Source organism: Thermobia domestica, unplaced genomic scaffold (assembly GCF_964235325.1).
Source record: "Thermobia domestica unplaced genomic scaffold, izTheDome1.hap1.1 HAP1_SCAFFOLD_450, whole genome shotgun sequence".
NCBI classification, from domain to species: Eukaryota; Metazoa; Arthropoda; class Insecta; order Zygentoma; family Lepismatidae; genus Thermobia; species Thermobia domestica.
The window spans coordinates 73,754-145,842 of NW_027656160.1; the positions used below are offsets into that span (position 1 = coordinate 73,754).

The 72,089-nt window shown below is 37.2% G+C and overlaps 1 protein-coding gene across 1 annotated transcript; it reads right to left on the minus strand.

Moving 5' to 3' along the window:
- Positions 1-35,821: 35,821 nt before the first annotated feature.
- Positions 35,822-37,071, minus strand: LOC145676883 (FMRFamide receptor-like). Its single transcript, XM_081747667.1, has one exon. The coding sequence runs from the start codon at positions 36,836-36,838 to the stop codon at positions 35,822-35,824; it is 1,017 nt and encodes a 338-aa protein (XP_081603793.1). The 5' UTR covers positions 36,839-37,071.
- Positions 37,072-72,089: the final 35,018 nt, after the last annotated feature.

The following is a 72,089-nucleotide window of genomic DNA, read 5'->3' on the forward strand; positions in this document are numbered from 1 at the left end:
CTTTGTTGGACAATGGGAAGGTAACAAGAAAAGAGATTGTGCAGTGTGTAGCAACGAAGTGTGAAAGGAGGTAGAAAAGAGAGACATTTTCACTGCGAAACTTGTACAAATAAACCTGCATTACATCCTGTAGGGTGCTTCAAATTGTACCATACTCAGGAAAATTACAAGGAAAATTAAACAGAGGACAATATTGTAAATAGGTAAGTTCAATAAATTGTGATTTTTGATGTATAATGTGCTATATTTTCTGACATGGTTCTTTTCCAGGTTATCGGTCAAAACGTTCACGAGCTGCTGGAGGGAATTTTTCCAGACTCTTTCGAGTGGAAAGGGGTAATACTAATGTTATTTTATAATTAGAAGAATGTAATGTATATTCTTTAGTACATACAGTATATGTGACACGTGAGAGTCTATTTGTCTATTTAGTATGATGTTATTAATTTTCCGTAAACAATACGCAAGTGTGTTTATTTAGTATTCTGTTCTTCTGCTTAGTTTGTTTCAATTTGTGTTGACAAAAGAAAAAACACTGTATATTAGCACTATATATATATACACACATAGGGCGTTTCAAAACAACACCGACAACGTTTGGGAGGTGATTCCTGACAGAAAGATAAGGCGAAAGGTATAGACCAACCTGGGAGCATAAATGCTTCCTTTCGGAGTTATACGCTGCCGAAAACAAACAAACAAACAAAAACAAGAAATTTGAAGGTCCATAGCTCCAAGACTATAGGATGTACCATAGTCGGGTCAAGAACTAATACGTGTCCTTTCCAAAAATACATGTCTCAGAACCTTATAGTACTTACGCAACAATTTTTATAGAAGGAGTTTGACTACGGGCATGATGGTGATCAGAAAAATGGAAACACCTGAACGAAATTGCAACTTACCAGATTAATATGGTGTCGGGCCACCTTTCACCTTCAGGCCAGTTCTGTGAGAGAGGATGGAGGTGGAAATCGTCGCCGGAGTCGTGTTTCCAAGACGGACCACAGATGTTCAATTATGTTGAGATCTGGGGATTGGGCGGGCCAGGGGAGGTGTTGAATTTCCTCCCGATGTTCCTCAAACCACGCTGCAACAACGCCAGCTGTGTGAATGGGTGCATTATCATCCTGGAAGATTGCGTCATTGTCCGGGAACAACATCCGGACCATAGGATGCAAGTGTCTCCTAAAATTGCGACATAATCGTTGGCAGTAATTCGTCCGCTAAGTGTGACCACAGGACCCAATGAAAACCATGATATTGCGGCCCACAGCATCACCGAGCCGCCGCCATGTTTCACAATTGGGTGGAGACAATGTAGATCATAAGCTTCTTTGGGCGTTCTCCACACATAAATACGGCCCGTGGTTGGGAATAGGGTGAAGGATGACTCATCCGACCATATCACACGTTTCCAGTCCTCAACGGTCCAAGTTGCATGGTCGCGGCACCATTTGCGGTGTGCGAAAGCGTTATAGTCCCTGATGAGCGGTTTGGTCCGTGCAACACGACCCCGTAAGTTCATTTCATGTAATTTGCGGCGGACTGTGATTGTCGAAACAGGGTGGGGGAGGTGCTGATTGAGTTCCTCCGTCACTTGCTCCGCAGTGGCACGACGGTTCTGCGTGACAATGCGCTTTAATACCCGGCATGGCCTGTCACTCATAATTTTCTTCCGCCCACTGTTCCGCTTCCCCGATGTGGTTTTCCCGTGTGTTGTGTAGGCCGTCATCACCTTCGACACTGTCCCACGCGACACACCTAACACAGTAGCCATTGCCGTCACACTCACTCCACATAACCGCGCACCAATAATTTGCCCTCTTTGAAAATCTGAGAGGTCTCCCATTTTACACTACCTCCGTCTGCTGCAACCACTGGACACTGCTGTTCCACTGCGCCTGACGTAGTATGGAGACTGACCTAGCACACCACCACCAGCGGTCCGGCGCTGCGGGCGCCACGACACCACTGCCAACCCATACATCTGACGTGTTGTCAACTACAGGTGTTTCCATTTTTCTGATCACCATCTATAATTTGAAGTACTCTCCTACTACCTTTATAAAAATTGTTGCGGAAATATCTTAGGATACTGAAACATGAATATTTGGATAGGGCACATACTAGTTGCTAAGTAAAGTCTTGACTTGACTACGGTAGGTCACATAGTTCGGGAGCTATAGACTTCCAAATTTCATTTTTTCATGGTTTCGGCAGCCTATAATTCCGAAAGGAAGTATTTATGCACCGAAGTTGGTGTACACTTTTTGTTTTATTTTGGTGTGAGGAATCACCTCCTAAACGTTGTCGGTGTGGTTTTGAGACACTTGGTATATTGTGTATTAGCAAATAATATCATAATAATTTATATAGTGTGTAATAAATATATAAAGGTACACAAACTCATTTTCCTTATCTGGAACAAGGTAGAATTACCACAAGCCTGGAAAAATTCAATAATTGTTCCAATTCACAAGAAAGGCGATAAAACTGATGTAATAATTATCTAGGCATCTCTCTTTTCTGAACATCCTATAAAATTCTCTCAAACATTCTATTAGCAAGATTCACCTCATACACAAATTCATTTTTTTTATTGATTTTAGAAAGGCGTATAATTCACTTAGGAGGGAAACACTTTACGACATTCTTACAGAATTGGGAATACCAAAACAGCTAGTTAGATTAATTGAGATGTGTTTAAATGAATCCCGGAAGAAAAGTTGTTCAAGTGATAGAGCATTGGCTTCGCATTCTAGAGTTCGCGGAATCGATTTCCGCTGTGGGCGATTGTAGCTGGGTGTTTCCCGGGTTTTCCTCAGTACTACCAGGCAAATGCCGGGATGATACCTATTAAACAGGCCCTGGCCGATGCCTTCCAAAATCATTTCCATTGTTATTGTTGTCGTTAGATATCCAGTACAAAATGGCCTCTGAGCTGTATCTGGTGATTGCTAAATAAATAAATAAATAGGTCCGAGTTGGAAAATTCCTGTCCACGAGCTTTCACATCGACAATGGCCTGAAACAAGGAGATGATTTTCTCAATTATTATTCAACTTTGTTCTCGAGTACGCTATAAGCAAAATCAACGATAGTAACCAGGAACAAGAACTGAATGGTATTCACCATATTATGGCATAAATATGATAGAGGATAGGAGGAGATATAAGAAAATGTAGATTTCTTACAAGTATATGGGTTTAGAAGTAAACTCAGAGAAAACTAAATACCGCAATGTTTGCCGTGTTTGCAATATCTACTGCAAATTATTGATTCGTCAAAATATCAAATAATACTTCCTACAAAGTGAATACTTTCAAATATCTGGGATCAACATTAACAGAGGAAAAACATATCCACGAAGAAATTAATTATCTACTGAAAGCATGGAATTTTTGTTATTATTGACTTCAAAATATTTTGTCGTCGCGAATTCTGTCGAAGAATGCGAAGCTTAAAATATAGAATTATGCCTGTTCTGCTGTATGATTGTGAAACATGGTCGCTTATTCTGAAGGAACAACGCAGAATTAAAGTATTTGAGAACAAAATCATGAGACAAGTAGTTGGACCCAAGAGGAACGGGAATGGGAAATAGCTGAAACTTCATAACGAGGAAGTTCATAGTTTGTTCCGCTACCATTGTTAGGGAAGTTCGGGTGGGCAGGTCATGAAGCCAAAATGAAAGAAAGAAAATAGGAACGCTTTAAAGTTTTCACTGGAAATCCAATCGGAAAACGCTCATTAGGTAGACCTACACGCAGATCGGAGGACAGTATTAAGATGGATCTCGCAGAAATAGGAATAATAGGAATACGAAGTAGAAACTGGATCCAGGTGGCTAAGGACAGAAGTCAACCGAGACCTTTCATATATATATATATATATATATATATATATATATATATATATATATATATATATATATATATGTTGATATCCTTCGCACCCAAAAACATTAGTGTTCAAAAATATTCTCTGAGATCACAAAATATGCCGTTGTATACTGATTTCCGTACAATTTGTTGAGAGCTTTATAATATAAGTTTCCTTCAATTCAAAGAGAAGACGGTAATCTATTTCTGTTTCAAATTTCATGCAACTGTATCCAGAATTGTGTTCAAGGGTTTTACTCAACATTTTGGCCTCTCCAATTATAGTGGTCATCTTGGACTTTAAAATATACTCGTAAGTATTCCAAAAAGTGTTTCTTTGATAAGAAAGTTCTAACACCGTAGCTAAATATAAAAGTTTGACACGAGAGGATATATTCTCTTCCTCAGCTAATTTGACTTCTGCTGTTACCTGAATTTTGATCGCAAATAACGATGGTTCATTTAACAATTTGCAAATTGAATGACAATAGATGACTCATAGATGAATTGAATTTCTGATGGAATTTGTTCCACTTTCTAATATGTTTGTCACAAATTTAGTCATTTTGTTTAGGCGAAAGATATTACTGAATGTTCTCCTATACTCATGGCAAGTGAAATTATAAAGAATAAAATTCGAAGAACTGTTTATGTACATAAGCAGATTTACAATAAGACTGACGTCAAAACAGTACAGAGATTGAGATTCTATCAAATCTCCAAGAAATATGATACCAATAACTAAATGTGTCACAAAGTATACCATAACAATCAACGTTAAGGTTAAAGTTAACTTTGCAGATTTTCCATCATCGTCCATCGCAGAACTTTTTGTCATTGTTTGTTGACTTAGATTTCGGCGTCTTTGTTTCGCCTTTCTGAGGGCAACAATCAGCAACAAACAAAGAATAGTGACAAGTACAACAGGGACTGTTTTATTAAATATTATTATGATATTATTCATAAGTACGAGTTCAACTTCGTAAGGGAATGCTCTTAGGGATACAAAATAAGAATCATCAGGATCATAAAATGTATAATTTTCTGAATAACTACCCACAGTAAGCAACATCATTAAAGGTATATTCATTATGATAGATGAGATATATATAATTATCACACCAATATAAGCTTTTCTTATTGTACACCACACGTGGCTGCGTAAAGGATAGAAGACCACAAGATTACGCCAGATACCAATAAAAACAGTCAACCAAGTTGAAATTGTGCTGAATAACCACTTAAAATTCATCGTAATAATCATATAAACAATCCAAGCAAATGTGTTATCTTCCGTGTATTTGCAAGAATATGCCTCGAAGGGAATCATTATTGTTAGCAAAACAAAGTCAGCAATCGCTAAGGCAGTGAGGATAACAGTTGTGGAGTTTCGCATGTTTCTTTGTGTAAGTACAATGATATTAATAACATTTGATGCTGAACCAAATATTAAAAGAACCATGGCTACATATGTGTGATAGTTGTCGTTGTACACAATTAGTAAATGTCTCAAACTTTCAACGCAAGTGTAGTTTTGTTCCATATTGTTAGAATTCCTTGTTGAGCTTCTTTAAAATGTGATTTATATTACCTTTTAAATTTATTATCATTATTAAAAGAAAAGAGAATATACATTTAAAAAATAATTTCAAAAGTTTAGTTCTGCATTTCGAAGGAATTCAGATTTCAGTATTCCGATAACTTATCGTTTTAAAACTTGTTGTAGGCAGTATCATTTTCAGAATGCACTTCTCAAATTGTGTGATGAAATTCTTCTTATTCGGGTCCTTTACATTCAAGAATTGTGAAGAGTTTTAGAGCTGTACAGCTATTATCTTCACAGTAATCCAAGCTTTGAAATCCATGTAAAAACACAACCTGAAAATAAAATCTAAATTAAGCTTTACTCATTATGAATGTTGTAGTTAAAATTTTCTAGAAAAGTAAAAACCCTTGGTGTTAAGATTTGCATAATGTTACCATGTAAACGTTTGACGTCAGTTGAGGGTCACCTACTGCTAGTATATAATTGTGGTCTTCGAAAAACTTATTTGTTTGATACTGAGTTAACCACTTTAATAGTATCTATGAATTAAATAATCCCTTCTTCGTTTTCCTTTTTCCATATCTTCTATAACGTCCTGCAAAATTCAATTTCTTGCCGAATAATGTTCTAACAATTTTTCCTGTACTCTTTCATAATAATTGCAATATTTTAGACTTCCTTTAAAATTTTCGTTCCACTCTATCTTCTATCACGTCCCTCATAATGTAATTTCCTATTAAACAATGATCTTACGAATTTCCTTGTCTCTTTTTAATAGTAGGGAAGTTAACATAAAAATTGTGCACTTCTGGGAAAAAAGATGAAACTTTCAGAAATACTTGTTTACATCCAGCAGAAGAAATCTAAATCTAGAGGTAGAGCCCAAAGTTTCTGTCCTCCATATTGGAAAATGGCCACCATCTTGAAAAATAGGGCTTTTTTTTTTTAGAATATCCATTTTAAGTAGATACTGCTTCTTCAACACTATTCATCCGAATTTCATGGTTGATACGTCATTCTTTTCAGAATAAAGCAGGCTTTTAAATGTAACATGGCGCATGTCCGTATGACGTACAAGGAAAGGGAAATTTGGAGGAAGTCCGGCTTTTCTTTAAAAAATATTGTTTTTGGAAATTTGAGCCTTCCTTGAATCGCCCCAGGTGAAAGTACGCAAAACTAATGTACCCTGAAATAATATAAAGGAGTTATGGTATCTCTTTGCCAAATAACATTGGACTATCCTATATAATGACATGAGAAAAAATTATTTCCTAATCCTGTTTGAAAGTAGGAAATTTACACTAACAGGGAAAATTGCGATCTAAAATTTCTGGATAAAATTAATAGTCCAACGAATTTTATGGCTAATACTTCATTTTTTTTTTTTTTTTTTTGCAATTTCTCAGTTGCAATACTGTCCATACCCCTGTGAGATATGGAAAAATTGAAATTTGGGGGAAATCGGGGAATATATCTGAAAACCTTTTTTGAAAAGGTTTCTTACTCCTGATCTTCAAGACGCCTCGAACTACAAGTCTATGCCTATCATCACCAAAGTGTAAGAAGAAGATTGGAACTACTTCGAAATAGGGTGAGACTGTTCTAAATTACTTGCTAATCTTTGGTCTACAATCTATTTCTTTAACCCTTAAAAGGAAACATTTTTTTACATACGCCATATGAAACATGGGTGAATTTTCACCCACGACTCATAAGTGTTACATTATTTAGTGCGGTGCCGCAAAATATCAGCGCCAGGGCGAGAATATACGACAGCGCCCCCGTACATATGAGTAAGGTCGGCAGACCTGCGAAGCGCCAACATGATTAGCGCGAAGTGTTAAAAAAAAATCAAAAATAAAACCTGCTTTTCCATGATTTTTGAGGACTTTTTTCCTTCCATTTTATATTTGTGCACATGCATTTTCTTGAAGTGAGTAACCTTTTTCCTCTCTCTTTTTCGCTTTCCTTCTTTTTTATTTTTCTCCCGAATTTTGGGTCCCCTACTTTGATGCCGGGGACCATTGCCCCGCTCACCCCTCCCCAGCGGCACGGCACCGACATTATTACTGTATATTTTGAAGTATTTTCTTGAGAATTTATGAAGTAATTAAGAATATATTTTCACTTAAAGATTCAAGAAAAATGGTAAAAATTAAATACACAAATCTAAAAGATTTGTACTTATATATTTGAGGTATTAAATTTTACAGCTGAATAAAAGTTGAAAAATATATTTTGTAGAAAAATGCTAATGCTTACCAACAGAGAACTTTATTTATTGTTCACCTTGAAGCTGGTAAGAAAACATCTACAAAATCTTAATTAATGGGTGCATTTTTTGTAAATAACATCCCGATGTTCTCCATAAATAATTCAGTGGAGAAAGTTACGTGAAAGGAAACATGGAATTTTCAACCAACAATTACATATACAGAGTAAACAGAGATCAGTATAAAAGGTTTGCACCACGATCATAAAGCTACTATTATGCTGCCAAAATGTCTTGAGCCGTGGCAAAAATGCGAACAACGTTCACACCCTCACACACACACGCGTTGAGCCAATAAGGGTTCAGCTGTTGCTAAGCGAGAAAAAGCGAGTGCAAATCCTTCAGCCGATAGCAGCACTTGCAACGGAAGACTAGGGATCAAGTCAATGTAGCATATCTATATCAAGGGAGAAACATAGCATGGAGAGCAAAGTTCAACGCAGTATTGCCAGTCTGCAGCAAAAGAAATAACTTTCATCTGAGTGAGATTTTACCTATGTTTCCTTTTAGGAGTTAACACCCTTATAGCTGCGATTCAATATCATCAGAATTATGTGTTTCATTTCAACCAAATTACAATAAAATAAATCAAATCAGTCAAGTTATCCCGCACCTCGTGGGTGCCTCTCATAACGATCCCGACAGGAAACTTGTTGTCGTTATATTAGATAAGACCTCCTTCCTTTCTGATTCTCAATAGCAGTAGTATGTATTAAAATAAATTCCTCATTTATTTCTTACTCTCTATAACATTAGTATGTGCTGAGGCTAAGATCTTTGTTTGTGATCCTCTATAGCATTAGTGTGGACTTAGATAAAGACCTTCTTTGTTTCTGATCCTCTATAGCATTAGTGTGTACTTAGATAAAGACCTTCTTTATTTCTGATCCTCTATAGCATTAGTATGTACTTAGATAAAGATCATCTTTGTTTCTGATCCTCTATAGCATTAGTGTGCACTTAGATAAAGACCTTCTTTGTTTCTGATCCTCTATAGCATTAGTGTGCACTTAGATAAAGATCATCTTTGTTTCTGATCCTCTATAGCATTAGTGTGTACTTAGATAAAGACCTTCTTTGTTTCTGATCCTCTATAGCATTAGTGTGTACTTAGATAAAGACCTTCTTTGTTTCTGATCCTCTATAGCATTAGTGTGCACTTAGATAAAGATCTTCTTTGTTTCTGATCCTCTATAGCATTAGTGTGTACTTAGATAAAGATCTTCTTTGTTTCTGATCCTCTATAGCATTAGTGTGTACTTACATACAGACCTTCTTTGTTTATGATCCTCTATAGAATTAGTGTGTACTTAGATAAAGACCTTCTTTGTTCCTGATCCTCTATAGCATTAGTGTGTACTTAGATAAAGACCTTCTTTGTTTCTGATCCTCTATAGCATTAGTGTGTACTTAGATAAAGACCTTCTTTGTTTCTGATCCTCTTTAGCATTAGTGTGTACTTAGATAAAGACCTTCTTTGTTTCTGATCCTCTATAGCATTAGTGTGTACTTAGATAAAGACCTTCTTTGTTTCTGATCCTCTATAGCATTAGTGTGTACTTAGATAAAGACCTTCTTTGTTTCTGATCCTCTATAGCATTAGTGTGTACTTAGATAAAGACCTTCTTTGTTTCTGATCCTCTATAGCATTAGTGTGTACTTAGATAAAGACCTTCTTTGTTTCTGATCCTCTATAGCATTAGTGTGTACTTAGATAAAGACCTTCTTTGTTTCTGATCTTCTATAGCATTAGTGTGGACTTAGATAAAGACCTTCTTTGTTTCTGATCCTCTATGGCATTAGTGTGTACTTAGATAAAGACCTTCTTTGTTTCTGATCCTCTATAGCATTAGTGTGTACTTACATACAGACCTTCTTTGTTTCTGATCCTCTATAGCATTAGTGTGGACTTAGATAAAGACCTTCTTTGTTTCTGATCCTCTATAGCATTAGTGTGTACGTAGATAAAGACCTTCTTTGTTTGTGATCCTCTATAGCATTAGTGTGCACTTAGATAAAGACCTTCTTTGTTTCTGATCCTCTATAGCATTAGTGTGTACTTAGATAAAGACCTTCTTTGTTTCTTATCCTCTATAGCATTAGTATGTACTTAGATAAAGATCATATTTGTTTCTGATCCTCTATAGCATTAGTGTGTACTTAGATAAAGATCATCTTTGTTTCTGATCCTCTATAGCATTAGTGTGTACTTAGATAAAGACCTTTGTTTCTGATCCTCTATAGAATTAGTGTGTACTTAGATAAAGACCTTTGTTTCTGATTCTCTTTAGCATTAGCATGTACTTAGGCAAAGATCTTCTTTGTTTTTTTATTCTCCATAGCACTAGTGCCTATTAAGGTAAATTCCTTATTTATTTCTTACTCTCTATTTCACTAGTAAATAATTCTACAACCAATTAAGCGTCACAAAAATATTTACATACTTCATCTCTATTCTAATCTCTTCGCAAAACTGGAAGTGGCAGGCATTTTGTACTACTTTCGGTTTCAATATTAATTAAAATATTACATAAAACCCGACGCGGCTCATGAATGAAATCTTGCTAGTGCAACGAAACTTTTATCACATTAAACTACAAAAAGAAACGTTACAGAATGTCGAAAATGTTGTATACAATAAGGATGGCATTAGGATACTTTTCTTCCCTTAATTTTAAGTGTTAAAAATTTATTTTTTTAAGACTTCTCTCGCGAGCCGCCTCTCAATCATACAAACCAAACTTTTCACGTTTTGTATACGTGGTACTGTTATTTATTTCTAAAGGTAACCAAGGAAGTTCTCTCACATTTTGTGGAGGTTTTTTGTTCAATTGGAACTCCACTATGAGTTGAATACGAATGGACATACGGCGGAGGTTAGTTGTTGGTGTGGGTATATCCAACATACTACCTGGTTGTTGCAGTTCAGTTACACTGTGAACTTGCGTAAGGACAGATTGAATGTGGAACCTACACAGAGTGTCATAAGGGCGTGTATGTTGTACGAATTCAAACTGGGATCAAACATCCCTGCAGCGGGGCAGAAGATATGCCAGACCTTGGGTGAGGGTGTTGTGACTAAGCGGACAGAGCAGCGATGATTTAACAAGCTTAAGGACGGTGACGAAACACTTGAAGAACACTTGAACACCACTTGCCAGAAGACCAATATTATTACAAAATGAGGATCTTCAGACAGCAATTGAGGCAAACAGTGGCCAGATATGTGAGGAACTGGGACTACAATTCACTGTGAGTGGAGAAACCAGAAGCACTACAAGTTTGGTCGATGGGTCCTATATGGCCAGAAGGCAACGCAAGCAAACATCTGTGTTTCTTTGCTGTCTCGTCTGAGGAAGGAGCCATTTCTGGACAGGGTGTGGACATATGATGAGAAGCGGGTCCTGTACGAAGCTCCACGGCGCCGTCATCATTGGTTAGACTCCTATGAACCGGTTCCAAAGCAGCCGGAACCAGCACTTCACCAGAAGAAGGTCCAAGTGTGTGTTAGGTGGACTGCTCGCGGCATCATGCATCGGTAACTGCTACTGGCTGGTCAGAACATTAATACAACTGTGTTCTGTCAGCAATGTTGCCGTGTTCAAAAAATCTTAAAAGTCTGGAACCAGCACTTCTGAATCGCAAAGGGGTCCTCCTGTTACAGGACAACGCTAAGCCCCATGTGGCTAGGATGACCCGGGACACCATTCTACGCCTTGGATGGGAAACACTGTTGCATCCGCTATACTCCCCGCACATTGCACCGTCTGATTATGACCTGTTCCTTGGACAATCACCTTAGAGGACGCCAGTTCAAATCCCTCGTAGAGGTACAAAATGCACTTGATACTTTCTTCACTTCACGGTCCATCAAATTCTACCGCGATGGAATCCATAGATTTCCAGAACGTTGGCAGAAGGTCATTGATGCTGATGGGGACTATTTTTGATCTTCCACACTGAGAAAAAATTCATATGTGGCGTACGTAAAATCGTATGTTACATTTGTATATCCTGTAGTTTTTGGTCTTAACGTACAGCAAACGTATAACTGAAAACTAATGTTTTATAATACTTTCCGTATAAGTGTTCCATCTGCACGTACTTTCAGTGTGAAACAATATTGGCGGTTAGGATCTCACATACAAATGGATGTATATAATATATAGCTGACGAAGGTAACATACACATATGTATGTAATATAAGGAAGACTGTTAGATATCAGTCATCCTGCAACGGCATGATGTAACATCAAAGGACAGTGCCTATGTAGCATACAAATAACATATGCTCCGTACTGATTTCTGTAGTAAGCAAGAGGATTCCGTATATTTGTACAATTTACCAGTGTCTGGAGAACGGATTTTTCTCAGTGTCTGTACGTCGTAGGTGGCATATCGATGTTCGAAGGTGATGGGTCATGAATTGGCAGAACTTTTTTTGGTTACCTTTATAATATTGAAAATGTCACTACGTGGTTTTGGGTTATCTTAATAGGGCAACGCTAAACCCACTCTCGAACGGGCAAAACTCAGCACTTTAAATTTAAGTTGGTACTTACTGTGAGTTTTTGTCTATAATTTTATTGTTACGTATCCGGTGAGAATTGGCACTAACTTAATGTTTTAAACCAATCAAGCTACTCACTAAAAATGTGTATATTAATACAAACAGCGAATAAATTATTATACAAACGAAGGGACTGATTAAAATTTTAAAAGATGGTTTTCTCATCTTCTGTGCATGGAACATTAACCCCTTACCGCATATCGTGCCATATTACATGGCACATACTCTTTTTTCACTTTAGTTTTATTGTGATTTATCAAAGGCACCATATGACTGTTTTGTCTGCTGTGTGAGATATTGACGTGTATGAATAAGAGATTTTGGTGTCATCTGGCATGTTCTTTGTGAGTTGTAAGTGTGTCATATATGGCACTTACTTATTTCTCGTCGGAATTAAGTAAAAAATCTAAAATTCAAGTGTTATTTCATTTTTCAAGTTCCCATATGAGGATTTCCAATACTGATTTTTTTCCGCTAAAATAAAAAAATCTTGCAGGAAGGGGTTAAGCACAATTGAAGAAAGGTGCTTTTTTGTAATATTACTGACTCAGACCTTATCTTTCCATTATCTAATCCATCAAGCACGTGTTATTATTCAAAAGAGTAAATGCACAGACTTAGTTATTGATTTAGTTAACAGATCTTTGAAATATTAGGCATAGAATCTTGAAACGTTCTCCTTGTACCTTGGGCCGTAAAAAAGCTGTAAAGAAGACGGGATTTTTCGAAATGCCACTTCCAAGAAATGTGGGTGGAAGTTACCGTGGTTGATTGACTTTTTGCTGTTTATCTGAAGTCTCTTAAAATTTTGCACAGAAGTTCTTGCATTCTAAGCTGAACATTACATAGATTTATTGCGAAAATCGATTCGTAAGAACAGAAAAGGTGGATTGAACACTTTATTGGTGTTCACCAGATTTCCGAAACTATTAAACGCAGATCTATGAAATGTTTGTAAATGCTTTCCTTGTTGACCTCTTGGGTGGAAGTTGAACATAATTTTGAGATATGTGATACGTAAAGGTAGAAGGAGAGCTTGATTTTTTCGTTCATTAAGTTCACTTTCTCTCCCTACGAACTGTTCATAACGTAGCATGATGGCAACAAAATTTTTGAAAAATGAAAATGAAATCTTTCAATTTAATGTCCCACATTTATATTCTTTGGGCTAAGGAAGACGATGATTAAGGCAAGTGAATTATTATAGAAGAATTAGTGGAATGAGAAAGTGGGAGGAAACGGGAGTACTCCGAGAAAATCCAAGGAAACAACGTTGTCTATCACAAACTTACTTGGGATCGAATTAGAGACTCCACGCACCATTGGTAAGAACTGAGCAACTGTGGCCGCCAAGTTGCCAAACAAAACGATGAAGCATTCAAGTTTCCAAGTTCTACCAATCCTTCTCAAATCAAATGCGTGCTGTGAATTGGACACAAGCTGTAGTTTCAGGTCTCATATGGCATCGGTGTTGTAAAGGTATGTGAAACTCAAGAATCCGATCAAGAAATTATTTTGATGCTTTTTGATTCAGGTTGGCTCAATATTCCTTTTTCAGCGAAACCAGAAATATGTACCGGTACTACTTATTTGCTCAACGATATAAATACTTTATTATTATTATTATTATTATTATTATTATTATTATTATTATTATTATTATTATTATTATTATTATTATTATTATTATTATTATTATTATTATTATTATTATAAGGTTCTTAATGAAAATGTTGGAGCAAACAGGAGAATATACAAACACCATCTTGCTCACTTAAAACTCATTTGACTGGAATCGAATCATGAACTACTCACAACAGAGGTGAGATCTCTATAGCATCAGGTACCATGTTCCATACTCTTCTTCTTCTTCTTCTTCTTATTATTATTATTATTAACAATAATATAGTTGTGTTGATTTTGAGTTTAATGTCCCTTTTCAGCAGCGAGGCTATATGAAACCTGTACCTACTGATTAACGTGGAATCCGAACCACATTAACTCCCGTCGGGAATCGAACCCAGGCCTTTAACAATAATAGAGTAGAAGCAGTAATATACGTGGTGTCAAGAAAGACGAAAATTTTGCTGTTCATGTTTTATTTTCTTTTTCTTTTTTCTTTCTTTCTTTCTTTCCTTTCTTTCTTTCTTTCTTTCTTTTTCTTTTTCTTTTTTTTTACAAACTTTGAATTACTATTGCCTTCACAGTACTGCCCTCTACTGTTAATACGTCGTTGCAACTGTTTCTTCCAATATTTGAACGTCTGCTGGAAACCACTTTTCCCGATGACATGCGGTATTGTCGTCACATTATTCTGAATTTCCTCTGTGGACTGAGTACGGCGTCCTGTCAAAGTGGTTTTAAGTTTAGGATGTAGAAAATGACTTGCCGGGCCTAAGTCCGCAGAACGATGTGAGTGGGGTACAACAGAAGTGAGATGTTTCTCCAGATAATTTGTAAGTTTTTCACTCAAAATTTGATGGCAAGGTTCTACACTTATAGACACTTCTTCAGCAATTTCAAAAACAGTTAAATGTCAATTTTCACCAATTTCCGTGCGCACATTCTCACTATGTTGGGCGTCAATTGAAGTGGAAGATAGTCCAGTCCTTGGACCTTCGGCAACCGAACTTCTGCCCACCGTATTAAAACGCTTAAACCTATCAACGATATCACTGCATTCTGTTCATGTAGTCATCGTTTTATGCTTGGTTATGCATTTGGAATGTTTCTGTGAAGGTTTCACCAGTTTTATACAAAATTTCACACAGATGAACTGTTCTTCCAACTTCATTATTGCTTTTTCGTTAAAACTACGAACAGTTAATGGACGGCGTCACTCAATGTGTTTTGCACTCGACAACTAGCGCATAGATCGGAACCCAATAAAAAGCTGGCGTTTACTAAGATATACAACTATGTGCACACTGGGTTAAGTAAGTACGGAAAGGCGGTTAAGGAGTTATCATCAGCATAATAATAATAATAATAATAATAATAATAATAATAATAATAATAATAATAATAATAATAATAATAATAATAATAATACACAACATCGTGTCTGTGGTTTTTTTCGGGGTAGGCCCCTACTCCTGTTTCCTCGGGACGTTGAACAGAAATATTTCATTTTCATCTGACTTATAGTTAACAATTACATAAATCTTGTTACTGAAAAATAGCCTGTGTTATGTAATATTTCCTTTCTAGCACATTAATTCTTAAAATTATAAATTATCACTTATATAACTTACATTATTATTATCAAAGATACCCACCTGAATAAAAACAATTCAATTTGCAAGTAGCTTCAAACGTGGTTGCTTACAGGTTTCGTAAGCTGTACGTAAAACTAGATGACACAGTGCACTACAAGTATTCCCGTTACATTAGATTTTTTTTCAGTAACTAGTTAGCACGCTAAAAGGAAGCAATGAATGGAATTCTTCTTATGATATATGCTGTACACATATTATCCCTTAAAGTGAATATGATCTTTCATTGCAAAATATTCTCTTTGAGTACAAACTGTCCTTGCTGCTATTATCAGATAAGAGCCTTAGTAACATAATATCTGTTCTATGTTCTCCTTGTGCAAATTTAAAGATATACGTTCAGGTTTCTGTAGATAGATGGCGGTTTAATTTAACATCAAGCGGCTATCAGTCTCTGCATCTAAATTCAGTGCAATACGACCCACACTGAATAAATGAGATATGAAAATAATCAGACCTGGCTTCTTAGCGCTACTCCTTCAGTGGAATAAAATACAAACAAAAATGTGAACTGAGAACTCAAACTGCCTCCATTAGATCCGAATCCAATTTAACCAAATGGTAACACAGGGGTGCCCACAAGGGGGGGCTATGACGCAAACTGCGTCATTGAAATATTTGGGGGGGTTAAAAATCTATATAAATATGTTTGATGGGGGGGGGTAAAATTAATCGAAAAGATTTTTTTCATGGAAGAACACCTACGGATAGACAATTGGGGGGTGCGTCATCGACATAAGGGGGGGTGGGCACCACTGGGTAACAAATAGATATTTGCACTTGTAATTTAGCTTGGAAAACAATTTCCATTTTCTGTCATATTGCTCTACTGTGTCTGAATAGCTATAAGAGTTAATATAATATAATATGTGGGACTTTTCGTAAGACCAGTTTATCACACATTGGTTCATGGATTCAATCTTCAGGGAAGCCCAGTCTTTATTAGTGTTGAATTCAGACTCAAGATAGCTGTTTAGCTATTTTGATCAAATAGACATTATTAAACTCAAAATCGTGTATATTATTTTCTAAATATGCATTTGAATTTGATTTACTCGTATTTTCCCTAAACACTGCTTCTGTATTGGATGACCAGGTTGTGAGAATAAATAAAAAATAAGCGCTCAAAGCTACTACTACTACTACTACTACTACTACTACTACTACTACTACTACTACTACTAATAATAATAATAATAATAATAATAATAATAATAATAATAATAATAATAATAAAGCGCTTGAGAGCAGAAAATAATTTATTTTACTATTATTTATAGTCGTGCAAAGCCGATCAAATTATTTTCTAATACAAAATTATTTCCATGGTTATTTTGTGAGTCACTAAAGGTGCTTGACTTGGCACGATTTCAAAAACAGTTGATTTCAGCGCTATGTATTTTTTTGTGTGTGTGTGTTTTAGTACCTTTTTAAAAGTCGATTCTTATATTGTTTTTAAAAAGTTGTAGTTTCCTGCTTTTTAGTGTGGTTTTGAAGTCTATTGTTTCTCTTTCTGAAAGTTTTTATATTGTGTTTTTAGTGTGTTATTGAATCAGTTATTTTTCTTCTGTTTTTATTTTTAAAAATATATTTTTTTTTTACAATTTTTCTTTGCTCAGTAGTTGTTAGATACCTAAACAAAAAGTATTACAAACTCGCTATGAAATGGGTCTCCCGACGAAACATGCAGAAGAAACGGGTGATTATTAATTATTGAATTTTTGAAATACTTTTTTTTATTATAGGTAACAGTTTCCCTTAAGAATAGCTCATTACTTTGGTGAGAACCGCAACAAAATATCACGTAGTCATTACTTTGAGCATGAGATGGCGTTAGTGTCTCAAATCGCAAGATATAGTAGTCGCAGCGGGTCCGGCCTAACACCAGTTAATAGCTGATTGTTGAGGCAAATTACACATCATATTTCGTATTTTTACTAATCTACATTACAAATCGACTATTATATACCCTATACTATGTCTAGATCCTCGATTGTTGGGAGAGAACTTTTACTTGTAAGACCTCGTAGTACTTCAGACAATGAACATTCTTACCTACCATACATCTTAAACATCGTTCTTCCGACACATTAGAACAATTGTTTGAATATTTATAATAAATAACAATTTCTAATAGAAGTAAGACTATATTTCGAATTTCCATCTCTCGGAAGGGTTTTTACTCTCGAGATATACAAGAAAAACGTTGTTTATCAAGTAATTTTCACCGTGAGTGAGTGGTTGACGTCATGGCTTCATAACCGGAGAGTTTCTCGTTCGAAACCCTCTCTGAGAGCTCTGAATTTTTTATTCTTCGTACGTTAAGTTCTTTTTTCACGGTGCGATCCTCTGATGCTTCAAAGAAAATTTCTTCACCTTATTTCGGCAACTGCGGATGTGATGCTCACAGGTTTCGCTCAAAATGTATGATTCTTATGAAGTTTCAGAAAATCACAATTTTCCTCGTAAATACGGATGCTGTTCGATCGTTTGTTTCTCGCTTGCAATACGTGAATGTATAGCTCTTTGATCTCATATTTGAATTTCTCTTCCTCCTCTCTTTCTCTCTCTCTTTCAATGTTGTCTGTCACAAACCCACATGGCCCGGGATCAAACGTTCGAAAACAAATCCAAGCCTCTATAAACGTCCTCTATAAGTTGGTTTTCCGTCGTCTCCAGATATGTAGTCACTACAAACAGAAAGACAGACGTCAATAAAACAGTCGCTTTCGTTCTGGTAATTTCCATATTCAAGATGCTCCTCGCAGTGGAAGACGAATCACAGAAAAAGTGGATGATGTGTTGGAAAAAGTGGAACAAAATCGGCATTTAAAGAGTCATGACATCGCCAACGACCTACATATCTATCACCACTTTCAAGTCATTTCAGAGAAAGTTGGCTGATAAGGACTTATCCTTTGCTTATATGCAACCCGCTTTACTTTGTTGAATTTCTGGTTGCAGAATATTTAGGGTAGTCTTTTTGATCACGTGTTGCAGGAATTAATTGATTTTTGAAAAAAAATAATTATTTATCATTCTTTTCAAAGTTTTTATACGTATTTTCTTGGGAAAAACTTCCTTGGGAAAAACTTGTTCGACTAGTGAAAACAGCATCGAAATATGACTCAAAGTTCCCAAGATAATCGCATACATACAAACGTACAGTCCGCAGCAATAAAAATGCAACATGAGCATATAAGTTTATTGTGAAACGACGAAGTCTTTTGCTCCAAAATAAGTGTGCAGGGGGAACACTGAGGTTTCTCTTGGCGTGATTCATGCCACTTAGATGTTATGTTGAGTCCCTGGGCTGTTAGGCGTAGTTTCACATTAAACTTACATGTTCATGTTGCAGTTTTTTTGCTGTGAACTGTACAACCATATAAGCATACACATTTACAGGTCAAACTGAGAACCGTCTTCGTTCTTTTGAAGTCTGTTAACCTTTGACTACCAATTTTTTTAAATGTAAACATTCTTTTATATATATACGATTATTTAATGTGGGATATTCCTGACATCTGTACACAGTTTTTTGGAAAGTAAACACAGTCCTCTGGTCCCTTATGACCTGATGGGAGAACAACATGTATTTTTTTCTTTTTAGAATTTTCTAAAAACAAATTCCCAACGATGTTTAAATTATTCGTAAGGGACTCATGTATTCCATTGGTAGTTAAGGATTAAAAAAAATATACTCGGAAAAGTGACGTAATTTGACTAGCCATTTAGGTGTTCATACTAATGAAAAAGAAACCTCAAGTTTTTAAATATAATCAGATTTATATTTATATAAACTTATTTTAATTTTAACTTTCACATCACCTTTTATATTTAACAAGAACCAGGATTAGCGAATATATATATATCTTCTTTTGGAAAGATAGTTCCTTCCGATATCAACTACGAGAGTTGTAATAAATAAAGTACTGGCAACACAGTATAAGATACGTTGTAGCAAATGAAGGTCAATTTTTCAGCATGCAAATCAACTACGAGAGTTGTAATAAATAAAGTACTGCCAACATAGTATAAGATACGTTGTAGCAAATGAAGGTCAATTTTTCAGCATGCAAATCAACTACGAGAGTTGTAATAAATAAAGTACTGCCAACATAGTATTAGATACGTTGTAGCAAATGAAGGTCAATTTTTCAATATGCAAATCAACTACGAGAGTTGTAATAAATAAAAGACTGGCAACATAGTATTAGATACGTTGTAGCAAATGAAGGTCACGTTTTCAGCATGCAAATCAACTACGAGAGTTATAATAAATAAAGTACTGCCAACATAGTATAAGATACGTTCTAGAAAATGAAGGCCAAGTTTTCAGCATGAAAATCAACTACGAAGCCTTCAAAAAATCAAATAGTACCAACATCGCTAGTACGTACATGTACTGACCGTACAACAACAATCAAATTAGAGGCTTTCAACATGTGCACTGTCATACAGCATTCCTCAAATATGCAGCAGCTGTCGTTGCTGCTGGTAAGGTGATTTTTGTTGGTTTCGAGGATGGACCATCCTTCAATGTGTTGTAAGGATAGAATCTAGATATCTGGTAATCTGGATGTCCCAATATCTCCTGGCTAAGGATTCAGTTTGTTTCAGTGCCACATGACAACAGATTTGTAATTGCTCCTTCAGGATATATGTCACAGACTTTGATGACTAATTTCAATTTCTACAAACCTCTTGGATTTTCATTAAAAAATTCTTTTGATATTTCTTAACGTACTTTTAGGGCACTTCATATAATACTGACTACTGTAATCACAACATCATCACTACTCACTTTATCTTTGAACACTTCGCACTGATTAAATTTCCAGATCCTTCGCGCACACAATCGTTCTGACAACGTTGTCAATTTTTTAATTACAACCCTTGGATCCTAAGAGCAAGAAAACAATCAACGCCTTTTTTTAAGTGTTACATTAGAGATAAATATATTTTACAATCATACATATTTTAATTTCAGTTTTGTATGTATGTAAAATTCCATTTATGGAATTAAGAGAAAAACATTACCACATTCTTCAGACGCACTTACAATAAAATAACAACATATAGTACTCAACATATGTCACAGACTTTGATGACTAATTTCAATTTCTACAAACCTCTTGGATTTTGACAAAGAATGCTCTTAATGTTTCTTAACGTACTTTCAGGGCACTTCATATAACACTGACTACTGTAATCACTACATCATCACTACTACTCTCTTTATCTTTGAACACTTCGTACTGATTAAATTTCCAGATCCTTCGCGCACATAATCGTTCTCACAATGTTGCCAATACTTTAATTTCAACCCTTGGATATACTTTTTCTTAACAGCAAGAAAACAATTAACACTTTTTTCTAAGTGTTATATTAGAGATAAATATATTTTACAATCGTACATATTTTAGTTTCAGTTCAGCATGTATGTAAAATTCCATTTATGGAATTAAAATAGAATCACTACCACATTCTTCAAGCGCACTTACAATAAAATAATATAACAACATATAGTACTCAACATATTGTACAAGACCTTAAAGCAGACACTGCACATTTTAAGCAAGCAAATTTTCTTTTGCCCTTTAGAAGCAGGAATCCAATTGTAATCCACCACCGCCACTCTTATATTTGATTGTTTTTCTTAGACTCGTATTTGTTTCATCAACCATTAATTCTTCTTTCTTTCCACTCCTCCGTCACTTGCCCACAAGGGATAGAAATGTGAGTCAAGCGCTGCTAAGTGGAGAAATTCGTTAGCTGTTATGGAAGTAGACAAGTGACTACAACAATTTGTTGACAACACGAGGAAATGAGCTTCCAGTCATATGCTCAATGATGCTTGATATGGTTGCAGCGCGAATGCAACGCTATAAATGTGAAATGTTGTTTTCCTTTTAGTTTTTTAAACAAAAACTTTCAAGAGATACATCCATTTCTTTGCACTGAGGAACAAAGTTATATTCGTACTCAAAAACTGTCCTAAAAGTTCTCAAACACTCATTGAGGTCACAAATTAGGCCGTTGCATAACCATGAAATCTCAGTCAGCATTCACAACCGGTTTTTATCCGATTTGTCGAAATCTTTGTAATCTAATGTTCACTTCAATTCAAAGAGAAGATGGTAATCTATTAATGCCGAAAATTTCTTTCACTTATATTCAATATTGAGTTTATGAGTTTTATTTAACGTTGCCATCTATTGATTTACACTGAGTGCTCAATGAATTGTCACCGTCTACGTAATATTTAAGTGGATTTCGCCAGACCCCCTCCCCACTTTGGAGTTTCGAAACAAAACCTATGCCAATCGTCTGTGCTACGTTTGTGCCGGAATGTACCGCAAAAATTTTCGTTTGTACCACTTCAGGTACGAAGTTATAAGTCTCTTAAAGTGGGGGGCCCGGGGCAAACGGCAGCCCCCACCTTAAAATTTCGAAACAAAACCTATGCCAATCGTTTGTGCTACATTTGTGCCAGAATGTACCGCAAAAATTTTCGTTTGTACCACTTTCGGTACGAAGCTATAACAGTCTTAAAGTGTGTGTGGGGGGGGGGTCTGTGGAAACGGCAGCCTCCAACCTTGGAATTTCGAAACAAAACCTATGCCAATCGTTTGTGCTCCGTTTGTGCCGAAATGAACCGCAAACATTTTCATTTGTACCACTTCCGGTACAACGTTATAAAAATTTTAAAATGCTAGGCTCGGAAAGCGGCAGCCCCCAACCTTCGAATTTCCAAACAAAACCTATGCTAATCATTAGTGATACGTTTGTGCCGAAATGTACCGATAAAAGTTTCGTTTGTACCACTTCCGGTACGAAGATTGAAGAGATTTAAGGTAGGGAAACTGGGGAAACGGCCGCCTCCAACATTGGAATTTCGAAACAAAACTTATGCCAATCGTTTGTGCTATGCTTGTGCCGGAATGTACCGCAAAAATTTTCGTTTGTACCACTTCCGCTACAACGTAGCAAGAATTTTAAAGTGGGGGCCCTGGGGAAACGGCAGCCTCCAACCTTGGAATTTCGAAGCAAAACCTATGCCAATCGTTTGTGCTACGTTTGTGTCGGAATGTACGGCAAAAAGTTTCGTTTGTACCACTTCCGCTACAACGTTACAAGAATTTTAAAGTGGGAGAGGGTAAACGACATCCTCCAACCTTGGAATTTCGAAACAAAACCTATGCCATTCGTTTGTGCCGGAATGTACCGCAAAAAGTTTCGTTTGTACCACTTCCGGTACGAAGTTATAAGTTTTAAAGTGGGGGCGGAAAGTAAACAACAGCCTCCAAAATAGGAATTGCGAAACAAAACCTATGCCAATCGTTTGTGCCGAAATGTACCGCAAAAATTTTCGTTTGTACCACTTCCGTACGAAGGTATAAGGGTTTTAAAGAGGGGGGGGGGGGCTGGGGAAACGGCAGCCCCCCACCTTGGAATTTGGAAACAAAACCTATGCCAATCGTTTGTGCTACGTTTGTGCCGCAATGTACCGCAACAATTTGCGTTTGTACCACTTCCGGTACAACGTTATAAGAATTTTAAACTGGGGCCCTGGGGAAACGGCAGCCTCCAACCTTGGAATTTCGAAACAAAATTATGCCAATCGTTTGTGCTACGTGTGTGCCGAAATGTACCGCAAAAATTTTCGTTTGTACCACTTCCGGTACAACGTTATAAGAATTTTAAAGTGTTAGGCTCGGAAAGCGGCAGTCCCCAACCTTAGAATTTCGAAACAAAACCTATGCCAATCGTTTGTGCTACGTTTGTGCCGGAATGTACCGCACAAATTTTCGTTTGTACCACTTCCGTACGAAGTTATAAGGGTTTTAAAGTCGGGGAAGCTGGGGAAACGGCTGCCTCCAACCTTGGAATTTCCTAACTAAACCTATTGCAATCGCTTGTGCTACGTTTGTGCCGAAATGTACCGCAAAAATTCTCGTTTGTACCACTTCCGGTACAACGTTATAAGAATTTTAAAGAGTTATTCTCGGAAAGCGGCGGCCCCCAACCTTCGAATTTCGAAACAAAACCTATGCTAATCATTAGTGATACGTTTGTGCCGAAATGTACCGCAAACATTTTCGTTTCTGCCACTCTCGGTACGAAGTTATAAGAGATTTAAAGTGGGGAAACTGGGGAAACGGCCGCCTCCAACCTTGGAAGTTTGAAACAAAACCTATGCCAATCGTTTGTGCTACCTTTGTGCCGGAATGTACCGCAAAAAATTTCGTTTGTACCACTTCCGCTGCAACGTTACAAGAATTTTAAAGTGTTAGGCTCGCAAAACGGCAGTCCCCAACGTTCGAATTTCGAAACAAACCCTATGCTAATCATTAGTGATACGTTTGTGCCGAAATGATCCGATAAAAGTTTCGTTTGTACCACTTCCGGTACGAAGATATGTAAGTTTTAAAGTGGGGGCCCTGGGGAAACGGCAGCCTCCAACATTGGAATTTCGAAGCAAAACCTATGCCAATTGTTTGTGCTACGGTTGTGCCGGAATGTACCGCAAAAATTTTCGTTTGTACAATTTCCGCTACAACGGTACAATAATTTTAAAGTTGGGGAGGGTAAACGACAGCTTCCAACCTAGGAATTTTGAAACAAAACCTATGCCATTCGTTTGTGCCGGAATGTACCGCAAAAAGTTTCTTTTGTACCACTTCCGGTACAACGTTATAAGAATTTTAAAATGTTAGGCTCGGAAAGAAGTAGCGCCCAACCTTCGAATTTCAGAACAAAACCTATGCTAATCATTAGTGATACGTTTGTGCCGAAATGTACCGCAAACATTTTCGTTTGTACCACTCTCGGTACGAAGTTATAAGAGATTCAAAGTGGGGAAACTGGGGAAACGGCCGCCTCCAACCTTGGAATTTCAAAACAAAACCTATGCTAATCGTTTGTGATACGTTTGTGCCGAAATGTACCGCAAAAATTTTCGTTTGTGCCACTTCCGCTACAATGTTACAAGAATTTTAAAGTGCTCGCCCTGGGGAAACGGCAGTCTCCAACCTTGGAATTTGGAAACAAAACCTATGCCAATCGTTTGTGCTACGTTTGTGCCGGAATGTACCGCAAAAATTTTCGTTTGTACCACTTCCGGTACGAAGCTATAACAGTTTTAAAGTGGGGGCGGAAGGTAAGCGACAGCCTCCAACCTAGGAATTTCGAAACAAAACCTATGCCAATCGTTTGTGCTACGTTTGTGCCCGAATGTACCTCAAAAATTTTCGTTTGTACCACTTCCGTACGTAGGTATAAGTTTTTTTAAAGTGGGGGGGCCGGGGAAACTGCAGCCCCCCACCTTGGAATTTCGAAACAAAACCTATGCCAATCGTTTGTGCTACGTTTGTGCCGGAATGTACCGCAAAAATTTTCGTTTCTACCACTTCCGATACAAAGATATAAAAGTTTTAAACTAGGAAGATGCAGTCTCCACAGCTCCATACTTTAAGACTTGTATACCTTTTTAACGGAAGCGGTACAAACGAAAAATTTTTCGGTACATCCTGGTACAAACGATTCAGATACTTTTCATTTGGAAATTGAAAAGCTTGGGGCTGTCATTTCCACAGACCCAAGTTGAAAACTCTTATATTTTTGCACAAACGATTAGCGTATGCTTCATTTCGAAATTCAATGGTGGCGAGGCTGTAGAAACGGCAGCCCTCTAGTTTAAAACATTTATAATTTTGCACCGGAAGTGGAACTAACGAAAATTTTGCGGTACATTCCGGCACAAAAGATTGTCGTAGGTTTAGTTTCGAAATTCCAAGGTTGGGGGCTGCCGTTTCCTCAGCCCCCACTTTAAAACTGTTATAACTTTTTACCGGAAGTAGTACAAACGAAATTTTTTGCGGTACATTTTGGCAAAAACTTAACACTAATGATTAGCATAGGTTTTCTTTCGAAATTCCAAGGTTAGGGGCTGCCGTTTCCCCGGCCTAACACTTTAAAATTCTTATAACGTTCTCCGGAAGTGGTACAAACAACAATTTTTGCTGAACATTCCGGGTCAAACCTAGCACAAACGATTGACATAGGTTTTGTTTCGAAATTCCAAGGGTGGACGCTGCCGTTTCCTCAGCCCCCCACTTTAGAACTCTTATAACTTCGTATCGGAAGTGGTACAAACGAAATTTTTGCTGCACATTTCGGCAAAAACTTATCACTAACGAATAGCATAAGTTTTCTTTCGAAATTCGAAGGTTGGGGGCTGCCGCTTTCCGAGCTAAAATTCTTATAACGTTGTACGGGAAGTGATACAAACAAAAATTTTTGCGGTACATTTCGGCAGAAACGTAGCACAAACGATTGGCATAGGTTTTGTTTGGAAATTCCAAGGTTGGAGGCTGCCGTTTCCTCAGCCCCTCCACTTTAAAACTCCTATAACTTCGTATCGGAAGTGGTTTAAACGAAAATTTTTGCGGTACATTCCGGCACAAATGTAGCGTAAACGATTAGAATACGCTTTGTTTCGAAATTCCAAGGTGCGAGGCTGCCGTTTCTCCAGCCACCCCACTTTAAACTCTTATAACTTTGTACCTGAAGTGGTACAAACGAAAAGTTTTGCTGTACATTTCGGCACAAACTTATCACTAATGATTACCATAAGTTTCTTTCGAAATTCGTAGGTTGGGGGCTGCCGTTTTCCGAGCCTAACACTTTAAAATTCTTATAACGTTGTACCGGAAGTGGTACAAACAATAATTTTTGCGGTACGTTTCGCCAAAAACGTAGCACAAACGATTGGCATAGGTTCTGTTTCGAAGTTCGAAGGTTGGAGGCTGCCGTTTCCTCAGCACCCCACTTTAAAAATCCTATAACTTCGTACCGGAAGTGGTAGAAATGAAACTTTATGCGGTACATTCCGCCACAAATATAGCACAAACAATTGGAATAGGTTTTGTTTTGAAATTTTAGGGTTGGAGGCTGGCGATTCCCCAGGGCCCTCACTTTAAAACTCTTTTAACTTCGTACCGGAAGTGGTACAAACGAAATTTTTTGTGTTATATTCCGGCACAAACGTAGCACAATCGATTGGCATAGGTTTTGTTTCGAAATTCTAAGGTTAAGGGATGCCGTTTCTCCAGCCCCCCCCGTTAAGACCCTTATAACTTCGTACCGGAAGTGGTACAAACAAAAATTTTTGCGGTACATTTCGGCACAAACGATTGGCATAGGTTTTGTTTCGAAATTCCAAGGTGGGATTCTGCCGTTTCCTCACCACCCCACTTTAAAGCTGTTATAACTTCGTACCGGAAGTGGTACAAACGAAAATTTTTGCGGTAGATTTCGGCACAAACTTAACACTAATGATTACCATAGGTTTTCTTTCGAAATTCCAAGGTTAGGGGCAGCCGTTTCCCAGTCCTCACACTTTAAAATTCTTATAACGTTCTCCGGAAGTGGTACAAACGAAAATGTTTGCGGTACATTCCGGCACAAACGTAGCACAATCGATTGGCATAGGTTTTGTTTCGAAATTCCAAGGTTGGAAGATGCCGTTTCTCCACCCCCCCCCCCCACATTAAAACCCTTATAACTTCGTACGGAAGTGGTACAAACAAAAATTTTTGCGGTACATTCCGGCACAAACGTAGCACAAACGATTGGCATATGTTTTGTTTCGAAATTCCAAGGTTGGAGGCTGCTGTTTCTTCAGCCCCCCCCCCGACTTTAAAACGCTTATAAAATCGTACCCGAAGTGGTACAAACGAAAATTTTTGCGGTACATTTCGGCACAAACGTATCACTAATGACTAGCATAGGTTTTGTTTCGAAATTCCAAGGTTGGAGGCTGCCTTTTCCTCAGCCTTCCACTTTAAAACTCTTATAACTTCGTATCGGAAGTGGTACAAAGGAAAATTTTTGCTGTACATTTCGGAACAAACGATTAGCATAGGTTTTGTTTCGAAATTCCAAGGTAAGGGCGGCCGTTTCCCCAGCTCCCACTTTAAAACCCTTATAACGTCGTGCGGGAAATAGTAAAAACGAAAAATTTGGCGGTACATTTCGGCACAAACTTATCACTAATGAATAGCATATGTTTCTTTCGAAATTCGTAAGTTGGGGGCTGCCGTTTTCCGAGCCTAACACTTTAAAATTCTTGTAACGTTGTACCGGAAGTGGTACAAACAAAAATTTTTGCGGTACATTCCGGCATAAATGTAGCACAAACGATTGGAATAAGATATGTGTCAAAATTATAGGTGGGAGGCAAGGTCGTTTCCTCCAGCCACCCCACTTTAAAACTCTTATAACTTTGTACCGGAAGTGGTACAAACGAAAAATTTGCTGTACATTCCGGCACAAACGTAGTACAATCGATTGGCATAGGTTTTGTTTTGAAATTCCAGGATTGGAGGCTGGCGTTTCCCCAGGGCCCTCACTTTAAAACTCTTCTAACTTCGTACCGGAAGTGGTACAAACGAAATTTTTTGTGGTACATTCCGGCACAAACGTAGCACAATCGATTGGCATAGGTTTTGTTTCGAAGTTCCAAGGTTGGAGGCTGCCGTTTCCTCAGCACCCCACTCTAAAAATTCTATAACTTCGTACCGGAAGTGGTAGAAACGAAACATTTTGCGGTACAATCCGGTACAAATGTAGCACAAACGATTTGAATAGGTTATGTGTCAAAATTTCAGGTGGGAGGCAAGGTCGTTTCCCCCAGCCACCCCACTTTAAAACTCTTCTAACTTCGTACCGGAAGTGGTACAAACGAAATTTTTTGTGGTACATTCCGGCACAAACGTAGCACAATCGATTGGCATAGGTTTTGTTTCGAAATTCCAAGGTTGGAGAATGCCGTTTCCTCAGCACCCCACTTTAAAAATTCTATAACTTCGTACCGGAAGTGGTACAAACGAAAATTTTTGCGGTACATTCCAGCACAAGCGTATCACAAACGATTGGCGTAGGTTTTGTTTCCAAATTCCAAGGTTAGGGGCTGCCGTTTCCCCGGCCTAACATTTTAAAATTCTTATAACTTTCTCCGGAAGTGGTACAAACGAAAATGTTTGCGGTACCTTCCGGCACAAACGTAGCACAAACGACTGGCATATGCTTTGTTTCGAAATTCCAAGGTTGGAGGCTGTTGTTTCTGCAGCCCTCCCGACTTTAAAACGCTTATAAATTCGTACCGGAAGTTGTACAAACGAAAAGTTTTGCGGTACATTTGGGCACAAACGTATCACTAATGACTAGCATAGGTTTTGTTTCGAAATTCCAAGGTTGGAGGCTGCCTTTTCCTCAGCCTTCCACTTTAAAACTCTTATAACTCCGTACTGGAACTGGTACAAACGGAAATTTTTGCTGTACATTTTGGCACAAATGATTGGCATAGGTTTTGTTTCGAAATTCCAAGGTAAGGGCGTCCGTTTCCCCAGCCCCCACTTTAAAACTCTTATAACGTCGTACGGGAAATAGTAAAAACGAAAATTTTTGCGGTACATTTCGGCACAAACTTATCACTAATGATTAGCATATGTTTCTTTCGAGATTCGTAGGTTGGGGGCTGCCGTTTTCCGAGCCTAACATTTTAAAATTCTTATAACGTTGTAGCGGAAGTGGTACAAACAAAAATTTTTGCGGTACGTTTCGCCAAAAACGTAGCACAAACGATTGGCATAGGTTTTGTTTCGAAGTTCCAAGGTTGGAGGCCGCCGTTTCCTCAGCACCCCACTTTAAAAATTCTATAACTTCGTACCGGAAGTGGTAGAAACGAAACATTTTGCGGTACAATCCGGTACAAATGTAGCACAAACGATTTGAATAGGTTATGTGTCAAAATTTCAGGTGGGAGGCAAGGTCGTTTCCCCCAGCCACCCCACTTTAAAACTCTTCTAACTTCGTACCGGAAGTGGTACAAACGAAATTTTTGTGGTACATTCCGGCACAAACGTAGCACAATCGATTGGCATAGGTTTTGTTTCGAAATTCCAAGGTTGGAGAATGCCGTTTCTCCAGCCCCCCCTTCACCACGTTAAAACCCTTATAACTTCCTACGGAAGTGGTACAAACAAAAATTTTTGCGGTACATTCCGGCACAAACGTAGCACAAACGATTGGCATAGGTTTTGTTTCGAAATTCCACGGTTGGAGGCTGCCGTTTCCTCAGCACCCCACTTTAAAAATCCTATAACTTCGTACCGGAAGTGGTACAAACGAAAATTTTAGAGGTACATTTCGGCTCAAACTTAACACTAATGATTAGCATAGGTTTTCTTTCGAAATTCCAAGGTTAGGGGCTGCCGTTTCCCCGGCCTAACACTTTAAAATTCTTATAACTTTCTCCGGAAGTGGTACAAACGAAAATGTTTGCGGTACATTCCGGCACAAACGTAGCACAAACGACTTGCATATGCTTTGTTTCGAAATTCCAAGGTTGGAGGCTGCTGTTTCTGCAGCCCCCCGACTTTAAAACGCTTATAAATTCGTACCGGAAGTTGTACAAACGAAAAGTTTTGCGGTACATTTCGGCACAAACGTATCACTAATGACTAGCATAGGTTTTGTTTCGAAATTCCAAGGTTAGGGGCAGCCGTTTCCCAGTCCTCACACTTTACAATTCTTATAACGTTCTCCGGAAGTGGTACAAACGAAAATTTTTGGGGTACATTCCGGCACAAACGTAGCACAAACGGTTGGCATAGGTTTTGTTTCGAAATTCCATGGTTGGAGGCTGCCGTTTCCTCAGCACCCCACTTTAAAAATCCTATAACTTCGTACCGGAAGTGGTACAAACGAAAATTTTTGCGGCACATTTCGGCTCAAACTTAACACTAATAATTAGCATAGGTTTTCTTTCGAAATTCCAAGGTTAGGGGCTGCCGTTTCCCCGGCCTAACACTTTAAAATTCTTATAACTTTCTCCGGAAGTGGTACAAACGAAAATGTTTGCGGTACATTCCGGCACAAACGTAGCACAAACGACTGGCATATGCTTTGTTTCGAAATTCCAAGGTTGGAGGCTGCTGTTTCTGCAGCCCCCCCGACTTTAAAACTCTTCTAACTTCGTACCGGAAGTGGTACAAACAAATTTTTTGTGGTACATTCCGGCACAAACGTAGCACAATCGATTGGCATAGGTTTTGTTTCGAAATTCCAAGGTTGGAGAATGCCGTTTCTCCAGCCCCCCCTTCCCCACGTTAAAACCCTTATAACTTGCTACGGAAGTGGAACAAACAAAAATTTTTGCGGTACATTCCGGCACAAACGTAGCACAAACGATTGGCATAGGTTTTGTTTCGAAATTCCATGGTTGGAGGCTGCCGTTTCCTCAGCACCCCACTTTAAAAATCCTATAACTTCGTACCGGAAGTGGTACAAACGAAAATTTTTGCGGTACATTCCAGCACAAACGTATCACAAAAGATTGGCATAAGTTTTGTTTCGAAATTCAAAGGTGGGGGCTGCCGTTTCCCCAGCCCTCCCACTTTAAAACTCTTATAACTTCGTACCGGAAGTGGTAGAAACAAAAATTTTTGCGTTAAATTCTGGCACAAACGTAGCACAAACGATTGGCATAGGTTTTGTTTCAAAATTCCTAGGTTGGAGGCTGACGTTTAGCCCCCACTTTAAAACTGTTATAACTTCGTACCGGAAGTGGTACAAACAAAAATTTTTGCGGCACATTTCGGCACAAAATTAACACTAATGATTAACATAGGTTTCCTTTGGAAATTCCACGGTTAGGGGCTGCCGTTTCCCCGGCCTAACACTTGAAAATTCTTATAACGTTCTCTGGAAGTGGTACAAACGAAAATGTTTGCGGTACATTCCGGCACAAACGTAGCACAAACGATTGGCATATGTTTTGTTTCGAAATTCCAAGGTTGGAGGCTGCTGTTTCTCCAGCCCCCCCGAATTTAAAACGCTTATAAATTCGTACCGGAAGTGGTACAAACGAAAATGTTTGCGGTACATTGAAGGCACAAACGTAGTACAAACGATTGGCAAAGGTTTTGTTTCGAAATTCCAAGGTTGGAGGCGGCCGTTTCTCCAGTTTCCCCATTCTAAAATCCTTATAACGTTGCACCGGAAGTCGTCCAAACGAAAATTTTTGTGGTACATTCCGGCACAAACGTAGCACAATCGATTGGCATAGGTTTTGTTTTGAAATTCCAGGATTGGAGGCTGGCGTTTCCCCAGGGCCCTCACTTTAAAACTCTTCTAACTTCGTACCGGAAGTGGTACAAACGAAATTTTTTGTGGTACATTCCGGCACAAACGTAGCACAATCGATTGGCATAGGTTTTGTTTCGAAATTCCAAGGTTGGAGAATGCCGTTTCCTCAGCACCCCACTTTAAAAATTCTATAACTTCGTACCGGAAGTGGTACAAACGAAAATTTTTGCGGCACATTTCGGCTCAAACTTAACACTAATGATAAGCATAGGTTTTCTTTCGAAATTCCAAGGTTAGGGGCTGCTGTTTCTGCAGCCCCCCCGACTTTAAAACGCTTATAAATTCGTACCGGAAGTTGTAGAAACGAAAAGTTTTTCGGTACATTTCGGCACAAACGTATCACTAATGACTAGCATAGGTTTTGTTTCGAAATTCCAAGGTTGGAGGCTGCCTTTTCCTCAGCCTTCCACTTTAAAACTCTTATAACTCCGTACTGGAACTGGTACAAACGGAAATTTTTGCTGTACATTTTAGCACAAACGATTGGCATAGGTTTTGTTTCGAAATTCCAAGGTAAGGGCGTCCGTTTCCCCAGCCCCCACTTTAAAACTCTTATAACGTCGTACGGGAAATAGTAAAAACGAAAATTTTTGCGGTACATTTCGGCACAAACTTATCACTAATGATTAGCATATGTTTCTTTCGAGATTCGTAGGTTGGGGGCTGCCGTTTTCCGAGCCTAACATTTTAAAATTCTTATAACGTTGTAGCGGAAGTGGTACAAACAAAAATTTTTGCGGTACGTTTCGCCAAAAACGTAGCACAAACGATTGGCATAGGTTTTGTTTCGAAGTTCCAAGGTTGGAGGCTGCCGTTTCCTCAGCACCCCACTTTAAAAATTCTATAACTTCGTACTGGAAGTGGTAGAAACGAAACTTTTTGCGGTACAATCCGGCACAAATGTAGCACAAACGATTTGAATAGGTTATGTGTCAAAATTTCAGGTGGGAGGCAAGGTCGTTTCCCCCAGCCACCCCACTTTAAAACTCTTCTAACTTCGTACCGGAAGTGGTACAAACGAAATTTTTTGTGGTACATTCCGGCACAAACGTAGCACAATCGATAGGCATAGGTTTTGTTTCGAAATTCCAAGGTAGGAGAATGCCGTTTCTCCAGCCCCCCTTCCCCACGTTCAAACCCTTATAACTTCCTACGGAAGTGGTACAAACAAAAATTTTTGCGGTACATTCCGGCACAAACGTAGCACAAACGATTGGCATAGGTTTTGTTTCGAAATTCCATGGTTGGAGGCTGCCGTTTCCTCAGCACCCCACTTTAAAAATCCTATAACTTCGTACCGGAAGTGGTACAAACGAAACTTTTTGCGGCACATTTCGGCTCAAACTTAACACTAATGATTAGCATAGGTTTTCTTTCGAAATTCCAAGGTTAGGGGCTGCCGTTTCCCCGGCCTAACACTTTAAAATTCTTATAACTTTCTCCGGAAGTGGTACAAACGAAAATGTTTGCGGTACATTCCGGCACAAACGTAGCACAAACGACTGGCATATGCTTTGTTTCGAAATTCCAAGGTTGGAGGCTGCTGTTTCTGCAGCCCCCCCCCGACTTTAAAACGCTTATAAATTCGTACCGGAAGTTGTACAAACGAAAAGTTTTGCGGTACATTTCGGCACAAACGTATCACTAATGACTAGCATAGGTTTTGTTTCGAAATTCCAAGGTTAGGGGCAGCCGTTTCCCAGTCCTCACACTTTACAATTCTTATAACGTTCTCCGGAAGTGGTACAAACGAAAATTTTTGCGGTACATTCCGGCACAAACGTAGCACAAACGATTGGCATAGGTTTTGTTTCGAAATTCCACGGTTGGAGGCTGCCGTTTCCTCATCACCCCACTTTAAAAATCCTATAACTTCGTACCGGAAGTGGTACAAACGAAAATTTTTGCGGCACATTTCGGCTCAAACTTAACACTAATGATTAGCATAGGTTTTCTTTCGAAATTCCAAGGTTAGGGGCTGCCGTTTCCCCGGCCTAACACTTTAAAATTCTTATAACTTTCTCCGGAAGTGGTACAAACGAAAATGTTTGCGGTACATTCCGGCACAAACGTAGCACAAACGACTGGCATGTGCTTTGTTTCGAAATTCCAAGGTTGGAGACTGCTGTTTCTGCAGCCCCCCCGACTTTAAAACTCTTCTAACTTCGTACCGGAAGTGGTACAAACGAAATTTTTTGTGGTACATTCCGGCAGAAACGTAGCACAATCGATTGGCATAGGTTTTGTTTCGAAATTCCAAGGTTGGAGAATGCCGTTTCTCCAGCCCCCCCTTCCCCACGTTAAAACCCTTATAACTTCCTACGGAAGTGGTACAAACAAAAATTTTTGCGGTACATTCCGGCACAAACGTAGCACAAACGATTGGCATAGGTTTTGTTTCGAAATTCCATGTTTGGAGGCTGCCGTTTCCTCAGCACCCCACTTTAAAAATCCTATAACTTCGTACCGGAATGGTACAAACGAAAATTTTTGCGGTACATTCCAGCACAAACGTATCACAAACGATTGGCATAAGTTTTGTTTCGAAATTCCAAGGTGGGGGCTGCCGTTTCCCCAGCCCTCCCACTTTAAAACTCTTATAACTTCGTACCGGAAGTGGTACAAACAAAAATTTTTGCGGTACATTTCGGCACAAAATTAACACTAATGATTAACATAGGTTTTCTTTGGAAATTCCACGGTTAGGGGCTGCCGTTTCCCCGGCCTAACACGTGAAAATTCTTATAACGTTCTCTGGAAGTGGTACAAACGAAAATGTTTGCGGTACATTCCGGCACAAACGTAGCACAAACGATTAGCATATGTTTTGTTTCGAAATTCCAAGGTTGGAGGCTGCTGTTTCTCCGGCCCCCCCGAATTTAAAACGCTTATAAATTCGTACCGGAAGTTGTACAAACGAAAATGTTTGCGGTACATTGAAGGCACAAACGTAGTACAAACGATTGGCAAAGGTTTTGTTTCGAAATTCCAAGGTTGGAGGCGGCCGTTTCTCCAGTTTCCCCATTCTAAAATCCTTATAACGTTGCACCGGAAGTGGTCCAAACGAAAATTTTTGTGGTGCATTCCGGCACAAACGTAGCGCAAACGATTGGCATAGGTTTTGTTTCGAAATTCCAAGGTTGGAGGCTGGCGTTTCCCCAGGCTCGCCGCTTTAAAACCCTTATAACTTCGTACCGGAAGTGGTACAAACGAAAATTTTTGCGGTACGTTCCGGCATAAACTTAGCACAAACGATTGGCATATATTTTGTTTCGAAATTCCAAGGTTGGAGGCTGCTGTTTCTCAAGCTTCCCCCCCAATTTAAAACCCTTATAAGTTCGTTCCGGAAGTGGTAGAAACGAAAATTTGTGTGGTACATTGCGGCACAAACGTAGCACAAACGATTGGCTTAGGTTTTGTTTCGAAATTCCAAGTTGGGGGCGCTGGCGAAATGCACCTGTAATATTTTGATGGTCCACCTTTTGTTCGGAGGTCTACTTAGACATGGATTCTAGTAGTTGCTGATATGTTTCCACTGGAATCTGACATTACATATTCTTGATGGCATCCCACAATGAGCCCACAGATGTTGGTGAAGGTGTTATTGTGTGAAGAGTTCCATCAACAACATCAAATAAATGTTCTGTTGCTCCGTTATACCAAGCAAGTACAGTCCTTTGTGGCACAGTGCATTGTCGTCCTGAAAAATGCCGTCTTTCGCACACACACTCTTCGGAAAGAACACACCCTACAAAAGTTTTGCATTATAGAGTGTGTTCTTTCTCGGCAATACTACCAATCGGGATGGTCAAATGGCAATGTTGCCCACACTTGCTTATGTGCAGGGATGATCGCAATTCAGTGACCACTCAGTGTATATTACTCATCTGGACTCGTAACTAAACGAGAAAGTTCTTCTCTGAGAAGAATCTAAGTTCTAAACTAGAAGCAAAAAAATTAAAATTTTCACAAGATAGGATAATCTTCCTTCCTCAACTAATTTAAGTTTTGCTGTTACCTGAATTTTGATCGCAGGTAAGGATGGTTCCTTTAGCTATTTTAAAATTCAATCACTCTGATAGAATTTGTCGCACTTTCTAATGTATTTGTAACAAAATCAGCCATTTTGTTTAGGCGAAAGATATCACTTAGTGTTCTCCTGTATTCTTGGCAAGTGAAGTTATAAAGAATAAAATTCGAAGCACTGTTTATACAAGTAAGTAAATATATAACAGGTTCCCAGTTATGGCATTCATCAAGTTCAGATTTCGCCGGATCTGCTAGAGATAGGATAACACTAACTAGATGTGTCAGAAAGTATACCATAACAATCAATGTAAGTGTTAAAGTTAACTTTATAGATTTCCCATCATTGTTCATCGCAGAACTTTTGATCGTTGTTTGTTGACTTAGATTTCGACGCCTTTGCTTAGCCATTCTGAGCTTAACAATCAGCAACAAACAAGAAATAGTGACAAGTACAACAGGGGCTATTTTATTAAATATTAGTATGATACCATACGCAAGTAAGAGTTTACCATGGTAAGGAATATAAGGATCATAATTTGTATAATTTTCTGAATAACTACCCACAGTAAACAACATCATTATAGGTATAGTCATTACGATAGATGAAACACATATAATTATCACACCGATATAAGCTCTTGTCATTGAACACCACACGTGGCTGCGTAAAGGATAGAAAACCACAAGATTACGCCAGATACCAACAAAAACTGTCAACCAAGTTGAAATTGTGTGTAATAACCAAAAAGAACTCAACGTAATCTTGCTAATAATAATGAAAGCAAATGTGCCATCTTCCGTGTATAGGCTAAAATATAACTCATATGGTATCATTATCGTTAGCAAAAGAAAGTCAGCAATCGCTAAAGCAGTGAGGATGACGCTAGTGGGATTTCGCATGTTTCTTTGTGTAAGTACAATAATATTGATAACATTTGACACTGAACCAAATATTAAAACTACCATAACTACATACGAGTGATATTTGTCGTTGTACTCAATTAGTATGTCTCTCCAACTTTCAACACAAGTATAATTTCCTTCCATATTGTTAGAATTACGTATTGAATTTCTTCTAGAATATAATTTATTATTATTTTGTTTTCGAACGAATGCAGATATTTGTACTCCAACAACTTTCCTTTTTTAAATTTCTTGTAAGCAGTATCATCTTAAGGATACATTTCTGAAATTGTTATGAAGTTCTTCTTATTCAGGTCCTTTATAATGAAGTCCGAGAAGTTTCTGAGTTACACAGTTTTCCCAGTAATCCCAACTTTGAAATCGATGAACAATTGCACCCTAAAAAATAAATTTATATTAGGCTTATATTCATATCTGTACAATAAAGTAACTTACTCATTATGAATGCTATAATTAAAATTTTCTAAAAACATCAGAACCTTTAGCGTGAAGAGTTTAATGTTAGTAATAATTTATGTCAGTTATAGATCGGTTACAACTAGTATATAATTGTGATTTGTCTCGATGCTGAGTTGAACGTTTTAATACTATTTATCAATTGAATAATCTCTTCTCCTTCGTTTTTCTTTCTCCAAAACTTCTACCACGTCCCACAAAATACAATTTGTTTTCAAATAATTTTCTAAACAGTTTTGCTTTTTTTAATATCTGCAATATCAAAATTTTCCTTCTATGACGTCCCTCAGAATGTAATTTCCTCTCAAACGATGAAGTTATCAGTTTCCTTTTCTCCTTTTATTTATTTCAATATAATATTCTATTTCCCTTCCCTCTCTTTCTTATCCCCATATCTTTAATCATATCTCTTAAAATACAATTTCATCTTAAACGATGTCCTAACAAGTTTGTTTTATCTTTTTAATTGCCTTCAATATAATTGTCTTCCCCCTCCCATTCGTTCCTCCATACCTTCTATTATGTCCCTCAAAACAAACTTTCTTCTTAACGATGACTTAACCAGCTTATTTGCATATTTTAAATTATTTTCAATATTATTGTTTTCCCTCTCCTAATTCCTTTCCGATATACCTTCCGTCATGTCCATCAGAACACAATTTCTTCTCAAATGATGTCCTAACTTGTTTATTTTCCTCATTTTAATTACCTGTAATATTATTCTCTTTCTCTTCCAGATTTCCATCACACCATACTTTTATCATATTTCTCACAAGGAAAGGTCATGAACTGGCTCTGCTGTGATTCAAAAGAGAACGAATCCTAAAGTTATACGTGCCACTGGTCGGGATATCGTGAGTTGGAACGTATTGCGCAATGTAAAAGCTATTAATTAGATGGCAGAATAGTTTAAACCGGGTCATTTGTTCGGAAACGGTTGGGTAGATGGAAAACTCGATGAACACGTACCCTATCATTTTGAAGGGCACACTTTTTGGGCATCCAACTTAAAGTTTTCAAATGGCAAGAAATGTTAAGTAGCACATCGTTTGAAAGTTATTGTGAAACGAAAGAAGATTAGTTCACAATGACGGACTAATTTATATATGATGCAATCAGGATAGAAAATGAAAGTGAGAATAACAAAGAAGCAAAAAATAATCGAAATGTTAAAAAATTAAAAAAAAAGACAATAGTAGTCTCCGTTCTATGATGCTTCCAATCATCTGCTGCAGCGGTTAGAGCTTGCTATTTGAAACCTTGAAATTGGATCGCACCTGGGACCCTGCGGAGACGCTGGGACAAATATTACAACTTTAAATCATTGCACTTTGAAAATAACGCCACACGTGATTTCCTGTTTTCACATTTCTCTCTTCATTTTCGATTTATAGGGTTGACCATGGACTTTTCAATTAAGTTTTTGTTTACATTTAGACCAGTCGCCATTTTGCATACGGTTGTCGTTGAGAGTCGAGACTTGCTCCTTCTTTCATTTCACAATAGCTATCAAATGATGTGCTACTTAAGCTCCCTTGCCATTTAAAACTTTTGAGATGGACACATCTGGGACCTTGTTGGGGACCCTCGGGCAACCTTTTTTTACCCCAAAAAGTGTGCCCTTGAAAATAATGTGATACGTGTTGGTCGAGTTTTCTATCTAATTATCTAAGTATCATTCCACTAATTATTCCATTATCATCCACTTGACTTGATCATTGTGTTCCTTAGCCCAGCGGGCATAATCGTCGGGCATTAAGCCTAAATATTTCATTTCGTTTCATTTTCTATCAAGTTAAAAGAAGACGAGAAATTACTCGTCTTGTGCTCAACACTATTCGAAAGGCTGCGGTATGTAGCACTACTTGTACTGACGATTACCACGACTCTGGTTATTATAAACATACGGAAGCTTAAAATAACTGGTAGGTATTACACGTCCATTAATAATAACTGGTAGGTATTACACGTCCATTAATAATAACTGGTGGGTATTACACGTACATTAATAATAACAAGAATTTTAGGAATGATCCAAACAATGGATCAAAAGATTACGATCTTGGCTAATAATTAGATGTTGGGTCAGAAGTCACAAAATTTTTGAACGGCCTCTAAATCGAGTTTCCGTATATTTTACGGAGTAAGCACATCATACTGAGTTAAGTGGTAGTTTTGATTTTGACACACTATATTTAGTTCTCGAGATATAAGGCGTACAAGAAAACGTTTGGTTGAATGAAATATATTGGATTTTTTGGGATCAGGGGCAACAAAATTTTTGAATGGATCCTAAATCAAGATTTCGTATTTTTTACGGAATAAGCACACCATACTGAGTTAAGTGGTAGTTTTGCTTTGGCTACAGTATATGTAGTTATCTTGATATAAGGCGTACAAGAAGATTTATAATTGAAAGAAAAACATTGGATTTTTTGGATCAGGGGCCACAAAAATTTTGGATGGTCCCTAAATCCAGTTTTCGTATTTTTTACGGAATAAGCACATAATACTGAGTTCAGTGGTAGGTTTGGTTTTGCTACACTATATGTAGTTCTCCAGATATAAGACCTACAAGAAAATTTCTGTCTGAAATATATTGGATCTTTTGATCCAAAAATGAAACTCGCAAAGGCAAAGAAATGAATTAACAAATTAATATTCATTTTATTTTATTTAGGTGAAGAGTTCACGAGTTAACCGCGGAACAATTACTCTCTGTTCCCTCTGCGAGTAGGGATTCTCAACCTTAATTCTATAATATATGCATATTTGAGTTACTATTAAAAATAATTGTGTGTGATTTCATGTTTAATTATTGAGCATAATTTCCAGTCCTGAAACTATATTATTTGAACTTGTAGTATTCTAAAAATGTAACCAAAAAAGTTCTGTCACTTTTTCATCCACAACCTTCGAACATCGATATGTCACCTAAGACGTACCTGGAAGATTAAAAATAGTCCCCATCAGCAGCGACGACCTTCTGCCAACGTTCTGAAAGGCCGTGGACTCCATTGCGGTAGAACTTAGTGGGCCATGAAGGGAAGAAGGTATCAAGTGCTTTTTCCACCTCTACTATGGATTTGAACTGGCGTTTTCTAAGGTGATTGTCCAAGGAATGAAACAGGTGATAATCGGACGGTGCAATGTCCGGGGAGTATGGCGGATGCAATAGTGTTTCCCATCCAAGGCATAGAATGGTGTCCCGGGTCATCTTCCACGTGGAGTTAGTGTTGTCCTGTAACAGGAGGACCCTTTCGCGATTCAGAAGTGCTGGCTCCAGAGTTTTGAGTTTTTCTTGAACACGGCTAAACCGCTGACAGTACACAGTTGCACCAGCTGGTAGCAGTTCCTGATGCACGATGCCGCGAACAGTCCACTAAACACACACGAGGACCTTCTTCTGGTGCAGTACTGGTTCCGGCTGTTTTGGAACCGGTTCATGGGATTCTAACCAATCATGACGGTGCCGTTAAGCTTCGTACAGGACCCACTTCTCGTCATATATCAACACCCTGTCAGAAATGGCTCCTTCCTCAGACGAAACAGCATAGAAACATATGTGTTTGCTTGCGTTGCCTTCTGGCCCGGAGTTGAATCATATGGAATCCATCGACCCAACTTATAGTGCTTACCAAGTTGATGGAGGTACTGCCGAATGGTTTATCCACTCACACTGGATTGTAGTCCCAGTTCCTCACATGTCTGGCCACTGTTCGCCTCAATCGCTGCGCCATTGTCGTTAAACTTGTTAAAACATATCTGCACTGTTGTCGTAGTCAGGGCACACTCACCAAAAGCCTAGCATATCTTCCGCCCCGTTTTAGCGGCATTTGACTCCAGTTTGAACTCGTACAGCATACACGCCCCTATGAAGCTCTGTTGAGGAGGTCCCATGTTCACTCCACCATTGCAAGTTCACGGTGTAACTGAACTGTACAAACATTTAGTACGATATATTGGATACAGCTACATCAACAACTGATCTTCGTCTTATCTCCATTAGCATTCAGCTCACGATGTGAGAGCCATTGGAACACATACCTTTCCAAAATACGACAGAACTTTCTTGTTTACCTTTATATAATCATAATATTATATCATATAATATTAAGTTTTTTTCTGTGTTTGTAATCTATGTACTCGTATACATGATAGAGAAATTTCACCCCGCCAAAAAATCTATATTGAAATAATTTATATTCTGCTTAGTTAGTTAGAATTTTCATGCTTTCTGTTTGATAATATTTTTCTTACTTTTAGACCCTGATTAGAGGCTAAGGAATGGAATATCGTTCCTTTATATTTTGCTTTCAGTATATTTCCACTACTGGCTGATAATAGTTGCGTCATTGTAAATCGAATTTTTTAAAGCTATTTTTTTGCAGACCTGAAAACATTTAAAAGGGGAGCTTTTTTCTTGCTTACGGCTGAGTCTGTTAGGATGGGCTGAAAGTGTAAGTTGGTCCTAGTGGTGCAGGTTAATCGTTTGTGGTAATGTTTGGAGAGTGATTGTATCACAGTTCTTTCCCTTAGCTTTTGATGCTGAACGTGTTTGGATATGCAGGTCCAAGGTTTTGTAGTTGTCCCACTGAAGTAGAGAGAGATCTAGCCATAATGTAGGGAGGAACCAGGTTAGGAGTTAAGAAATTAATTTTTGATGTAGTTGAGAAATCCTACGTCTCAGAGTTGACAATTGGATTAAAATTAAGTTTAGAAGAAATGACAAATGGGTCGTTTCGAGGGTCCTGCTAAGGAGAGAGTGAACTTAGTAGAATTTGGATTATTTAAACGCTCCAAATGGTGGAGTTTTTTTTTAATATATAAAGGAATCAAGTTGCGATTTGGGTTCACTTCCCATAACATTCATACAGAAGTAGATGCCGAGTACAATCTCTTCAATACTACGACTTTCGTGTTCGAAAGTATTTGGGTGTTTTACTTTTGTGTTATACAACCGCTCACCTTGAATGCAAGGCTTAATCATAACTGGTCCAGGAATGAAGGCTGTTAAACCTAAAACCTATTATTTACCCTCTAACCTATTCTTTACCTAAAACCTCTAACTGAAATTAAGGGGCCAGGGTGGAGTGAGTACTGGTTTCCGTATTGCCCTGCCGCAGTTCCCTGAGATTAGAGAAGAAACGAGATTGCTAGTGATGTAGGAAAGTGATAGAGTAATAAGCAGCTCCTTACCCTCTCTATGAGTTCTTGGGGAAGATGAACATTACTAAGGACAAAGTGACGCCTTTCTATATTCTAGTGAATAACCCCTATCAGTGGTCGAAGTGAGACGGTATGCTGTGGTATGCCATACCGCCTCTGGTTTTTCAATAATGAAGGCATACCGCCTCTGGTTTTTCAGTGATCAATTCATACTGTCACGGAAGAGTAGATCTAAATACCTTTAATAAATCCATTTTTATACACAGTAATAGCTTTGAACGTAAAAACATTTATTTCTTATGTAGAAATAACTTTTAACTTGATAGCATTGGCATTTTTATCTTTTTTTCTGCCTTTTGTTTTTAAAATAAGGTGTTTTCAAAGAAGTTCATCTAGTTTATATTTTGATGTGCCATGTTGTTTTGTCTTTTGTCTTAATTCATAGTGTTTTGAGCATGGGCGGATTTAGGGGGTTGTCTGTTGTGGGTGCAGATCTTACGGGGATTTGAAATACCCCTCATTCGAGTAGGTGTCCGGGAGTTTTCCCGCAGAAAATTGTTAATATAAAAACTCGGGTTTTAAGTATTTTCGTGTGTAATTCTTTATAATATCATACGACGTAAAGGTATATATTTTTTTTTTTCTGAAAGTTGTTGGCCATGAATCAAAGTCTCTCCATGCCCCCTTCTAACTAAAGAGACGCTCTTCAGTGGTTTTCAGCCATTATGTAAGTAGCAGGCCGGTAGCCAGCCGAAAAATGTAGGGGGGGCCCGGCTGAAGTTAGGGGGGGCGATCCAACCATACTATAGTTCATCACCATATTATAGTTCATTTGCAAGCCTACCGTGAAAATTTTAGAGGGGGCCAGCAAAAATTTAGGGAGGGTCCGGCCCCCTAGACCCCCCCTGGATACGGGCCTGGTAAGTAGAAAAGCATTTTTAAGGCAATATATCCTCACTATATTTCAACATTTAGGTAGCCGGTATGTCGAGTCAAAATCGTAATAAAATATACTGCCTCTGCTTTCTTTCCACTTCGAATACTAACCCCTACCCTATTAGAGGAAAACAGTTTTATTAAATAAACACAGAATTATTAAATTACAGTCCTTCCTATTTATTTACTCAAAAAATTAAACTGAACCTGATACTCTAGACAACAACGAGTGAAAAAAAAATACAAAGACATGAATTTGGCTTAATGCCACTATATGTTGAGACGTAAAGAAATTGGAGCCTGGGTTGCGAAACAAAATATAACAGGAAAACAATTTTAGTATTATTATATAAATATATATATCCAATATGTTTTTACCTTTCACCTCTTTACTTCTGAAATGAAAGAAAACAAATTGATTTGTAAACTTCTCCTATCCAGAAGCCTGATTATTACTTAGCTCCCATTTTCCCAGAGAAAGAGCAAAATTTCACACATTATTTTTGCACTAGTCCTGGTCACCAAAGCACGTGCTAAACCCCAACATAGTTCTATAAAGCAAATATTTTTTCCTTCTTAAAATTCCCTGAACAACTAGTAGTGATGAATTCATTTAGCACAAGCATTTTTTAAAAATACCTATTTACATCAGTGATGTGCCGTAAGCTATAATTTTACGTCTACGCGATTGTCTACTGTAATCTATACGTAATCTACATTACACATTTTCCCGTGTAGACTATGTAGACAACCACTATCAAATGTAAAGAAGAATTTCGTTGCTCGTTTGTTCATATTTCCTCATTCAGTTGTTTTGCTTCCGTGCAGCGAAAGATTAGGGAAAGGACTAACATATAAAAAGTAAAGGGAATTATCTACTCTGTATGTTTACTCTGCTCTGCACATACCATTTCCTTAGATTTTCCACTTCGAGCACTGCTTTTATAATGAAATTTACAAAACTAACTCTCACCTGTGGGCTTTCAGTCTTGAATCTGCTTTATTTGCCAATTTTTTCTTGCATGTTTTACAAAATGCATAATATTTTTCATTTTCCTTCATCAAGACGAAACTAAGTATTCGAAAGTTACTATTCGCTGGTGGCATTTTATTTTGTACGCAATTTCGCAAGGTAACGACAAAAGAAAGCTCCTTTATTGTCCACGACGTCATATTAAATTACGTGTTGTTGACATATTCTACATAGTCTACGTTGTTTACATTGTCTACGCATAGTTGACACGTAAACGTAAACTATCGTGTTTTACGCGTAGACGCACATCTCTGATTTACATAAAGACCTTTGTTTTTGATACTCCATAACACTGGCTCATACTTAGGTAAAGATCTTAGTTTTAGACTCTGCACAACACTAGTACGTACTTAGGCAAAGAAAAGCCTTCTTTGTTTCTAATCCTCCATAGCACTAGTAAGTACTTAGATAAAGACGTTCTTTGTGTGATCATTGTGCAATACTTGGAATTGCTGTAAAGTTAATAGGATTACATATTCATTGGACTATTTAAATTATTATTAAAATGAAGTAATTTTAAAGTCTTTTCCAAATATCATTCAATTTCATTAATTGAACTTCAAGATACATCTTATTTAGACTGCACATCATCAGAAAAGTATTTGTAAAATCATTACATTTGTTTCATTATAATATAAGAAAAGCCAATAAACAATAGACTAGTGTTCCCTCAACCATCACGCTACATTCTTTTGTATTGTACTACAAGCCTTTCAGGTTGTATTTCCGAAGACGTCATTGTCCTTTCGTATCAAAACTATTGAAGCGCACTTCTCGTGGTGGATTGTATTATTAGTCGTACAGTGAAGAGCGTTAACGGAATACTCACTATTGGAGGTTAGGATTGTGTCCAGGCCATCCGGCACTTGGGCTTGCAAGAGTTCATCACCGCAGAAGCAGCCATGAACATATCTCCAACTTCGGTAAAACCCGACATTCGGCGCCTCGTGTGTAAATAGCGAGAAATTTCCATAATGTAGATATTACCTGTTTCCTCTTTAGGAACGGAAATACTCGGCCAAATACTCGCTTTGTAAAGGGTGTCCGGGAAATAAAGACGAATATTAAAGTGTATAAAACTAATATAAAATATATTTTTAAAAAAAATCTTTATAAACACATTGAGTAACTTCTCCCATTTATGTATACATACACATCAGATAATTTTCTCACATTTATGTATGAAAAATTGTATCCGGCATATGACCACCCAAGGCTGCACGGCAATGACCAATGCGTTGATGGAAATTTGCGATGAAGCTTTCACAAACATCTGGTGTGATGCCGTTAATAACCATCTTAATTTCATCCTTCAGTTGTTGTATTGTCTGTGGTTTGTTCACGTACACTTTAGATTTCACAAATCCACACGCACACACACACACACACACACACAAAAAGTCACAAGTGGTATGATCGCATCTGAGAAAATTATTCTTGTCGTGAAGTTCTCGTCCTCCGCTTGTCGAGCCAATACCCATTGAGCAAATCGATGTCTCTTTCCATGATCTGTAGGCTTCAACTCTTGTGTAAGTTGAATCTTGCATGCATGCATTCTCAGATCTTTCGACAGGATTTCATGCAGTGAACTTGGTGATAAGTTCAATTGTTGAGCTCGTCGGCTAACTGATTTCATGGGGCTTACGGTCACATTGTCACGCACGACAGCAATGTTTTCTTCTGTTCGAACAGAACGCGGTCTTCCAGTTTGCTTAACATTTAACACTGACCCCGTGGTCTCAAACTTCAGGACCAACTTCCGAACTGATGATTCAGTAGGAGCAACATTACATCCAAGTGTCACACGCAAATTTCGAACGGTTGCCGTGGGACTTTCCTTGTTTTTGTAATAACTTTTAATCACTCGGATGCATTGCTTTGTTGTCAAACGCTCCATGCCGAAAGAAACACCAATCAACAATGCTCACCACAGAGGCTACTAATCGGAAGGATAGAGGATAACAAACATGGTAAATCCACGGCTGCCAACCGTCATATGACAAAATGGTGCGAAATTCAAATTCGTCCTTATTTCCCGGGCACCCTTTATAACCTTCTGAAAGACATTAGGCGCTCCGTCTATTACAAGGTTGGAAATCTAGTTTATTTTAAAGGAGAGTAAGTGCCATAAAACGCTACTTTTTGTTGTGGTTGCTTATTTGAAATCACCTTTCGAGCTCCCTCTACGAAAAGTTAAATTGTTATAACGTGCCGTCGAAGAAGGACGTGTTTTTGATAAACAGGCGGAGGCAAAATTTGCCGAATTTCTTTATTCATTCTCCATTTCTTTTTACTTATTTTCTCGTTATCTGTGTCTAATATTCTAAAAAGGAACCTAGCGGAAAGTTCGAATGTTGCATTGGCAACTCTACTACTATTATGTATTTCGCGAGACTGAAGAGTAGAAGTGGCATTTTTTCTCTCTCTCTCTCTCTCTCTCTCTCTCTGGATGAATGTTTACATCACGCTGTATTATGAAATCACTAATGTAAAATGCTTCGAAAATTTCTGTGAGCTTTAGCATCCTTTTTTTTCAGCAACAAGACTATATAAGACGTGGTACTACAGATTAATGTGGAATTGAAACCTCCTAATACGTTAAAATTTCCTTCGCTCTCTGAACGAGAATCGAACCCTTAACTAAGTGCATCAATGGTCCACGCACTAACCACTATACCAGCGGGAAGAGCTATTTCGAAAATGTTGGTTAACAGCTCATTTAAAGAAATTATTCTCACTATTGTGTGCACGTCACTGAATGGATTTTAATAGTTTATGATAAAATAATTTTCAGTGAACTTTGATGCTTGCAAACGGGACTCTTTTTCCCTTAATTGCCCCTACACTAAAGCAACCTGAACTAGTACTGGAAAATAAACTTATTTAGTTTTATCCCGCTATACCGTTGCACAAAGATATTGCTTGTATAAGGCCGCTCAGAAAATACGATATGTACTTTACAACTCTATCTACAAGGATATTACAGGATAAATTGAAGGACAACGGAAATCACTAATACACTGAATATATACGTAGATGGAGGACAGTGCCGGATGTTGGTATTTTGCGACCTCGGTAACTTATGGTCGAAGGTCTCTGGCCCGTCACTACACCACTCACTGCTATTCACTAGAGCTCCTCCGTGGCTAAGCGGTTAGCGTACGCGCCTTTGGCGTGGGAGACCCCGGTTCGATTCCCGACGGGAGCTCATGTGGTTCGGATTCCACGTTAATCAGTAGGTCCACGTCTCATATAGCCTTGCTGCTGAACTTGACGTTAAACTCAAAATCCACTCAACTATTCACTAATGAACTTTTTTTTTTTTTTTTTTTTTTGCGGCCTTCTTAAGCTCACAAGGGAACCTTCCGAAAATGATAGTTGCAGTGAAAGATGTGGCCTATGCCAATTGAAAGAGCTGTAAGAGAGACGTTCATTCCCAAAAAATTAGCTGCCCATAGCAATAGGTTCAAGAAATATAAGGGGTGGAAGTTCGGGAAACAGCAAGGTTGGACAAGGGGGGAAAAGTGCAAATTCCGCAAAAAAAAGGGGGGCACGGCAAAATAAAATGCTGACAAGTGATGTATAGAAAGAGACTTGCCACAATAGGGAACAAATGAAGGCCACCAGTGGGGTTAACAGTGTTGCCAACTGCAATGAAAAGTACATGTTTTGCAAAAAGCACTCTATGAAGTGAGTGCAATATTCAGTGTCAATCTGCCATGTAGAACATAAGATATGGCGTGTATAATCAGTGGTAAATCTAACAAAAGAAAATAGAAAAAACAGAAGTACGAAAAATACGGAAAAGACGGCGTTGGCCATAATGCGCCACATTTGATCATGAGCTGTGCATATTAGAATGAACAAAACAAGAAAGCACCAACTATGCAGGAAACCGACGTACCTAGAGTCGAAAAGAAAAACGAGTTCCAAAGTTGGCAGCACTAACCATGAACATCCAGACGATTCGAATATAGTTAGGCCACTCGCTTCACAAAAAAGAAAATTCCGGCAACAGGCATTAGCCTTCGAATCATTTGTACATGCTCGTCCACATTGTACGTGCAATTCTTCGATGAGACAATGGTCCAAACAGAAGATACATTTGCAGTGAGCACAGTGGAATACTGCCAATCCGTCACACATGGCACAATGATCGCCTGTGAATGTCTCGAAACAGCACTCTAGAGGTGTCGGAACCTTTGGTGGTCTTTCTATCATATATCCACACCTGTAGAAAGCAAACATAATCAAAGGCTTGATCTGCTTTGTGTTGCTGTCTACAGTAGGGCCTACTATCACCGCCTATATGATATATGCAGAGTGTCCCACCTAACTCTGCGACTGAAATAGTTTCAAAGCGAAAAAAATGTGACACATCCAGTTGTGCAGGAATGTACCTATGTCAGCGGGCGACAAACTTCTGTGAGACGCAACTGGCCCCAAGTCCCCCATCATAGGGTCCCAGGGGCCAACTTCAAAATTTCAAATAGCACCATCGGTCGAGTTATATTTCTTTCGATAAACCTTGGAATATGCAACAACGCATATCAGAAATATTTACTATATGGGATTTCAAAATGGCCGCCAAAAATATCTGCTCGGTGACAAGAACAACGTGCATTTTTGGCGGCCATTTTGAAATCCAAGCTTCATATAGCAAATGTTTCTTATAGGCGGTGTTGTATCCATCCAGAGAAATATCATCCGCTTCCTGTTCCCATTTGAAATGTTGCTGTTGACCCCTCGAGCCTTATGATGGGGGCCCTGGGAGACTTGCTTCTTACAAAGTTCTTTTGGCCCTCGACATGAGTTCATTCCTGTGCAATTGGATTTGCAACATCTCTTTTCGCTTCGCAGCAATTTGAGATCACAATGTTCGATGCCATGTTAAGACACAACATATATTTGTGGCGGCCAGTTTGAAAAACATGCTTCATATAGGAAATGTTTCCTATAGATGTTGTTGCACATTTCATGATCTATCGAGAGAGGTACCACTCGGTCCCTGTTGCCATTTGAAAATTTGAAGTTTGCTCCTGGGGCCCTATGATGGGGATCCTGTGGGCACTTGCTTCTCACAGACTTTTATCACCCCCTGACAGTGGTACATTCCTGCACAACTGGATCCGTCACATTTTTGTTCGTTTCGCAAATCTTTCAGGTCACAAAGTTTGGTGGGACACCCTGTATATTCCCACATACGACCCAACCATGACATAATGTTCACTACTTCTATTATCGGTTGTTGGCTCAACCCAAACATTTCATGTTCCCCGACTTGACATTGCCTCAATCACTCTAGCATTGATGCATTCCGAGTGATGCCTGTTGCCGGAATTTTCTTTTTGTGAAGCGAGTGGCCTAACTATATTAGACTTGTCTGAATTTTCATGGCCAGTGTTGCCAACTTTAGAACTCGTTTTTCTTTTCGACTCTAGGTACGTCGGTTTCCTGCATATTCAGTGCTTCTTGTTTTGTTCATTCTAATATGCACAGCCCGTGATCAAATGTGGCGCATTATGGCCAACTTCGTTTTTTCCGTATTTTTCGTACTTCTGTTTTTTCTATTTTCTTTTGTTAGATTGTACCACTGATTATACACGCCATACCTTATGTTCTACATGACAGGTTGACACTGAATATTGCACTCACTTCATATAGTGCTCTTTGCAAAACATGTACTTTTCATTGCAGTTGGCAACACTGTTAACCCCACTGGTGGCCTTCATTTGTTCCCTATTGTGGCAAGTCTCTTTCTATACATCACTTGTCAGCATTGTATTTTGCCGTGCCCCCCTTTTTTTTGGGGGGGGGAATTTGCACTTTTCCCCCCTTGTCCAACCTTGCTGTTTCCCGAACTTCCACCCTTTATATTTCTTGAGTCAATTGCTATGGGCAGCTAATTTTTTGGGAATGCTAATCTCTGTTACAGCTCTTTCAATTGGCATAGGCCACATCTTTCACTGCAACTATCATTTTCGGAAGGTTCCCTTGTCAGCAGCATTAGGCAGTTTGCCTTCTTTGCCTAGTCGGAAATCCCACACTGATGGAGGGAATAATGGGAATACTTTTATTCATGTTGCATGTTCTGGTATCGCGCAGATGGTTTACTTACAGAACTGTAATAGAATCGATTAAGATTTTGTAAACTTCGTAATGTTATTGGATGACACACTTGAGTCATATATGTTTTAAAAATTCAAAAGCAGCGTTCTGAAGTACGGGACACCAAGCAGTTTCTCTTGTTCTTTGAGTAGAAAGTATAAACTTTCGTAATTAGTTGATTTGTTGATTTTAATATATGTAGTATGTTATTTCTCCAAAGTTCAGATTTCCGGAATGTACGACATTTCTTAGAAATAAGGGTAATCATTCTCCCACACCCTCTTTAGGAATGATCATAGGTAATGTCCCCTTCAGAGAAGAATACAAGTTCGTTGTGAGGAAGCGGGGAACAGGAGGATGTGGTTGTTGCCTTCTGAAAACTTCTACGATAGTTTATCACTCTCCAAAGGCAAACTTTTTCTCAGAGTTGCCAGGTATATGGTGAATGCCATGTTTTTGTGAAATCCACAAAAATGCTCCCTTCTGATTATTTGGAGGAAGGAGAGGCTGTAAATCAAGCTTCAGTGACACCTGACACATGGCTAGCCATCAGTTAAAAAGCAGAGAAATTCCGTCTTAGTCTTTAGAATGAAGGACGAAAAAAAAAAAAAAACGCGTTTGAAAAACTTATCAATGAATATGTTACGTATTTGAGAGTAAATATGTTTGAGAGAGTATTTGTATTTGAGAGTAAATATGTTACTCATTTTGCTATAGTTTAATTTATTAGACTACAGGGAAAATCTGGAGAGACTGCTTGAAAAAATAAATACAAATTATTTGACACATTTTTCAGTCTCGATACTTCCATAGCCAGAAAATAAAATTATAAATCAATTTACCTCGCATCACCATTGAATTTATACTTCTTGCAGCTAACATTCATTATCGACTCAAACAAATTATTATTATTATTATTATTATTATTATTATTATTATTATTATTATTATTATTATTATTATTATTATTATCTCTTATATTTTGGTTTAAAGTAGTTTTAAACTAAAAAATTTGACAGGATCTGTGATTTCTGTCCGTGGTGATTACCAGTTTGTTAATTTCGTAGCTTTCTTCCTGAAGAAGAATACCATCATGGCTTATTACCTAAAGGAATTAACTGTTATTTTTATAATTCACAAAACTTTCTTACAGCACTTAAGAACATTAATGATGGAAATGCAAATATGGGGATAATTTACACAAAACTGAAAGGGTAGTTACTAGGATACATAGGTAATATAGGATGCAGTTTAAATATGAATGGAAATGTTTGCTTTTGATTGTTCAAAACAGGAAATTGTGTCAACAAATCTTTATCTTATCGTCTAACAGCTGCCTACAGTTTTTAAAGGAAGTTTTTCCAAACATTTTTTTTATAGTTGTTTTAACAAAATTTCAACAACTAATTGCCAATGGTTACTCAGAGTTAAAATATAGCCTCCTTTCTTTTTTAGTATCGGATCCAAATACTTGTAATTACGGTTATGAAAGAACTATCCAACAACTTACGAAAGTGAGCGATTTGACCCAAAATTATTGATTTCAGTTGCAGTTATGCTTGGCTATTAAGGGTAAATTTAGGGGCAATTGATCAGATTTGACTTAGAATCTGAACAAATTTCAGACTGATTAAAATTATATACACATTAATAGAAATATTTATCACGCATACAAATAAGCAGTAGAATTTAGTAATAAACGGAATGAGACATTCTGAAAGATTAGTGAGAAACAGAAATTAACAAAAACTAGAACAGAAACAGAAAGGTAACAATCAAATGATATTCTGTTCATACTCTAAATATATGCCCTTTAACGTACAAACTATATATTTACTAACATTTGGATATAGGAAATAAATGACAAATTAAGAGTACTTTTTAAAAATGCTCACTTTTTAAAGGATGAACAAAGAAGGATTAAGAATGGAACACAATCCAAGCAATTACATACATTATAACCACCCTACCCGCAGCAACAAAAATATTCTTTCTTTAATTTCAGCCATCATATCTTAAATATATGCCTCTTTATCTTAAATATAATATACACTACTTTTTTCGATCATGGAGTGGTGCTTTGTTGATGATTAACGAAAAGTAATTAGAAAACTTTTTCCGAGTTCATCTTTTTTAGGTTATGTTGTTTCGATTTGCGGCTCACACACAACAAAAGAGTTCTTCAACTGTAGATTAAATAATAACTAAAGGGAAAGGCCAGGCTGGTAGCCAGCTCAAAAATGTAGGGGGGGAGGGGTTGCGGTAGAAATTAGGAAGGCCCGATCCAACCATATTATAGTTCATCTACATATTATAGTTCATTTGCAAACCTACCGTGAACATTTTAGGGGTCCGGCCTCCTAGACCCCCTTGGATAAGTATAAAATAACTAAGAGGAACTTACGATAGAGCAAAACCCGTGCAACAATCTGGCGGACAGCTATGTCTAATAAGTGCAATAAAAAGAACTTTCTTACCACACGACCGGGATCGAGACAAACTTTTTTTGTGGGGGGGGGTCTTAGAAAATGTTTTGCATTTATCTATTTCAATTGCGTCATAATGCTTTTATGTATAATAGATTTAGCTGAGGACATTATTATTAATTATATAAGTTCATGTGTAGAAAGGTGAGAAAACTTGCGATTGTTGGACAACATCAAAATACCACTAGACTAGACTTCACATTGTTTCCTTTGTTGTCATCTTGCACGTATACTTTTATCTCAAGTCCAAATACCTGCTTACATTTTATGACATAAAATGAGGAAGAAAGTGGCTCAAGCTTTTCTACGTGCCGGTCCCAGTATTTGTCTGATATAAGAAAGGAAAACAGGAAGAATTTGGGCATTTGGTATCCAACATAGAGGCAGGATCTCGGTCAAGTGAAACGAAAAGTTGCAGTTAGTATTCTTAGTTTTTCTATATTGTAGGATACTTTTCATGGATGAATTGTCAATAAGTGACAAGATAATCCTTTATCTTGAAGCACGAATGGATACACACTTAAAAAAGTTCACTGGGAGGACTTAAAATAAGTTCTAAATTATCGTGAAATGAGAGTATTCTTTATAAATGTTAACCAGTAGCCATGTGATAAATGTGAAACAGATTGTGTCAAGTGCCATGTTGAGAATGGACAATGCACACACCTAACACACATCCCTTGCTTCATTTTCTCCAAGACCCTTCCATTTCAAGAAATAGATTTAGTCGTGTGTTCGTATAGTATACAGGGTTGAATTCAGGGGGTAGCCCGGGGGGGAATTTCCCCCCCCCGAAGAAAATTCATTCCCTCCCGGAGAAACTAAAAAAAATTTCAGTCACAAAATGTAGAAATTACTTCACCCAATTATTTGCTTTTCTTTCCGTGCACGTGCAGACGAAATCCGATCTCTCAATATACATATAAATGACGCAGACCCATTCTACATAAATATTAAACATGTAACATCTAAGATAGGATACCAAATAGTGAATAAAACTTGTATTTCTTAACGCTATGACCGAGTTTGACAGAACATGAAATTGTCAACTGTTGAAGAAAGTTTTGTATTTTAGTAGGTACTATACTCTCGTCCTATATTATATATCAGTAGGTAGCACTAGCACAGATTGAGATAGGAAAGGAAAGATAGAGATGATCTTTCGATCATTCTATATAATCTCTGATGTCAGCAGACTTCAGTTCTTGAAAATGTACAGTTCTTGCATTATCTGAAATAGAGCGCCTAAATCCCATTTCTCGCATCGGAAGTAACAGACGTAATGTGTTTTACGATTGTTAAAGTAAACACACTTTTCTTTAACTAAAAATAAGTCAGTTAAAGGGTGAGATTCAGAGGGCGTCATTTAGAGGGATCAGGGAGGAACAGTTATCCTTCCTGGGTTAGAGATTTATATAGAATTTATCAATATAATAGTAGTATATATTTCTAAGTGAAAGATTGCTATTGAAGGTGATGAAGATCCTGCTCAATGCCACGCCATGTGGGAGAGGCAAGTGAGGCGACGGCCCCGGGCGCTGAAGTAAGTGCGATGTGGTCATGTGCACATATATAAAATGAAAGGAAAAAAGTAATGAAAAGTGCTCAAAATCAAGGAAAAGCAGGGTTTACTTTTTAAAATGTTCTTACCTTTCGCGTCTGATCCATCGACCTCACTCATATATACGGGGGTGCCTTCGTATACATTCGCGCCAAGCATTGATTTTCCACGACAAGGCACTAATCCTACTGAAGATTTCGTAAACTAAACTATTGATGTGTATGCAGTGAAGAAACCAAGGCTAATATGCTTGATTTAGAATCAGAAGTGTGAGAAAGAATGATAACTTTTTGTTAAGATATTCCTATGTATGTTTGTTTTAGGACAAAAAATATTTGAGTTAATTTAAATCTTTTTAAAAACTTCTACATTAGTAACAAACAGTAACTACTGAATATAGGAAATAATAACAAAAATAGCTACTGTAAATAGCAGTTAAAGTATAGTCTAAAATATTTCTGCCAGTCTTTATTTAATGTTTTAGATAAAATTAAAGGATTGTTTTTTTCAATTGTAATCTCACATAGAATATTTATCAGTAATTAATCTTACAAGGTACATTCGCGAAGCGTCCCCTCGGGATTCATGTAAAACTGATTTAAATGCAAAGTTCTCCATGGCCTAATGTGTATTGTACTAATTTAAGCAGCACATATGGGTAATTTGCATATTTATGAGCCTTCATATACCCGGAATTCAATCACACACTACTATAACGCTCGGTCACAAAATTGCTTTTAGTTTCTTTAGATGTAACTGAACATGAATGTGGGCATATGGAAAACAAATAGGATCAAGTACTGCTTCTCTGGCACGTGTTACCCACACCGGCCGCCATCTTGGATCCGCAATATCGAGTTCAACTTTCGGTTTTTCAAATGGGAACAGGTGCATGTGATACATCAAATTCATATAAAATTTTCTCGGAAATTCATTGGTGTAGTGGGTTTTACGGTAGCTTGTACCATTTGCGAGATATTACATGTTAAATCCCTCTAGGCACTTCGCGAATAGACATTATAGAGTAATGTGAGTTACGCTTACGTTTTTGATGTTGACAAATCAAAACAATTTCTAACTGGAAAATACTGTAGGTATAAACAAACTCTCTACAACATTGATGTCATAATCTTACAACATTTCTGTGAGTGATTGTTATTACTTCCATGTTATTCTACGAACAAGGAAGTATTGTATTACGAACATTATGCCTAATGTAAATCTAGATGCGACCAGATTTCGGTGAAGATCTAACATATCCTATTTACGTCTGTGTGTCTGTATGTATGTACGTTCAGAAGACATTTCGTCAACAATGAATCACGTAAAAGATCACATATTCATACGAGGCCCTGCACAACTTTTTAATGGTTGAATTTGTGAAGTACCTCACATTTAACATGAAATATCTTGCAAATGGTACAAGCTACCGTAAATCTCACTACACCAATGAATTTCCGAGAAAATTTTGTATGAATTTGATGTATCACATGCACCTATTCCCATTTGAAAAACCGAAAGTTGAATCCAATATGACGGTCGGTGTGGAAAAAACCTGTCAGAGAAGCAGTACTTGATCCAATTTGTTTTGTATATGCCCACATTTATATTCAGTTACATCTAAAGAAACTAAAAGCAATTTTGTGACCAAGCGTTATAGTAGTGTATGAATTCCGGATATATGAAGGACCATAAATATGCAAATGACCCGTATGGGCCGCTAAAATTAGTACAATATACTTTGGATCGCGGAAAACTTTGCATTTAAATCAATTTTAGACGAATCCCGAGGGGACACTTTGCGAATGTACCTTGTCAATATTATTTAAGATGTGCATGTGGATGGAATTGTTAAATATGCTGCTTTCTTGCAAAAATACATAAAAACAACCTTCCCCCCCGAGGAGTTGACATTCCCCCCCGGGTGAAAATGTCTGAATTCAACACTGATAGTATATAAGACTGGCCACCCTGAAAAAAATCTTTACAGCCTGGAGTGGGTGGAGAAACTCAGCTGGAAGGGTCGCGAAGACCGAATTCCGTAGACTTGCAACCTCCTGAGATGCGGATTATACATAGACACACACACACATACATACACTGGTCGATGTCTCTTACAGATCTTGCTCTATGAAAACAACTACTGAAACCAGAAGTATGAGTAAATTTTAGCTATTTTTGGTTTTGGTACTGTTGTGGCCGGTAATGGTATGTTCTTTTGAGCCGCTAAATCTACTGTTAAAAATAGTTTTATTTGCTATCTATTACCGCTTTTGTTGTATGTTCATCAAAGATTAAACCGGAGTCACGTTACTGTAAGATTCGTTTAGTGACCTGTCAAGACGATGAAAGAAAGCAATGCACGGAATTCTATACTGTACGTACTTTATCGCTGAAAATGTGTGTGAACTTTTGCGTAGGGTTACCATATGTCCGTATTTTGTACGGATTGTTTGTATTTTTGAGTCCGTGTCCGTATCGTACAAAACAAATAGGGAAAAGGTTCGTATTTGACCGTTTTTTGGAGCTTCCCGAAAATTTACGAGTGGGGAATCGTTAAAATTGCGGGCGAAAAGAATTAGGGGCCTATGTTTTCATCATATAACATATTTTAGTTACTATTAATAAAGTAGGTTATGTTTTCAAAAAGTGTCTCATTTATCCATTCCAGTTTTCTTTTAGTGAGATTTAATATACGTAATTTAATTGCATGATTTATTATATTTGTGTTAATGAAAAAAATTACAAAACTTGTTAGTTTCCAAGAGTGTTTTAAACATTATACTACATATAGTAAACAGTTGTGTGATAACCTAAAAAGATGATTTTTAGGTAAGAAATTTCAAAATATTTGTTCTGTGTTTGGGCACTGAATCTTTCATGGGTCATCATTTTAAAGCTTGTCCGTATTTTGGATCAAAAATTTTTGGTAACCGTACTTTTGCAATTTGAATAGAAGTTGTCCTGATTACTGGTTAGGGTTGCAATCTGTTCAGAGAAAACTGGCGCGATGCATAATTCTGTTTGCCAGGTTTTCAAATCAAAATACAGGGGTGCTTCATGCGGTTAGCCACATTTCCAAAGCAAAATGTCGGAACCCTTAACGCAGCTATTTGGGGGAAGGGGAAATGTGTCACTATTTCTTTTTCCGTAATAATATACCATAAGTCTTTGTATACTGAAAATGGAATCTTATATAGCTAATTGATGGAAGCAAAGCGAGACAATTAAAATAATATAGGACCTATAAAGTATATAATAAAAAAAAAAAAAACAGTCTTTGGCTAGCAGAATGTAGGTCATAGTTGTCTCAAGTTTCAAGAAATTTCTTGAATTCCAAGTTGACCATTATATTGTTTTGTCTCCAACAAATTATATATATTGTCCCCTGTCTCCCTAAATGACGCCCCTGGTTTATTTATGAAGCATAAAATTATTAGCATCATTACCAAGACGGAAAGAATTTTAGATTTTCTGTAAACTAGCATTACCTGTGAGAGAATTGAAAAGAAATGAAGGAAGAACATATTATTTTAAACTTTGGATCTATCATTTAGAAAATACCAAAAAAAAAGAAATCTTTGAGTTTTACGTCCCACGGTTATGCCGGTTAGGCTAAAGGAGATGGTGGTGATGAGTAATGAATGAAATGGCGGAATGAAGAAAGTGGAAGGAAACGGGAGAACCCCGAGAAAACCCACGCACACGGTGTTTGTCCACCACAATGTTCACTTGGCGGGGGCTGGGATCGAACCCGGGACCCCAAGTACCAGAAGCGAACGCTCTACCACTGAGCCACCGCGGCCCCTAAGAAACTAAAAGAATAATATATACTTACGTAAAGAATTGATTTTTCACGCTATAGTTGTATAATGTTTAAAAAAAAATCTAAGCAAGAAATTATTAGTTAAATGTGGTTTCCATGGAATCGTCAAGAAAGTGCGAATTTACATTGTAAGGAAACTTCAACAAACATTAAAGGTTTTTCTTTCAATGCAGTACATATTTAATTTAGTAAATGAAGAATCTGCTATGAGCAAAATAATAAATAATATTTAAAATAATAAAATAGTATTTAAATAATAAATCTTCGTTAACTTCACATGTTCTTTAAAATTTAAACTTCTCAATCGGGAAACTTGACATTAAAAAAAAAAAAATTGTCATATATTTTAACTGAGTAAAGTTGCTAGTTTACATAAATACATTTACTTTGTAACTGTGAATTTTTTAGTTCCGTTTTGAGAACCAAGCACAGAATGGTTTTTGGTGCTTTTCTTCTACTAGCTTAATAAACATTCCTTTATAAAAAAAGGAGTTATATTGTTCTAAAAAGTAATCATTATCATCACCATCGGCCTAATGGATCCGCCAGTGTTCAACCCTTGGATCCTATTTCATCGATTCGATCTGAACTTTCGAATATTCTTTGCAGGTGATGCATATTCTTTATAGGTTTTGCTTTGATAAAAATTCAAAAAAAAAAAAAAAAAAAAAAAAAAAAAGACAATAACTTACATGTTTTTTCTTCTTTTCTGCTGTAACCATGTGTTTTCAGATAATGCTGTCGCTGTGTAAACGTGTTGGAACAGATTTGAAAGGACGTTGTATTTCTATATATTGAAAACAAATGTTCCTTTGTTAAATAAGGATCGGAAACGAATTTCCTGGAAGTATATATTTGATAAAGCAAGAGGAAGTACCGCGTATCAAGCTGACCTATCTCTCTAATTAATGATTAAAAGGTCGGAAAATACGAAAGAAAGTTGGTTTTCTTTAGTGCTTTTTATAGACGCTAGAAGAAAACCGGAAAATTAAAAAAAGGAAAAGTTTTTAACTATTTAAGATGACCTGTGTTCTGTTACATAGTCCTTACAAAACTGAATTTGAGTACCAAATTGTATACACTATCATGTTTTTATTATGTATCTACATCTGTTGCTGCATGGGCGAAATTTACCCTGAGCTCGTACCTCGCTTGTAATATATACACAAGTAAATATACTCAAAGAAAAGATTTTTTCTTGGAAGCAAAAGTACATTCATTAACCGAGAGCTTAATTTTTTTTTAAAATTTAAGCCTAATTATTACTTTTGAAATGAAAATTGTTTAATTAACTGACTCTCTGTGGCCAATAGAATCCGAAGGTTCAAAACAGTATTCACCAAAGGTCTCCATTTACTTCCGTCCTTAAGCAACAGGATCCAGTTTCTACGTTGTATTTCTATTTCTGTGAGACTACCTTAATTTTGTCTTCCTATCTGCACCTATATCTTCCTCCGATTGGGATTCCAGTTAAAATTTTGTTAGCGTTCTTGCTTTCTAACACTCTGGTTACATGATCTGCCCACTTGACCCTCTTAGACCCTAACAATGTTAGGTAAATGGTATAAATTATGAAGTTCCTCATTGTGAATTGTTTCTTCCAGTGAGCGACCAATCACAGAAAAAAGTGGATGATATTCTACCAAAAGTTGAGGAAGACCGACATGTAAACAGTCATGACATCGCTAATGATCGAAACATCCATAATCAGTGTTAAATCATTCGGAGAAATCTGGCTGAAAAGTGTTCCTCCTCCCTTGGTTTTATACAACCCACCTTACTTTGTTGAATTTTTAGTTAGTTGAATGATGAAGACCGTGTACAAGACAAGTCAGGTAGACTAATTTTGGATTTATTACTTTATTATATTCTTCTTCTATTATTCTATACAACGTTTTATTCTACACCTGCGTTTACAAAGTGATTCAGTTCACTTTAACTATAACCTACTTTCTTGTGATATACTAGTATGCAGCAATAAAATTCGGAAATATGCAGTATCCTGGAATGTTTACGAAATATGCATGCACATTGAAATTCACTCAAAATATGCACTTATATGCGCTATCATATACGTCTCAAACGAATTCTTATTAGTTCGTCGGAAAGAAAAAAAATATTTTCCATACGTTTCTCCATGTTATTAAAAACATACGTACATTTTGCGTATATGAGTAAATCCAGGCTATACTAATGAGAAAGGAGTCTCAGGCTTTTTAACTCTTTCAATACGGCTGTCAATAATGTATTGACAGGAGGTAATAACACTGGCGTTACGATTGTCATGAACGCCTTGACACAAGTTGTCCTTTAGAATTTAAATGTCCTGGCAAGGGCCATCTGTCAACCGTATGTACCAGATGATCGATGAAGGTCCAAGGATCTATAGAAAAAATTGGTAGTTGGAAACACTAGACAGTAGCTGCGTAATAACCTAATGAAAACAAAAAAAAAAAAAAAAAACTGAATTGAGTTGTATGTACGTGTTATATTATCGTCTTGTATTTTTGTTTCTCCTCCTCAGTCTTATCACGTATAGAACTGCGTGCGTTATATACAAACTCGAGTCAGTAAAAATGGAAGTGATCGACGAAGACGAAATACGAAGCTTTCTGTGCCAAGACTCCGGGTCTGAATGTGACTCAAGATAGAGATTTTGAAGAACTTCGCGCCGAAGCACAAAAACATATAAATTTTAGTATTATTTTCCTGCCATTTAATGAAACGCGAAGAGAGCGAGCTTTGCATAGTAAATACTATAAAAACAAAATATTACAATAAAATAAGAATTATGCTTCTATCGTTGATACTTAATTTTTAACTAAAATCAGAAGTAGCATAAAAAACGCCCGTTTTCTGGGGAACTCTCCAGATTAAAAGTCCCGTAGTGAAAGTGTTAAAATAATGAGATTTTTATTTATTTAAACTTATTCCAATTTTAACTTTCACATCACATTTAACAGGAACCAGGATTAGAGACAACCATTGCCACCTGGATGTTCTTATAATTTGTTCTTGAGAGATAGATCCTTTTGAAGCAATTACAAGGGAAGTAATAAATAAAGTATTCGTAACACAGTATAATATATGTTGTAGTAGTAAATGAAGGTCAAGGTTTCAGCATGAAATTCAAGTACGAAGCCTTAAAACATTAAAGTAGCGCCAACGTATGTACATGTTATTGATCGTACAGTAACAATCAAATTACAGGCTTTTAACATACTAGTATGCACAAAAAAGCTTGAACTCACGAATTGATAAGGATTCATATAACTTATGACTCACTCATTTTGATCTCACCATAGTGATCATCTTCCCTTTAACTACACTTTTACTTATAATTGTAAGCGTATATTCACTTAAAAAATATATTATGTATAAAGCTTACAAACGCCTTTCTTTGCCTACCATGCAAAGCCTCCAAACTTTATAGTATTTGCGCCGACTCGTGAAGCTTGACCTAGATCTACTGATTTCCCCACCCAATAGAACGAGAGAGTGTGTACCATTCGTCAACCCTCAGCCATCAAATTTTGTCAGTGTCTTCTCTCGCGCTACACGGAAAACATCTCCCGAGAGTACAGTGTTGTCGGATTGGCGCTAAGTTCCGTTTTGTTAATTGTTTTTTTTATTACGTTATATTTTCGTTGTTAAAACCGTGTTATTGTTACCATTTTAGAACAATTGTTACACTGGTTAGTGTTGTGGGGTGTTATTATTGGTAATATTTAAATACTTTTTTTAAAAATATTAATTTACTATGTCTTCAAAGTTTGGCAACATAGTTGGTGAATTTCAGCTGTTTGACGTTTCCCCAAGTGTGCGCTCGGGAAGCGACTCCACGAATTGTGCCGAAGTTTTCCGATGCATCGGAGCTCAAGCAAAATATTTCTATGATTGGTTTAGAGCACAAGCTTCACGACTCGGTGCGAGTACTATAGTATCCCACAAACCATTCACCCTACAAATCATCTCATAACCCACCGAAACAAATGCACCCACCAAAATATTGGTTAAGAAATAATGAAAAGGTAAACTTACCTTACACCTGGAGTGAAAGCCACTGTCTGAGTGTTTTTCTAATGGCAAACGATGATGAGACCAGACCAGAGAATCCAGATGCATAATTGAGGCCTATTCCGAAAGAAGGGCACATAGACCATTTTCGTGAATGGAGAAAAAGAGCCTTAAAAATTTTATTAGAATATATAACAATAACATAAGCTTGCAAATACCTGTTACAGGTTTTCTTAATATAAATGATCTGTTTGTCTAATAAATAGCTTGTATTAAATGAAAAAATACTTTATTTTAAATACTTATAAACATATTTGCATAAAATGTTATGTGCCTTTTTTTTCGAAAATCCTTGTTAGTTAAGAAATAGCAAACTATTAATGTATCACAATAATGTCTTTATTCTAAATAAAGTAAATATAAGCTATTACCCAAAGCAATAGATGTATTATGGATTTAGTCCCGTTCACACTCATTCAATATCGTATATTCAATCCAGTTGCAGTCTTCAGCTGACAAGAACTTCATTAAAGACCGAACATCTCTCTGTTTCTGTTCGCTCACTCCAACAAAAGGGACAGGCTTAGGGTCAATATCACTCAATTCTTCGATATTAGTTTTTGAAAGATAAGATGATGTTGGCATGTACGAAATAGAACACAGGAGAACGCCTGATACAGTATACTTTATCATTACATATTACATAATTGTGTAGTTTAAAGTTTTTGATGATGGGTTGGAACGTAAGAAAGGATCAAGAGCTGAGTCCCAATCCTTAATCAAATCTGTATCCATTGTCAGTTCAAAAGATGGATTCTGTCGACAGATAACGATGGCTTCTAACCATGGCTTAGCAGATCCGATTCGCTCCGTTTTTTATTTTGTTTCGAACAAACCCGAAGTTGCAGTCGCACTGGCTAAACGAGTGTCCACGCACATGATATAAATAAATAATTTCTACTTTATGAACTTTAGCGAATCAAGAACAACATTTTGTTATTATAGTGTTTCTGTTTAGTTTACCTGTAGCATCTGATAATAATACTACTGTTCTTAGTTCTGAAACTTGCTGAGGTTCTTTTTTAAAGTCAAATAAGGAAGAAGCTACCGCTGCTAGGGTCTGAAGTCAGCTGTGCGCCAAAACAGTAGTGCAAAGGCTTACTAAAACAATATCGTCAATCTGCCAAAAATAAAGATATCGAGATGAAATTTTCACATCACCTACAGTATAACATGGAGGTTCGTTTTCAATGATTTCCGGAAAAAGGGCACATAGGCCTATGTGCCCTTCTTCCAGAATAGGCCTCAATTGGTGTTTCTCGAGATTAGTATTTATACTTGAAGAGTTTGCTAGCTTTCAGTTTCACTCTCTAAACGTCATATCTGCTTACCATTTCTGTATTTCTTTTTATTCTGACTTTATTACAAGATTTTTTTTTAGTTATGAATTACATAGTATGAAATTTATGTATTTAATATTACAAATAAATAATTTGTATATGTTATTAAACATGGCAGTATAGTCTTTCAGAAATCTATGGCAGGGTGTTTTCTGTTGCCGTTGGCAAGATAGATTTTGTTGATCTCCAAGATGAACTGTCCTACAATGTGATGTGAGGATAGAACATCTGGAAATCTGGATGCCCGAATATCGAATGACAAACAATTGGGTCTCTGCCACTACCACATACAATAGAGTTACAATTGCTCCTTCAGGATATGCCACACATTTAAATGACTAATTTCAATTTCTACAGACCACTTGGACTTTCATAAGAGAAATGCTGTTGAAATTTTTAAAGGTATTTTTTAGACCACTGGCTACTTTAATCACTACACCATCAGTACTACTCATTTTATCTTTGCACATTTCGACAATGATTGACTTTCCAGATCCTCCGCGCGCACAATCGTGTGTACTCATCTTCTGACAATGTTACTAATACCTTAATTACAATCCTTGGATATGGTTTCTCCTAAACACCACAAAACAACTAACATTTTCTTCTGAGTGTTACATTACAGACAAATATTTTATAATCGTACATATTTTAGTTTCAGTTCTGTATGTATCTCAAGTTTCTTTTATGGAATTCAAAGCAAAAGCATTACCATATTCTTCAGGCCCACTTACAATAAAATAAGATAACAACACATAGTACGCAACATAAACAAGAATTAAAAACAGACACAGATCACTTTAAGCAACATTTCATCTGCCCTTAAGAGAAAATATACACAAGTACAATTCTACATCATCATCGCCACTCTTATATTTGATTGTTTTTTTAGAAACTCGTAGTTGAGTTGACTTGAATTGATTTTGAGCTTATTGTCCCTTTTAGCGGCGATTCTGTATGAGAAAGGACCTATTTATTAACGTAGAATCCGAACCACATGAACTCCCGCCGGAAATCTAACCCGGGTTTTCCGCGCTACAGCAAACTCGTATTTGAGTTTCATCAACCATTCATTCTCTTTTTTCTTTCTACTCTTCCGTCACTTGCCAACAAGGAATAGAGTGGTTGAGTGAAGCGGTGTTAAGTGAAGAAATTCGAAACTGTTATGGAAGTAAACTGATGGTGGTTGTCATGTGAGTAAAACCACTTGTCAACAACACGGAAGATACGATTGACACAGGTATAAATATGAACTCCTTGCCATATGGATACTCAATTATACTTGATGTAGTTACAGCGCCAATGCAACTATAAATGTAAACCGTTCTCTTTCTTTTAGTTTTTGGGAAATACATATTTTTCTTGTACTGAAGAGCAAAGTTTTGTTCCTACTCAAACACTGACCGAAGAGTTCAAAATCATTTTTTGAGATAACAAAAAGACAGGAAAGTGCATGTGCACATATATAAAACGGAAGGAACAAAGGAATTAAAATGTTCTAAATCAAGGAAAAGGAGAGTTTAATTTAAAAATTTTCTTACGTTTCGCCCCAACCATGGTGGTGTTTCGGGGCTGGTCTGTCAACTTTACTCATATGTACGGGGGCGCCGTCGTATACTCTCGCTCCGGGTACTGATTTTCCACAGTACGGCACTAGAGCAATCTAAGCATGCTCAAATTGAAGGTGTAAAATTAAGTAAGTAAACTCTTAATTAAAAGTAAGAGAATACATTTTGGAAACTTCTCGCTAAGAAAGAAAATGGGGAAATTTATAAAATATTAATTTTTTTATTTTTTGTTCCGAAAATGCTCAATATTGGAATATGTTCTGCGGCACAGAATCTATTTATTAAAAATATTTGATTCAGTATTAAAAAAATCCATATTCGAATTGGAATATAGTTTTCACAATATTCAAATTTCTGGTTTTATATTTATTACATCTCCCTGTGCACAGAAAGGACATTTTCGTCAGTATTGATAAATTTAGCGACGATTTATTTTCTTACACAATAATTCCCTTTGAACTCAGTAATCGTTTCAGGTTTTGCTTTTTTTTGGAGGGGGGCAAAAGTCTCCATTATACATAGTTTCACATTTTTCGTTAGTATATTATTATAGTATTGATTAAACTGTATATACATCTCCGAGAGGGGGCAATTGCCCATCTGCCCTCCAGAAAAGAATCCCCTACTTGCACGAATTACTAAAGAATTAGTGTCTAGGGTGAACATCTTCCCATATTGCTGTATGTTTAAAAGTAAGCACTAGACTGTTGTATTTGGGTTTAGCGTCCTTTTCTACACCGAGGTATAAAAGACCTGGACAACATATTGTTTAACATGGAATTCGAACCACAAGAATTCCCTCTCGGAATCGAATATGGATCTTGCACGCCGGAGTAAACGTTAGAGACAAGAAGAGGGTTTTGATTTATATATATATATATATATATATATATATATATATATATTACATAGTTGTGGTACATGTTTATAACTTCTTGCTTTCAAACATGAATGCCTTTTGTCAGTAATGTAAGTCTTAATTTACAAGAAAAAAAATAATTTGCCTAGCCAGGATTTGAACCCATGTTAAAAATAGACATTAGCCCGCGAATCCATTACATTATGCATTTAAAAAAAATGAAAGATCATCCTTTTATTCCTTACATCCGAATTTCCTCTTTCAGGGACACAAACACAAACATATCCAAAACAGTTAAAATTCTGACCATGCTCTTCAGAGACACTCAAATACCCGATGGAATTGAATCTCACTATCCGAAGTCGAACGCCCGAGAATCACTAGATCAACAACACAAGGCTATTAGCTTTTTCCGTTTATTTTTGAGACTGTTTTGTTAGCAGTGTACTTTCCACTGGCTTTACTATCGCATCCAGAGATGGCGTGGGTCAATGGAAACTTGATCCATGACCCACTCACAACCCACTATGACCCAGGACCATTGTGGGGTTAGGTACTCATTTTTTCTACCTAGGTACAGGTACAAGGTACTGATCAAAATTGTACCTAGGTACAGGTATTACATGGCTGGCCAATGTATCTATGTACAAGTACAGGTACTGATCAAAGTACCTAGGGTACTTTTCTAGGTACAAGTTGCTACCCAAGAATTTTCATATATAAATGAACAGTCGTCTGTCAAATGAAGTAAGAATATGATATTTAATTATAGTAATATACGATGGGGAGGGATTTATTGCACATTAGATAAGGACATTTGAGTTTTGTAGGTTAAGAGCGCATATCCATTTTGGCGCTTAGTGAACATATTGGTATATTCTGGTTCATTTCTTAAACATCTTTCGATATATAAAATATTTTCTTTGGAAAATGTGTTGAGTTATCAGAATCGCAGTCGAGATCTGAAGCACAGAAATTGAGTAGTTTGAAACCACGTCATCGTGAGCAAAACAAACCAGTGATGCCAGTTCTTACCAAATATAACCAACCGAACCAAGTGAAATTATATCAAGTCTTGACTTACTTGTGCTTTGAATTTGATACTAGCTCAAACTAAAAACAAGAATAACATGAACTAACAAATAATGATATAGCTGAACTTTGATCATTGGAGAAGCAGGTAAGACATTATGATTCTCTGAAAATTAATGAGTGCGAGATGGATCAAAAATTTCTTTCAAAGAAACAAGAAGATTTGCAATATTTGTTTTGTGTGCGACCTACCTTAAAATGTATTTAAGAAATGCACCTAAAAATAGGATTTAGGTGCAGGAAAATCGTACCTAGGTAGAGGTACTAGGTACTAAATACTAAATGTACCTAGGTACGGGCCTTAGGTACGCGTTAAGTACTAGGTACTTCCCAACAATGGACCCACTCTGATCCATCACCCCCAAAACGTATCATCATCAACTCTGACCTATGATCCACACACTCTTCTCCACTGACTAAAGAGTTTACACTTGCAATCAAACAAGGCTGCGAGATCAGTAATCAGATATTAAATTTCGACGGTCAATCGCTCAAACACCGTTTCGTTACAATATCAGTTGATCTGACCTTTACGATATAAAATGGTAAAGTGTTTGTCATGGGTCATATTACGATGGGTCTCAATTTAATTATCATATATAATTATTTCCTTGTTGAATTACAGATACTTTTCAGTGGAAAATAGGATGAAATTTGAAAGGTAAAGCAGACCAACGTAACGGAAAAGAAAATAGTGTAAAATTCAAATGTGTCTTGAAAGCCAAGTAGTAAGTCCTATTGCTATTATTACAATTACAAATATCAATATCCAAAAGTCCCTGAAGTTCTTTTTTCACTTAGATATGCTCATTTCCAGGACACTCATTTCAAACTATTGACGCTCGCTTCTCAACTCCACGTGCAGTCTTAGTTGCTACAGTTCCAAATACTGTCCTTTAAGTTAGTGCTCGATTTCCAAGACTAGATTTCTTGTGCTAACGTTGTCTGACATCTGTTTCATATTAACCATAGTATTGGGAAGCAAGAACAGACACAGTGTTTGTTAAGACGGTGAAACCCCTCAAATGTGGTCAAAAGAGGAATGGAGGAAGGAAGGAATGTTGTTCTAAAAATCAGCATCTGAACACGAAGGAAATTTTCCGAACTACACTTCTGTGGGGTAAACGCACTATATGCGTAGTAGGAATCATTTGATTGTTTTGAAAAAAGTAATTAAATAATTACTACCTTAGCAACTTTTAAAAAATGTATAAACCTTTGTTGGGAATAGCTTATTGGATTAGTGAAAACAGCATCGAAATATGACCAACGGCTCTCAAGATAATCGCGTACAACCATCCATATAAACAAACATGCACATATGCAGATCAAACTGAGAACCTCTTTCTTTTACGTCGGTTAAAGAAAAGGGTACTCGGAAAAGTGACTACAGTGACTAGAGTGACTAGTTTGACTAGAGAAGAAAATAAGGAAGAAGCCTCTAGCTTTTCAAAATAATAGAAGGGATAGGACACTCAGTGTTTCAATGCAAGTAGAGAGGGGTTAGAGTCCCGACAAAGCTCCACTGCCAGTTTGACCGGTATTGTGATTAGGAATCTTAAAGTGCTCAACTGCAAGCAGCGAGAGAGGTAAAAGTTCTCACAAGGCTACAAGCTAGGAGAAAAAGGACACTAACAGCTCCACTGCAAGCTAGAGGTTTTGGGCTTAGGTCAGATACTTCGTAGATTCCACTGCATGCCAAGAAGGGGAATGGGACTAGTCGAAACTGATGCCTGCCGTTGAAATCCTCTCGGTTATGAAGGTTCTTCAGGTGAAGCAGTGGTGCTGCTATTCCTTCGCATCACATGACCTGTGGTGTCACTGTTGTCTCCGTCGTCTGCAGCTATAGTAATCCATAGTAAGACGAACATAATTGACGTTTGTAAATAGAAGCACTTGTTGGGTTTTGTAAATACAACCATGCCAGATACACTACAATATCTTGAATCACTTCCCTTAAAATACAATTTCTTCTTAAACGATTACCTAACCTGTTCATTTACATCAATATTGTTGTTTTCTACTCTCAAAATTCCTTTCCACTATTCCTTGTATAATGTCCCTCAGAATATATTTTTCTCTTAAGCAATGTCATAACTTGGTTATCTTTCTCATTTTAATTGCCTCCAAATTGTTCTCTTTTTCTTCCTGGCTTCCCTTCCACAATAGTTCTATCATATTCCTCAGATTACAATTTATTCTCAAACAATGTCATAACCAGTTTCTTTTTCTCTTTTTGATTATGCCCAATATTTTTTTTTCGTTTTGTTCATTTTACTCCTACCGTACACTCTATTATGTTGAAACGAGAAATTACTTATCTCGTCCGTAAAACTAATTCACAAACTCCAGTGTGTTCCAGTATTTGCACTAATGATAGTACGAGTAGCAACTCTATTTCTTGATATCATAAGAAAGCTATAAAATAATCGGTAGGAACACCACGTTCCAGCAGCGAAATAAAACTCACGGAGGCACAAAAGCGAATTGACAATAAATATTTTATTTTATTTTATTTTATTTTGATGAGGAGTTAGCGCGTTAATAACGGACAATTACTCTTTGTCCCCTGTTACATTTGAAATGAAGGAAGCAAAATTATTTGTAAACTTCCATTATTCAGAAGCCTTATTGGCTAATTACTTAGCTCACATATTCACAGAGGAAAGAGAAAATTTCACACATGTTTTTGCACTACTCAGGTCGCAAAAGAACGACCAGCAGAAAATTGACACTGCTTTGAAAAACAAATATTTTATACCCTTAATATTCCCTCAATAACTAACAGTGATGAATATATTTAACACAAGGTATTTAGGTAAAGACCTTCTTTGATTTTTATTCCTAATAGCAAGTGTTTAGACAAAGATCATTTTCTGATTCTTCATATCACTAGCTTGTACTTAGATCAAGAGCTTCTTTGTTGCTGATTCTCTATAGCACTACTACGTACTTAGGTAAAGACTTACTTTTTCTCTATAGCATTATTACGTGTTTAGGCAAAGATCTTTGCTTCTGATTGTCTGTAGCATTAGCATGTACTTAAGCAAAGACCTTCTTTGTTGCTGATTCTCTATAGCACTACTACGTACTTAGGTAAAGACTTACTTTTTCTCTATAGCATTATTACGTGTTTAGGCAAAGATCTTTGTTTCTGATTGTCTGTAGCATCAGCATGTACTTAAGCAAAGACCTTCTTTGTTGCTGATTCTCTATAGCACTACTACGTACTTAGGTAAAGACCTACTTTTTCTCTATAGCATTATTACGTGTTTAGGCAAAGATCTTTGTTTCTGATTGTCTGTAGCATTAGCATGTACTTAAGCAAAGACCTTGTTTGTTGCTGATTCTCTATAGCACTACTACGTACTTAGGTAAAGACTTACTTTTTCTCTATAGCATTATTACGTGTTTAGGCAAAGATCTTTGTTTCTGATTGTCTGTAGCATTAGCATGTACTTAAGCAAAGAACTTCTTTGTTGTTGATTCTCTATAGCACTACTACGTACTTAGGTAAAGACTTACTTTTTCTCTATAGCATTATTACGTGTTTAGGCAAATATCTTTGTTTCTGATTGTCTGTAGCATCAGCATGTACTTAAGCAAAGACCTTCTTTGTTGCTGATTATCTATAGCACTACTGCGTACTTAGGTAAAGACCTACTTTTTCTCTATACCATTATTACGTGTTTAGGCAAAGATCTTTGTTTCTGATTGTCTGTAGCATTAGCATGTACTTAAGCAGACCTTCTTAGTTGCTGATTCTCTATAGCACTACTACGTACTTAGGTAAAGACTTACATTTTTCTATAGCATTATTACGTGTTTAGGCAAATATCTTTGTTTCTGATTGTCTGTAGCATCAGCATGTACTTAAGCAAAGACCTTCTTTGTTGCTGATTCTCTATAGCACTACTGCGTACTTAGGTAAAGACCTACTTTTTCTCTATAGCATTATTACGTGTTTAGGCAAAGATCTTTGTTTCTGATTGTCTGTAGCATTAGCATGTACTTAAGCAAAGACCTTCTTTGTTGCTGATTCTCTATAGCACTACTACGTACTTAGGTAAAGACTTACTTTTTCTCTATAGCATTATTACGTGTTTAGGCAAAGATCTTTGTTTCTGATTGTCTGTAGCATTAGCATGTACTTAAGCAAAGACCTTCTTAGTTGCTGATTCTCTATAGCACTACTACGTACTTAGGTAAAGACTTACTTTTTCTCTATAGCATTATTACGTGTTTAAGCAAATATCTTTGTTTCTGATTGTCTGTTGCATCAGCATGTACTTAAGCAAAGACCTTCTTTGTTGCTGATTCTCTATAGCACTACTGCGTACTTAGGTAAAGACCTACTTTTTCTCTATACCATTATTACGTGTTTAGGCAAAGATCTTTGTTTCTGATTGTCTGTAGCATTAGTATGTACTTAAGCAAAGACCTTCTTAGTTGCTGATTCTCTATAGCACTACTACGTACTTAGGTAAAGACTTACTTTTTCTCTATAGCATTATTACGTGTTTAAGCAAATATCTTTGTTTCTGATTGTCTGTAGCATTAGCATGTACTTAAGCAAAGACCTTCTTTGTTGCTGATTCTCTATAGCACTACTACGTACTTAGGTAAAGACTTACTTTTTCTCTATAGCATTATTACGTGTTTAGGCAAATATCTTTGTTTCTGATTGTCTGTAGCATCAGCATGTACTTAAGCAAAGACCTTCTTTGTTGCTGATTCTCTATAGCACTAATGCGTACTTAGGAAAAAGACCTACTTTTTCCCTATAGCATTATTACGTGTTTAGGCAAAGATCTTTGTTTCTGATTGTCTGTAGCATTACCATGTACTTAATTAAGCAAATAA

What these genes read in the sequence shown, in the direction of transcription:
- LOC145676883 (XM_081747667.1), bottom strand. Translation starts at nt 36,838, where the DNA reads ATGGAAGGAAATTATACTTGTGTTGAAAGTTGGAGAGACATACTAATT.